A 72,089-nucleotide genomic window follows, 5' to 3' on the forward strand; every position below is an offset into this window, starting at 1 on the left:
CATGCCCCTCGGCAGGCATCCAACCAGGTGCCTCAGAGGGGGCGTGTTCAGCAGCCTTTTGCTGCGGCGCCAGCCTCTCCCCGGCCTCATTATAGCCAAGGAAGTGAGCGCAGACAGGGTAGCAGGCCCGTTTGACAGACCCCCCATCCCAAACTTACACGTATCACCATTAGGCATCATCCCCAAGAAGACCCCTGGGGAATTTAGGCTCATTCACAATCTTTCTTATCCGAAAGGCGGCTCGGTTAACGACGCCATCCCGCAAGAGTTATGCACGGTAAAATACGCCTCCTTTGACCGTGCAGTTAAATTAATCCGGAGTTTTGGGCAGATGAAGATGATTGACTGCATGGGATTGGCAGAAATGACTGGCAGAATCCGTGACCAGGGAGAAGAGTCGGCGGAAGAAGATTGAAAGAAATTCAAGGACTATTTACAGAAATATTGTAAAATTAATGAATGTTGAATTATGTCGGATAGAAATTAAGGGGTTTTTTAGCTGTAATGCTTTGAGATAAGGATTTGCTGAATAAATAATTTGAATTGGACTACAAGAAGGGGAGGTATGAGGAGGTCAGGGAAATATGTCATTGAAAACTAAGTATTGTGAACTATATGTGTTTTTAAACTTTTTTGCTTTTTGTTTGTATAAAAATTGGAAATTTTAATAAATATCTTTAAAAAAAAAATTAATCCGGAGTTTTGGTCGTGGGGCACTTTTAGCAAAGTGCGATATTGAATCGGCCTTCCGCCATTTGCCAGTGCACCCTAGTGATTTTTGATTGCTGGGCTTCAAATTTCAAAGAAAATACTACGTTGACAGGGCGATGCCAATGGGATGCGCAGTAGCCTGTTCGGCATTCGAAACTTTCACCACATTCTTGGACTGGGCCTTGCATTTTAGGACCAATTCCACTGGGGTCACACACTATCTGGATGATTTTCTTTTCGTGGGAAAGTCCAACACGGGGGAATGCGCCTCCTTGCTTGGGGCTTTCTCAGCTCTGGCCCAGGACCTGGGTGTTCCCCTTGCAGCTGAAAAAACCGAGGGACCGGCCACGCGCCTCACGTACCTGGGCATCGAGTTGGATACAATCATCCTGCCTACCTGAGGAAAAAATTGACGCCCTTAAGGAAATAATCCGAGACACCCTTACGCTAAGGAAGATCACCCTTAGACAAATTCAATCCCTATTAGGTCATTTTAACTTTGCTTGCAGGGTAGTTTCCCCTGGACGCCCCTTCTGTGCCTGCTTAGCCAGGCTGTCAGTTGGTCTCAGACACCCACACCACAGGGTCTGCCTTTCCAAGTCAGTTAAGGCCGACCTGGAGGTGTGGACGGCATTTTTGGAAAACTACAATGGGGTATCTCTATGGCAGGATGTTTTAAATTTGTCATCAGACTTCTAGGTCCAATCAGACGCGGCTGGGTCTCTAGACTTTGGCTTGTACTTCAGGGGACATTGGTGCGTGCAACGATGGCCAACGGCATGGCAGGTCAGGCCATCACGCGGGATCTCACCTTTCTTGAATTTTTTCCAATAGTGGTGGCCGTTCACATCTGGACGGAGGATTTTCGAAATCGCCACGTATGCTTCAGGACCGACAACCTGGCAGTGGTGAACATACTAGCCAGGCAGTCATCTCGGTCTGAGAGGGTCTCCTCCCTTCTGCGGGCGTTCGTTCTTCGGTGCCTTGAGTACAACATAATTTTTTCAGCCAAATTCATACCAGGGACCATATAGCAGATGCCTTGTCTCGCTTTCAGATATCTCGCTTCTGGTCGCTAGCACCTGGAGCACAACTGTTGCCCGAACCCTTTCCGGAGCACCTGTGGAATGTTGGAGACGCAAAGTGATACAGGGAGTATTAGCGTCCGTCGCACCCTCCACTCTCAGGTCCTACAAGAAGGCCTGGTGCGATTTCCTGGGTTTCAGGTCTGGGTTATCTGGGCTGTCGCATAACGTTCCACCCACCACTGACGATGTCCTGCAGTACCTTTCCCATCTTGACGATTTGGGACGTGCTCCCAAAACATTAAAGATACATGTAGCTGCCATCAGCTTCTTTTCAAAAGCCACATTTTCCTATGACCCGTGTAGCGACTTCCTGATCCGTAGAGCTATTGAGGGTTGGGGCAGGTTACAACCTCCCAGGGCCGAGGGCCGTAAGCCAATTTCTTATGGGTTGCTATCTCAGATACGCATAAAACTCAGGTCAATTTGCTGGACCAAGTTTGAGGCCCGTCTCTTTTCCGCAGCGTACGCTATCACCTTTTTTGGTGCGCTGAGAGTTGGCGAAGTGGTGGTTGACGTTAGCGCACGATGTTCAACACGCGGCCTCCTTAGGGAGGACGTGCAGTTGTCCGAAACTACTTTGACGGTGCAGATACGTCAGTCCAAAACTGATCAGGCTGGTAGGGGTGTCCTAGTTAAGCTTACAGCGTCGGCGCAGCAGGGCCCATGCCCGGTAAAGGACACTAGGCGGTACCTCTACCTCAGACCACCCGGCCCGGGTCCGCTTCTGGTTCACGAAGCTGGGTCACCCTTATTGAGACACCAATTCACCAGGGTACTCCGCAAGGCTATCGAGGCTTGTGGTTTATCCTCCCAGGAGTATGCTGCGCACTCATTTAGGATTGGCGCCGCAACAACAGCCGCCCACTTGGGGCTGCCTGTGGATAAGATTAAAGAAATGGGCCAGTGGAAATCCAATGCTTATAAGAGTTATATTCGCTAGAACGCGCTCTGCTACATTACCCTACTTACCTGCTTTTTCTGTCCTTTTATCCTCAGCTGTGCTCAGAAGTGTGTGGATTTGCAGCCACAGTATAGTCCATTGGGCTCACGTATGGGCGGTCAGCTGCGGCCTCGCTCCTAATCTTTCCTGGTTTTCGAGAAGAGGCATGCGTTGGGAAGAGCTTATGCCATTGCTGTGGGGGAAAGTAGCCACGTTCGGCCCTCCCGACATCCTTGTCATTCAATTGGGGGAGAATGACCTTGCTAACAGAAAGAGTGTGGACTTGTTGTCGAACATAAAAAGAGACTTGAATGCGTTTGCAGCCTTATGTCCCAGAACGACGGTGTTCTGGTCCTCCTTCCTGAAGAGAACTTTTTGGCGTGGTGCGCAGAGCTGTATGGCCATTGAAAAAACCAGGAAACTCGTAAATCGGGCAGTGGCCCGTTGGGTGTGCTTCATGAATGGCCGAGTCATTTATCATGACCATATCCGGATCAGCGACCAAGCCTTATACCGGAATGACGGGGTGCATCTATCAGACCTGGGGAACGACATTTGGTTAGATAGCGTCATCAATAGCATCTGGGATTGGTTACAGCCATGAGGGTATTGGTGGCGAGCCTTTCGGCTCGGGTGGCGGTTAGGCATTGGAATAATGTGTTGTGGTGTCGAAGGGCTAGGTGTGGCCATCGCCTATGCCTTCAATTTTTGGGTATTCCATTAAAGGAATCTGGCGGTCGTGTATTCTGTCCGATGCCTGTTTGGCGGGAGGCCATGGCACGACCCTCGGTGACATCAGGGGAGAGACATCAGTTGGATTAGCATCAACAGGCTCCACCTACTGGTGAATAAACCCACTTGTTTTAGAGATCCAATGCCTAAGCCAATACCTTTTCACTGCTGTAATCAATAAAGTTGTGGCCTTTCCTTGCCCATTAACCTTATATCACGTGTCCTTGTGTATTCATTTCACATTGCGGGGGTCGGGTCCTCGAACCACAACCTTTTGCCTCCATCCCTTCTTGGAAAAGTGTCATGTTGAAGAGCCTTGTGCCAGCATTATAGACCGTACCCGATTATCCACATTTCAGATCTATAGCATATGGTAGAACAGAACTTACAGCTTCAAAATGTCCACAGATATAAATAAGCAAGTCCTCTATCTATCAAAGCCACTCATCACAATCCACAGGTATTTTCTGCTTTGGATTTCAACCTACTCTCTGTGAATGTAAAATCACATTTACTTGACAGCCAAAAGAAATGCTTTCCGACAGCAGGCCGCTGGGTTGAAATGAGTGCCTGAGAAACGTTGTCACCCAAGGAAATCTTGCAGAGAAGTGAAAGGATGAAAATAGCACAAGGAAATAAATTGTAAGACAACAGCAAGGAAGAGCCAGTGATTAGATATGATGTAAGGTTTGGTCTGGAGGGAGTCCCATCTGGTAAAGGTACAGGTTTCATTTGACTTCTGAACTCCTGAAGGCGAAATGGTAGAACTTCCAGTGACAGGATGTTGTCTTTGAGATCTCTAGACAAGGATTATAATATTCCAGGGCCACAGAAGTCATTAATCCCTTTACATAGGATAGTGTGATAGGAATGCACTGGGAATTCAAAAGAAAAAGAATTAAAACCCCTGCTTTTGAAATCTTGTGTATGTTTCGCCATTGGAGAGACTGGACCACTTGGGGGAATTGCTATTCACTCATATCCAAAATATTTATAATATATGAATTATCTGTGTGGTTGCAAGCCAATGAATTCTTACCTAGGTGTAATGCCCATTGAATACAGTGGGGATTACTTCTGATGAAGCACATTGAAGGCTGCACTGCATGTGTTGTGATGAGCGATGGGGTGTTTATTGTGGAGACTGGCGTCACCTCCACATTTAAAGCATAGGCTTCTTCCAAATAAACCTGGGGACTGTCGTTTGCTAAGGATGCTGGGAATTGCAGCTCCATGAGGGGTAAACTACTATTCCCAAGATTCATTGGGGGAAGCTATGTGCTTTAAATGTCAGGTGTGGATTGGACCTGAGAATTGGGAAAGGGGCGGGGAATGAGAATCAGTGGTACAGTTAGGCAGTTTTATACTTTGGATTTAATGGATTTATAAGAGGCTCTATTTGATGGTAACATGTCTTACTTCACGTACTGAAGCCTTGTTTGTTTGTAAAGACTTTCCCTGTAGGGTGACCAAGTCATTTGTAGAATAGGAATAGCACATCAGCAGAAATGATTTTATTGCTTTCTAGAATTTGTACAGCTGCTTTTATGTTTTTTGTTGAAATGGACTGCGCACACACCATGCATTTAAAGGGCAGCCTCCCTCCAAAGGAATACTGGGGGCTGTGATTTACCCCTCACAGAGCAACAGTTCACTGCACCCTAAAAAAATTCCCATCAGGATGAAAATGTGCTTTGAATATAGAATGTGTATGAAGCCATGGTTGTTGTTATTATTTTTTAGAACTTGTTTTTGTATCTTATTCTATTTTTATCTTGTCTACTGTTTTGATGGCTTCATGCTATGAAGCAGTTTATAAATTGGTTAAATAAATCAGATATAAATACTTTAAAATGTTGCACAAGAACCCTGCTGAGTTTTTGGACCCTCCTGTTCATTCTGCTGAGCAGGGAGCCCAGCCTGCTGCCTCAACATCCTGCCTTGCAAGCTCCACTGCAGACACACACAAAAAACTGGCCAGGAAGCCAGGAGAGACTGGCAGTTGCAATTGAAACTGTTCATAACTAGAGATAACAGTGCTCTGGGTTGTACCTGTGAACAACTGTGCAAATCCAAATTAAAAATGTGTCCCCCTTACCGGGTAAGTTTGGCAGAGGATTACCCAGTGCATACTCCACAGTCTTCCCTATTCCAGTCCAATAAAAAACTAAGTAGGCACTGCTGGGAGTATGGATGCAAATATGCATTTGAACCCAGGTGCCGGATTGAATCAGGCTAACTGCAGGCGTCTGGTCCAGATAATCAAAGATAACCTATCAAGCTGCCTTAAAGCTGGCAGACTGTGACAGAAATAGCAATACAAAAAGGCAGTTGACTGCGAAGAAATTTCTTCAGCAGTGGCCTGGCCAGTCAAACGAAGGAAAAAAAGGTTGCTAGGGTCTGACAAGACCGAGAAACTGTCTTGAGCAGTCATCGTGAGCTGCAACTGAGCTGATGGAAATGGGGAAACTGTTTTCCACCTGGCTAAATGTAAATGGGTTTGGACAGGATTTTCAGACACCTGATTTCATCACTACTACAGAGCAAAAGGTAGCTTTTTTTAATTGAATGTGGATTTAAATCAACTGGCATATTAAATCTTAAACTACTGGGACTCAATCCATGCAGTCAGGTCAGGTTTTCTCTTCAAACCCAGTTTAGGAAAGGATTTTCTTCTCATCCTTTGACATGGCTACCTGAAATCTAGCAGAACATTCAATAAATAGGTTTCAACAACAACAACAAAAGGTTGAATGTCTGTTCCAAATGTAACAGAGAGGATCTGTAAACAACGGGTCTCACAAAATGATTGTATTGCAAACCATCAAGTTATACATATGCCTACTCAAACATAAATTCAGCAATTCCCAAAAAGTATGTGTCAAATTGCAGCATAAACTTAAACTTAAACTAAAACAAATTGAACCTTGCTTTTTGTTATTGTTTTCAATTATTTCTAGGCTGCTGTTCTTTTAGGTAAAGGTAAAGGGACCTCTGACCATTAGGTCCAGTCGTGACCGACTCTGGGGTTGTGGCGCTCATCTCGCTTTATTGGCCGAGGGAGCCAGCGTACAGCTTCCGGGTCATGTGGCCAGCATGACTAAGCCACTTCTGGTGAACCAGAGCAGCGCACGGAAACACCGTTTACCTTCCCGCCGGAGCGGAACCTATTTATCTACTTCCACTTTGACGTGCTTTCGAACTGCTAGGTTGGCAGGAGCAGGGACCCAGCAACGGGAGCTCACCCCGTCACGGGGATTTGAACTGCCGACCTTCTGATTGGCAAGTCCTAGGCCTTGTGGTTTAACTCACAGCGCCACCCACATGCTGTTCTTTTAGTGGTCTACAAATGCAACAACAAAATCCAAACAAACAGGCAATGCATAATTCTATAAAATAATTGAAAACAAGAATACAAACTGTCAGACACTAAAACACAAACACCAGCAGTACTTAGCACATAAGTTATCAAGTTTCTGAATGTTTTCTGAAAAGGGAAGTTTTTATTAACCTCCAGAGAGGAGTTAAACAGTCTACCTCAGAAGGAAGCTCCAGAGCACTGGGGCTGCTCCAGAGAAGACTCTGCTCCTATTGGGACTAACCTGTCCTTTTAGCCAACACCTAGTATCTATATCATGAGATGCTGGAGAATATTAATCAGGGCAATTGCAGCCTCAGAGCCTCAAAGCTCCACTCGTGGCAGGATATGACATTTGTGCTGAGATTTTTGTTGCTATTGCTGTTGTATTGCATTTATGGGGTATTGTTTTTGTTAGGTTACTTTTGTAAATCACCACTTGAGCGATGGGACTTTTCCCTTTCTCCTGCTCTTACACTCCCTGCATCTTCCCCAAATGCGTTCCTGAGGGCTGGGGTAAGCCCTAAAACTGAACCAGGGAACACATGGGGGGGAGGAGAACATTCAATTGTGCAAGGGGAAATCCTTCTGTTCGTGGCTCATTTGCCTTTGCTCACCACCACAGGATTATTATCCAGGAGAAAAAAAGACATCAGGTAGCTCATTTATGATAAACAGCATATTTATTCATTATTCATACATACATGTATATTTTTATTTATATGCCTCCTTTTCATAGTAAAAACCATGCTCGAGGCAGCTTGCAACATGAAAAGAATTACAGACTCACAAATGTAACAACTGTAGTTGTGAACAACAAACAAAACATCAAAAAGTATATAGCCAAATTAAACTATTTCTAGGTTTCAAATAAATACACAAAATATTGATGTCAAAAATTATTAATATCAAAATATTAATATCAAGAATACCAACAACCCCTAGCAAAATAAATATGCAAAATATTAATAGCAAAAATGCCAACAACCCCTAGCAAAAAAACCTAAGCAATACCCCCACCCAAGAGTTTGTTCAGTAGCTTCAGCTTTTGTAGCTGGAGTCAGTCAGGGCCCTGCCCTCCCAGGCCAGGTGGAAAAGGCAGCAAGGCAGGAAGCAGGTCTTCCAGGACTCACAGATCTTACATGACATATGAATATACAGTGAGTACAATGATAATATGAAGATATTGCTATCTCCATTGTGTCTTTTAATTATTGTGGCTGTAATTATTACTGATACTTCGTATCAAATCAGTAGATTAGTTATACCAATAAAAGAAAAACATGATTTGGTCCTTTCTGCAAAAGCTTAGCTACTCGTAAAATACCAAGTGTTGTGGAGAAAATGAGTAACTTTTTTGTGAAGTGCTCAAAGTTGCTCATTATTCACTGGCAATAAAAAAATAAAATCATTGAATTCTCAAGGTTTTTGCACCTCTTACTATCTTGGCTTCAAATGAGGGGAGAACTTCCAAGTCTGTATTTCACAGGAGCACTGGAATTTAAAATAAGTTTTCCCCTAGGTACTAGAAGAGGCACTCTTACAGATACAGATTTATTTCCACCTAATAAAGTTTTAATTAGCACTTACATTTTTTGCATTCCTGCAGGTTGTAACAGACATAAAATTATAATATTGAGGCCTGGACTACTGCTGAGTCATTAAATATTCCTCAGTACTTTTTCTGCTTATCAGGAAAATATTCCTAGTATACTTTTCTATATCTGGTCATCTGTTCGTACTTTCAATGCTTTTAAAATAGCCTGTACCAAAGTAGGCCACTGGTCCACCTCACTCAATATTGGCCACACTGATTGGCAGCAGGAGTCCAGTCCAGTATTTCAGATAGTAGTGCTTCCTAGCCTTACCTGGAAAAGAACCCGGGACTTTTCACCTGTAGAGCATGTGCTCTACCACTGAGCAGTGCTGAGATCTCACTATGAAAGGCTGAACATTTGTATCAGCAAAAATAATGTGATGATTTGGTGGCAACGAAAAGTTTGTTCATCACTAAGATAAGTCTTAATAAAGCTGTTGGAAATAAAGAGGTAGTTTTTTATTTACTACGCCTTCCCAAGTACAGTGGTACCTTGTTTGTCAAACTTAATTAATTCCAGGAGTCCATTTGACTCCTGAAACCGTTCAAAAACCAAAGCGTGGCTTCCGATTGGCTGCAGGAGCTTCCTGCAGTCAAGTGGAAGCCGCGTTGGGCGTTCGGCTTCTGAAAAACGTTCGCAAACTGGAACACTTACTTCCAGGTTTGCAGTGTTTGGGAGCCAATTTGTTCGGGAGCCAACCCATTAGAGTACCAAGGTATTGGTCCAAATCAGATCCCAATCGAAGAACGTAACAACCTTGAATGAATCAGACCACAGACCTGTCCAGTCAATATCCTGTCACCCACAATAGCCAGTTAGATACTTGAGAGAAGCCATTAAACAAGACCTGTGTAAAACAGCCCTATCTTGCCATTCCCCAGTGACTACCTCTGATCAAGTGGTCCAGGGGTCTCTCTCATTTTATCTCAATGCTTCTCATGCCCCTTGCTCAAAACAGAACCAAATCACACACAGTCTTGGGCCACATGCAGAGTGCTGGTTGAACCAAGCTTTGTTTCCCAGCCAACTCACTTACAGCTATTCCTTACTAGAGGAAAGCAATTATCTGGAAACACTTTCTGGGGGAGGAGAAATGTAGTAAATTATAAGTGCTATTCCGGAAAGAACTAATCAATATACATAGTTCTTCTTGATGTTTAGCTGCAATACACACTTGCACATGAACTTTATTAGGCCTTGGCAACTTGCAATTAGTTGTGAGCATTCTGAATTGTACCGGCACTGATACTTGACTCAGTCTCACAATTAAAAATGATTTGAACAACAAGGGTTGAGAGGCATTTAATCATTTCAATGCCCAATTAATGTGTGATTAAGTTTGAGCGCAACTGGGCAGGCTGGGTATTTTGGAGCCAAACTTCCAGCATACAAGTACAGTAACTGCAATCAACTTAGTCCACTTTGAGACAGTCAAGAACTTTTAAATTGTATGAGTGACTTTTTATCTACATGCGCACAGCTTTGAGTCCTGATTTTATAATGCATGGCACACCTGTCCAGCTCTTCCATGCAAGAATAGTTCCTTCTTAATTTGCCCTTCTGCCTACTATGGATACTGTTGATTGTAGATTCACATTATTTCTAGAATAACCATCCTTTTCCACTAGCAGTTCTTCTCCTTAAGCATCTAACTTTAAATCATCTAAGTACTGTAATACAAAATTTCCAGGCTCAATGCACACACATGCACACGCACACACATTATTGGAGAAGCATGAATCTTAATGATGGACACATTACATCTTCCCAGGTGTTGCCATGGAAGCAGCAATATGGGCACTACTGCAAAAGCAACAGTTTTTGATACAGTGGACCCAGAGTATATCAGTGTGTGACACTGGCACCATATTAAATTTAACTAGCACACACCTGAAGCAGGTTTAATGAGATAACAATGGAAGAACATCAGTCGTTAAAGCTGCACTTTTGAGTGTCTGGACAGTTATCCACTTCTACAGAGACCATTCAGATAATGATTCCTGGAACTCTATATTTATTCATCCTACTCAGGCAGCAGAAGAAAGAAAGAAAGAAAGAAAGAAAGAAAGAAAGAAAGAAAGAAAGAAAGCCATGGATGCATTGAACAATCAATACAAAGAGTTAATAGCCAAGGTCCAAAGAAATTATGAGAGAGAGAGAGAGAGAGAGAGAGAGAGAGAGAGAGAGAGGAGTGTCCAATCTAAACATTCTGTTATTTTCACAAAATCCAACTGAAGCAGCTGGAAGTTCCACAAGTATTGAAACAACAACAACTCCTTAGCCATTTCTTCTCCCAAAGATATCCCATAAGGCAGTGGAGGCTTAGGATCAGAGTTTTCCTTCTCCTAGATGGACTACCTTCCCAGGATGACAAGCCCCACCAGCCCTGCACTTCCCTCTACAGTACATGCAGAACCCACCTTCTTGACCATTGGACCCACTCTTGGTCTCATCTGCTTAATCCACCAAAGCCTGTCTTTGCATGCAGGGGAGGTCCCTAATGCACTGAGGATTTGAGATCCTTTGGCTACCTTCACCTGATTTAGCCAGCCAGTCAGGTGTCGTCACTGTCACAGAGGTGAGAGCTGAGTGCAGAGTGGGGACCACCAAAGGTGGTCAAACGACCCGAGAAGGAGCCCAGCATGTCCCCCACCAGAGGTACTGGCCCTCCTCTAGCACCTCATACACCACTCCCAAAACAGCGGATTGGTAGCATCATGAATGGACAGCAAAATACTAGTTATTAAATTTATTGTTAGTATTTGATTGATCCCTCAACTGATTGAAGGATATATTTCTGCTACAAGAGAATATAGGGCTTCTCATCCCCAGGTGCCAAATAACTTGACCAATTCAAGGTCTTTTGCATCAAATTGAATGGGGATAGAGGCATGTTTAATTGCTTTTCCTCAGATAGCAAAGTATATTGGGCCAGCTGTAGCTGTGTACACATTATATATTTAAAGCAATTTAAAGCACGCACACACAGAGAGAGAGAATGAATGAATCCTGAAAACTGTCATTTGCTGCTCACAGAGCTACACTTCCCAGCACCCTTACAAAACTACATTTCCCATGATTCTGGGCTACGTGGGGTAGAATGTGCTTTAAATGTTCCTTGAGTGTATTGTGTATATGCAGTCTGAGCTCATAAGTCCTCCCAACTCATTGTTGGAGTTTGTTTCCATCCTAAGATTTTCCATGGTGTAGGAGAGTGGCATGAAGGGTTTCTAGGACCTTGCTGCTAAATCTTCATAGCGGTCTCTGAAGCACCCATTTTCCTTCCCTCAAATTAATATTTTTAAGCGGTGTGAATTTCATGGAGAATTTGTCCAAAAGGTTCTGCACAGGGAGCCAAAGCCCTTCATTTCCTGTGGCCGCGTGGAAAATTGTCGCTTAAAAAAGATAATCTACGCCATTATGAAAATCCTCTATTTGCATAAAATTAACTGCCCAAAGAGACTACCATAGCAGTTCATGAATATTTCATAATTAACTGTTTCAAACCTGAAAGGAAATGATCACAAGGCAGAGGTGTGCTAGCATTGCTGAAGAAATGTGTTAATTAGATGTTAATTAACCAATACCAGGATGTTTGGGTTACCACCATCTCTGCCTTCTTAATTGGTTACTGTAACTATTTTGCTGTCAGGTAGTCTTCACCATCTGTTCTTTTTTGCATTGCATTTCTTGTTGAACTCACTCCTCTATATTTCCCACCCACATGTACATGCACATCCCATGTATATATGTGCTTGCCAAGTCAACACTGCACTTCATGCATTTGATGCAGCAGATTGCAGTCCATTATTAGGCCACCATACAGTGGTTAGTCTTTAAAGGTGCCACAAGACTCTCGGTTCTTTTTGCTGCAACAAACTAACCTGGTGATCCTTCTGGAAATCATTTTCCTTCTTTGCTTCCTCCCCATGAGCTCACTTTCATGTTTAATAGGGGAACGATTTGTGTCACTATATTCCCAGTGCAGAAATGATGTTTCCACAGCTAGCTAAGTGAGCCTGGTAAGTTGGCTGCCTGGTGAACCTGTTTAGAAATAAAAGATTCATGTTACCTTCATATGCTTGAATAGCTACAGGTCAGCTACATGTGCCCATATAAGCAGTCAATTAAGAAAAAGAGTTGGGCGGGGAAGAGATTACTGTATTTTTTGCACCATAACACTCACTTTTTTCCTTCTAGAAAGTAAGGGGAAAGGTCTGTGCGTGTTATGGAGGCAATGGCTATGGGTGGCATGCCTACTGATTTTCCTCCTCTAAAAACTATGTGCGTGTTATGGTCGGGTGCGTGTTATAGAGTGAAAAATACGGTAATTTCGTTCTCTGTCTGCATTAATACAAAGAGTGGAGGAAAGACATTACGTAGTTCAGTAGATTTTAGCAACTGCCTAACCTCTGTACCATTTTCTTTTTATAGACAAGAGTAGATTTTCTAATTGTCCCCTCTCCAGCAACAACACACAGGAGTATTCCAGTTGTCAGTCATCACATATACCCTAAAAACAATGATTAAAATAGCTTTTTAACATTGGGGGAAAGCCAGCTCTGATAACATTCCTATGAGATTATGCATTCCTAATCTGTAAAAGCTGCTCTTCATTTTCAAAGCGCTTTCTGGATTTTGTACCAGGAGCTTTGAAGTCTATGATGAGTACCTAGCTAGGTGAGCTACCATATACAATCAGATGCAAAAGCAAATGGAATAACACCACATCAGCATCAGTAACCTGTGTGATAGGGAGATAGGATGGTGTCTCTGGAGTCATGTCTGACCTTCTGAAAGAATGGCTCAGTCAGCAGAGCATGAGACTCTTAATCTCAGGGTTGTGGGTTCAAGCCCCACGTTGGGAAAGATTCTGCAAACTCTACAATTCTGTGATTTTGCTTGGTCAGCAGAAAAGCACCATCTGTTTGGCGTGCATTCACTTTGACTTTAGGCCACTGACCTTAGGAATCCAGAAGCTAGATATCAGTTCTTGATTCATGTGTGGCTCACCCATGGCCCTGCCCTGGCCTTGATTGGCATTTCTCTGGACAGTGCCTAACAATGTTCCATTCCAAATAACTTTGAGTAGGTTTCAGGGAGGTTGGAGTTTTATAGAGAATTCTGCATATCTCTAGACAGTCAGTTACTGGATTCCATCTACAGGAAAGCGGATTTGAAGATTCTTTTTTAACCAATACATCTCAAGAACTTCAGTGAAAGCCAGACTTTGAAAAGACTAATGAAATGTTCAGCTGTAAAACTGAGATCCTTTCCACCATTGCTACTTATGTGGTAATATAAGGTTTTTAAAAAGGTTAAAAGGTAAAGGACTCCTAGACGGTTAAGTCCAGTCAAAGGTGACTCTGGGGTTGTGGCACTCATCTTGCTTTCAGGCTGAGGAAGCTGGTGTTTGTCCACTGGCAGCTTTCCGGGTCATGTGGCCAGCATGAACTAAACCGCTTCTGGCGCAACAGAACACCGTGATGGAAACCAGAGCTCACAGAAATGCTGTTTACCTTCCCGCCACAGCAGTACCTATTTATCTACTTGCACTAATGTGCTTTTGAACTGCTGGGACAGAGCAACAGGAGCTCACCCCGTCGCGTGGATTCGAACCGCTGACCTTCCGATCAGGAAGCCCAGGAAGATCAGTGGTTTAGATCACAACGCCACCCACTCCTCCCATATAAAAAGCCCCACAGCTGAACACAGTTGGGATCTGGTGTACTTTACACGAGCTTAACTTAGGGCATTAAGGCTTATGCTGGCTTTTCATACTTGGGATTGCTTCCTTAGTTCCTACTAATTTCAACAAGTGTGAAATCATTTTACATTTTATAGAATTTTTTTTTGGTTGTAGTTATTTTGTTAAATTATGGAAGTGAGAGCTGGACCATAAAGAAGGCTGATCGCCGAAGAATTGATGCTTTTGAATTATGGTGCTGGAGGAGACTCTTGAGAGTCCCCATGGACTGCAAGAAGATCAAACGCATCCATTCTTAAGGAAATTAGCCCTGGGTGCTCACTGGAAGGACAGGTCATGAAGCTGAGGCTCCAATACTTTGGCCACCTCATGAGAAGAGAAGACTCCCTGGAAAAGACCCTGATGTTGGGAAAGATGGAGGGCACAAGGAGAAGGGGACGACAGAGGACGAGATGGTTGGACAGTGTTCTTGAAGCGACAAACATGAGTCTGAGCAAACTGCGGGAGGCAGTGCAAGACAGGGGTGCCTGGCGTGCTCTGGTCCATGGGGTCACGAAGAGTCGGACACGACTAAACGACTAAACAACAACAACATTTTGTTAAATTGTTGTTGCCCACAACGGAAAGAGTCAAGACAGAAAATGAACAACATGAAAAATGTACATGAGGAACCATATATATATATTAATATCTCTTTTTGTTACAACTGACAAAGAAAAGCAGAACCAGAATGCTTACTTACCCTCGAGAACATGGCAAATGAGACAGGCGCTGGAATCAGAATCAATAAGATAGGACATGCCTGCAAAACATGATTGATTCACACCAATCAATAGGTGAAAAGGAAACAGCTCAGAACATATGCTATGAATAATGCAGGGGGATGGTAGTTGCTCTGCTGAAGAGGACATTTTGTCCAATGCAAAGATCTCTGTTTTGAAGCAATAACATTCTTAGATTTGGTCATAGAAGCCAAGATTAGAATTAAAAATGATTATTTCAATTGGAAGGTGGACTTAAAACCAAAGAAAACAATGTTCAAAGGAAAGGTATAAAATAATACAGATCTAAGACAGGTGTAGCCAATATAGTGCCCTCCAGCTAATGTTGTTTCACAGCTCCTATCCTCTACGACCATTGCCTTGTTGGCTGAGGCTAACACGATTTATAATCCAGTAACATCTGCAGTGCAACCTGTTGGCTAACCCTAGTCCAATATGGTGAAAAAATGCAGAGATGCAAAATATATGGGACTTTCAATAAGAAACTAATGTGGTGGATGTAATATAATGAGCATGACTCAGTGTTCTAAGGTTATTTATTTAAAATACCATTTTAGTTGCACTGGTAGCACAGTATCCAAGATTATAACATGACAATTTTTGTGTGTTCATGGAAGCTAAGGCCCTGTTCACACATACCTCTAGCAGTATGGGAGCCACCATACTGTACCACAATTCCACATCAGCTCCACCCAAGCAATGGGTGGGAATGATGTTCCTGCTCTCCACGGAGGTGAATTTGCCAGTCTTGCTTTGACTTGAAAGAGAATCAAGTTGGTTTGCCCCACAAGGAGAATTGTCACATGGGCAGGATTACCCAGGGGGGGAGGAGAGGTCCAGCTCAGTATTTAGGGTCGTGTGACCCTCTCTTTTCTCCTTTTTTTGTCTTGCAGCACCCTCCCTCCATCCCTCTATTGTGGGATTGACTACCTGCCTTTTCTGGAAATGAGTAGGAATTGGGGGAAAGCCCCTGATCAGCACTTAGAACTCCTTGTTTTCGCCTATCTCACACCCTAGGGTATCTTGTATCGATTTGGTTAATTTGGCTGTTTGGAATTCAGTGTGGACAGGTAAGAAAAGGCAAGACCTTCTACCACTGCCACCCGGAAGCATTATGGGTGTAAGGGGCACCCTGAAGTCATAGCCTGGGGGTTGAGGGTGCCGTTAGGGCCTAGATAGCTGAATGCTGGTCAGTGGGGCCCAAGAGTGCAGGCTGGGCTTCACTTACACAAGGCTCACTTCGCAAAGAGGGAGAATCTTCTCCCAGTCCTTGGCTGGGGAGCTAACAGTGCAGTGGTTTTCATGCCCAGGGACTGGGGGAAGGCTTTCCTCCTACACCTTCATTGATTTCATCTGCCCGCACTTAGTTATTTGATTAGTTGGCAGGTTGTATTTTAATAAAGATAACCTTCATACCATCTAATAAGTTGACCTGAGTGTCATTTCAGATTGAGGGGGCAATTATTGCAGTGGAATGAAATCATACCACTCAAGTTGTGCATGAATCCAGGACAGTAGACATGGCTAATAATTCCTTATTTTTTGCAAAACAATTATTCATACTTACAGTGACTCCAGTTGCCATTTTGGGATGCTTCTTAAAGTACTTTCTGCCCAAATAGCATCCTTGGGGAGTCATCTTACAAAGAACATAGAACAGGGAGCATCTGAAGCATGGTAGGTGGCCTTTTCAGTGGTGGCTCCTTTCTTCTGGAATCCACTCTTCAGGGAGATCTGCCTAGAGACCCCCTCAATATCATTTAGGTGCTAGACAAAAAGGCCATTTCCCCGGCTTTTAAGAATATTAGCAGCTTTTAATTAGAACAATTCTGATTTTGCCATCTTGGATTTACTGCTGAGCAAACTATGTCTACTCTGTATATTTTATCTTATTATTTTCAGAGTGGTTATTTTTTTAATGTACCGTTGTTATTTCTTACTACTTTTCAGGCCACTCTGGAAATATATCTTGAAGGCATGGAAGATATCTTAAGTAAATAAATAAATAAAAGTACCTTTTCATCTTTTCAGTGCAGTCATCTTTTAGTTTAGTGAAACAAGCTGCTGTCAGATTTCCCAAATAATATTATGTTTTCCTTGGCTTGAAATATGTGAACTATTTGGAATCGCTGCAGGTCTGTTGTTATTTACTACTAAATTCATTGTCAGTCCCATTGCCAAGAAGTTAAGCAGTGAATGTTATAGTGCACATCTAACTGAATAGAACTTTTTCTAGTGTGCCATTTATGTTCTGAGTATCAAATGTAATGTGTGTAAGTATGAATCATAGACAAATACTATGAAGGGCAAATGAGAATACAGTGGTACCTTGGGTTAAGTACTTAATTCGTTCCGGAGGTCCATACTTAACCTGAAACTGTTCTTAACCTGAAGCACCACTTTAGCTAATGGGGCCTCCTGCTGCCGCCGCGCCACCGGAACACAATTTCTGTTCTCATCCTGAAGCAAAGTTCTTAACCTGAAACACTATTTCTGGGTTAGAGGAGTCTGTAACCTGAAGCATGTGTAACCTGAAGAGTATGTAACCCGAGGTACCACTGTATATATACCACCAGCATATCTGACATTGACAAGAGTCTTATCAGACTCATAAGTGTTAATGTGTAATAGTAATGACTAATTGTGATGGATTGCAGTTCCCAACACCCATTACAATTAGTCATAGGTGATGAAGATGCTGTGCAATGAAACTGGAAAAAATGTATGAGTTGCCTAATCATCTGAACCCAAATACAATACATTAATGTAAAAGGAACATCATAATCACATGATGCTTTTCCTGCACAAGTTATGCATTGATGTAGGGAGAAACATGTATAGAGGCATTATCAATATCCCATTCTGATGGTGTATTGATTGATTGATTGATTGATTGATTGCATTTATATCCTGCCCTTTCTCCCTTATGTCTCCAATGGAAGTTGCTGCTTTGCATGTTCCTAATTTGAGCATTCCGAGTTCCTGTAGAGTCCTGCTGGCTCAGTCAAGAACATGGTAATTAAGCTTGCTGAGGTCCATGCTCAAGTCAGTCCTCTACTGGAATTAACAGGTCTGCAGCATTCCTGCACTCCCCAAATTGGAGATGGGAAGCAGGATCCAAACCAGGTCTAATGTTAAGGCTTAAAGCAGCTGAGAATAAGAACGGCAGCCACTTGCTATTGATACAGGCAGGTGATGCTTAGAAAGCAGGGACCTTTTTTGTGATAGCATCCAAATTATGGAATTATCATCCTTGACATATTCACTGGCACCATCTCTGTTAGCTTCCAGCCAGCAAGCAACATCCATCCTGATCTGCCATGCCTAGTTAAGTTATGGAGCATTACATAAATTCATGAAGGATAAGCTTATCAGTGGCTTCCAACAGTAGTGAACTTTGGACTTTAAAATTTCAGCAGCGCCCTGTGTGAAGCCAAAATTCAGCACCCACACATTCTGTTCTGCTCAATTCACTATATTATCATTACAGAACCCTCTGGTGCTGGTACCCAGTGCAGCAGAACTGGTCACATTGCCCCAAATCCACCTCTGCTTCCAATTGTGGTGGCTGTGCACTTACTACCTCTCATATCTGAGGTGCTATACCTCTGAGTGCCAGTTGTTGGGGATCACAAGCAGGTGAGGGCTATTTTGATGATTTCCTGCTTGTGGGCTTCCCAGATGCATCTGATTGGTCACTGAACTAGGTGGTTCTTTGGTGTAATTGGCATGTCTCTTCTTATTCCTCTAAAGACTATTTGAAGCATTTCCATGGTTTTAGCTGCTGTTTTTACTTACTGGACTGATGTTCTTAACTCTCCGTATTTGACACCATAATGTATTATTACTTTTGAAAAGGCCCCCTTGTTTGCAAGGAAAGGTGAGGTATTAATGCCATTAATTAATCACTCAAAGGGGGGGGAGTGAGTGGGTTAAAGTTGCCCATCAAAAGTTGCCAATTTCCTGAACATGTCACCTGAGCACTATCAGTTTAAATTAGATGTCTTCTAAAAGTCAGATACAGTGGTACCTCAGGTTACAAACGCTTCGGGTTACAAACACTTCAGGTTACAAACTCCACTAACCCAGAAGTAGTACCTCGGGTTGAGAACTTGTGTGCCAGTGGCGTGGCAGCAGCAGGAGGCCCTATTAGCAAAAGCGTGCCTCAGGTTAAGAACGGTTTCAGATTAAGATCAGACCTCCGGAATGAATTAAGTGCATCACCCGAGGTACCACTGTAGTTGTTTATTTCATTGACATCTGCCAGGAGGGAGTTCCACAGGGTGGGTATGACTACCAAGAAGGCCCTCTGCCTGCTTCTCAGTAACTTCACTTCTTGCAATGAGGGAACTGCCAAAATGCCCTCAGAGTTGGATGGTGAAGATGCTCCTTCAGGTATACAGGGCTGAAGCCTAATAAAGTGTCCTAATGTGACCTGAACTCATTTCCCTCTTTAGTGATGAAACTCACCTTAGGCTAGTTGACAGTCTGAACCTAACCTACCTCAGAAGATTGTTGAGAGGAAAAAATGGGAGGTGGGAATCACCTTGAGCTCTGTGGAGAAAGAGTGGGGTACAACTGCCATAAATAAATGCCCAAGAAGCATATGTTCAAAGGGCTCCTAATCATTTCCAAATACCCCGATAATCCTAGGTGTGAGAAGTGCAAATTTGAATTTGAAAAACACCATGCAAATTGCCAAATATTTTCATTTGTGCAAGACTAGGCTGTGATAGGGAAAGTATTGTGCCTGACTTTTACCATATGTGGGGGGATGCTATCCAAGCTGGTCTTCCTACATTCTTGGATAGCTTAGTCAGGGGCCATTATTCTATCCTGATATGCATGCTGACACTTTGGCATCCTATTCTTCATGCTCATCTGTCTGGGCAGCAAAACGGCAGCTCTCAGCTCATGTCAATTTCAGATGCTCAGTAAAATCAAAACAGATAACAGACCACATACCACTGTGCCACCCCCACCCCCATATGTTCCATCTTTGAGTTGGCTTTCTCTTCATTAGAGAAGAGTTGAACTGCAAAGGTATTATGAGCCTTCTGCAAGGAACGTTTGTGTGTGTTGCCATTTTTAAAATATCGCTTCTTCTGTGTGCCCGCTGACTCCACCTTTACATTCATAATCTGCATATGTAAGGTGTATTTTCCCATTATTTCCTCATGTCTATTGGCCTTAATGAGTTTTGTAGTCAATCATAATATCATGAATTCAATAGTGGCCAATGTGGTGGGGCAGAATAGTGAAGCTACCAAGCTGACACCAGTGGAGCCATTCTGGCGTCTCCACTGATACATCCAATCTTGCTGTCAGCCTGCTCCACCTCAGCACCATCTAGGTCAGCTGCAGCAACAGCAGTGTGGAAAGTGTGGCTCTGCCCAGCCACATTGACTACTATTGCACCAATCCTAAAAACAAACGTGCAAAAGAAGGATATTCTCTGCAGAAAAGAGCTCAAGCCTCCAAAATTGAAATGTTAAGGTCTAGCTGAAGATTAGAATACATAAGAAAATACAGTGCTACCTTGGTTTAAGAACAGTTTAGTTTATGAACCACTTGGATTAAGATCATTGCAAACCCGGAAGTAGGTGTTTTGATTTGTGAACTTTGCCTTGGAAACAGAGCATGTTTCACTTCCTGTTGAGTGTGTTCCATTTGTAAATTGAGTCCCCCACTGCTATGGGAAAGCACACCTTGGTTTAAGAACACTTTGGTTTAAGAATGGACTTCCAGAATGACCGCTCCCTGCTTAAAACGGGGGGCGCCCTTTGCGTGGACGCGCGCAGCCTCTGGATCTGGAGCGGCTCCATCAGCATAGGCTTGGCTTTGCCTTCCCTCAGGTGGGATACCTGGAGGTCTCCGCCTACCTCAGTCAGTTGTCCAATCCCACCTGGGGGAAGCGTTGCCAAGGAGACCAGGCCAGGTAGGGGAGGGATTACCTGCCCACACAATAGAGGGAGGATCTTACCTGGGAATCCTCACTTGGGACTCCGCCTGTCCATGCAATGAATTAAGTTCATAAATCAAGGTACCACTGTAATGAGGTTGAGTGAGTTCCATTAGTCACAGCTAGCAAATACCCATGAGCAAACTCCCCAAATGTGCATTATCAAAGCCTTTAAGAGGTCCCTCCAAGCCCCCACACAACATTTTCAACTTTGGTTTCATACTTACCCTGTGCCTTTTGTCAAGTTCAATAAGTAATCTTATAACTAATTGCTGGTTTTCCACAAGCATCAGGTTGGCCGCTGTGAGAACAGGAAGCTGGACTAGATGGGCAATTGGCCTGACCCAGCAGGCTTATATTCATATGTTCTTATGTTTTGTTCCTCCCAAACAATATCACCAAATACAGTTCCAAATACAGTACTGGTTCCTGAAACTATTCTGCCACTACAGACAGCCTGAGGCTTTGAAAAGCTCTGCCAACCTTATGGCTAGACTCAAGTACAGGAGGACCTTTTCATGATGGACCGTTTCTTGGTCAACTTCCATGATAACATAAGGACCATCAGCAACATCTACAAAGAGACTCTTAGCCATGAAAACAAGATTGTGAGGACAGGACAGATGCATTCCAGCACCTGGCTGCAGGTCAGCAGTAAAAGAGAGGAACAAGACTGTCTCCTCCATCTCCCATGCAGGGGAGCAAACTTGGGCCCAGATTATGGGTGCCAAGTGTGCGTGACATCATGACATCATGTTGCGACGTGATGTCATGACATGACACACGTACCCCTACCTTCCGGTAGCACTAGAAGTCAATTTCCAAGACATCATCAGCATCTCTGAGGTCTCGCAATGCCCTGGAAGTCAGGTTCCGAGGTCTTGCAAGGCCTAGGACAGCATCTCTGAGGTCTACCGAGGCCTCAAACGTGACTTCCGGTGCTCTGTGAGGCACTAGGAATTGCACCAGGGGCCATGTGGTGTGGGTGCTGAGCACCCACAACAGAATTTTTGTGGGTGCTTGGGCACCCAGAGCCCCCTATAGTTGGTGCCCCTGCTCCCATGTGAGCTGGATAGACACAGCTCCAACCACACAGAAGTTATAGTTGTACAATCTATCCACTTCAGAGAGGGGATAAGGAGAGACACAAAGCATGGCCTTTCAAGTGGAGGCCTTGTTCACGTGCAGAACTTGGGTCACATGGGATGCTATGAGTGAAGTGGAGGAAAGGAGCTCTGTGAACTGGATCTGTCCCTCTGCAATCTGACACATTAGTCAGAGAGCATCTCAACTATGCCTGCAATTACTGGCAATACCTTGAAAAACCAACAGAAAACTGAAAATCCAACCTGGCAGCCGACTTTGGGCCCTGATAACTAATATTCAGAAGGGAGGCATTATTGTAGTTTTTGCCATTCACTTTTAATTTTCTGCCTTCTTTTCAGCTCCAGCATTTACTCATTGGCCCACAATTCTTGCCCCAGATTTAGATGTCTAATTGACAATCTACAGAGTGCACAGAATTAATCTGGGATGAAGATTTAATATCAGCTCAGCCTGATCCCAGATGATATTAATCACTAATTAATACTTCTTTGTTTTTCACTCATGCAAAAAGAATCGATACTCTAATTACAAGCTGTTTAATAATGTGCCTTTATCTTTTCTTTCATGGGACTGCCAGTTTATTTAGATGCAAACATCTAAAGATTTTTTTTGAAAAAAATATCCCCCTGGGACTGTTTCTCTTTTAAATACTTTCATTGACACTGTTGCCTTAAAGCAATAAGAACTACAAGCAGAGCAAGCATGAAATTACATTTTATCTCTAGAGCTTTGCAGTTAAATAAGAACTCTTTAGCCCTCTTAGTTAATTAAGAGGACACTTTTACTGTGCATTTCTGAAGATGAAATGAATAATGATGAACACGACATGACAATGGTGACAATGATGACAATGATGATGGCAATAACTGAGTCTCAGAAACCTGAGGCAATAGGTTTGTGGTACAATACTGATTTCAGCTCAGATGGATGAATTTTGCTTCTGTACTGCAAAGTTTTGGAGGGGACTTCTGAAGTGCTGGTTTGGAGCCTGACAGGACTTTTCCTGAGCTTAACCTCAGAGAGGGAGAATAACTAAGTGGAAGAGCATATCTTTTGCATGCAGAAGGTCCTCAACTTCAATCTCATCACTGCTACACTTGAACTTAGCCAAAAGGGGCAAGCAAGTAACTACCATCATTGCCTATGCTCAGTCCTCAATTGCAGTCATTAACCAACATGCCCTCACCTATTCAGAATGAACAAATGAGGCTTATACTGAACCAGAACGCTGGTCCCTCCAGCTCACCAGAATTGTCTTATCTTGCTGGCAGCAGTATCAAACAGATGTCTTTCCACACTTGGGGTCACGCTAACCAGTTTTACTTATAAAATATTTTTAAAAACACATTCACATTGCAATCTTAGTTTTGTAAAGGACTATAATGTTAAAGTGTTTCCAAACTTTACATTCTAGAGAAACAAACAAAAAGTGAAATACATTTTAAGGGTTTTTCTCCCCTGTATTTCTGATTTTCCCTTAGTATTGCATGCCAGTTCATAAGTTTTGCTTCATGGTCTTGAATGCCAAGTAATAGGAGAAAACCAGATAATTGTCTTCAAAGGTGCTTATGACTGATGGGTAATTAAATGGCAATTTCACATGGAAGGGGGGGCAGAAAATAAACCAATCTACTCCCATTCCACATCAGTTTCAACTGTATTTAGTCTGAATTGCTTTAAGTGCCTGAGAGGGAATCATATTTAAACTGCATGTCCTTTTGTCTAAAATATACATTCTGTATGCATTTCCTTCTAAACTATAAATATTGTGTGCTTTTCCATGAATCCTACCTTTTAAAAAAGCAAGTTCATTTGCATATTATCTATAAAATATATGCATCATTTTAACAGAAACTACATCACAAAATCCCAATTGATTGCTGCATTCTTATCCACGTACAAGTATGGGACAAGCAAATTAGGTCAGTTCATTTTAAAATGTGGGCTGAGCAAATATCACCTCTGCAGCTAGGTTTAGTTCCAGAAGAGGTACTTCTCCCAATAAGTGAGCCATTTGTCCAAAGCAATTATTTGCAGCTCATGACAGGTAAGTTAAACTACACATTACACATAACCTGGGGACATAATGGAATATCCCGCTCAAGCTGTCCCTACCTCCTCCAAAATGTTGAGCTTTACTACCATGTCCTGATACCATTATCATATCTCCTTCACCATCCATCAATGGCTGTTGCAATTAGGATGTGGAAAACATACATCATACTGGCATCAAGATTTGGGGAATACTATTCGTTACAGGTTTGACCAAACTGCGGGAGGCAGTGGAAGACAGAAGAGCCTGTCGTGCTCTGGTCCATGGGGTCACGAAGAGTCGGACACGACTATACGACTCAACAACAACATTCATTACAGAGGGAGAGGAATTAAACTCACTCTGAAAGCCAATTGTTGAGCTAATCAAGCAGAGTAGAAGTACTATAATAGATAAATATAAATGCAATTTAGTTATTCAAAGTCTTTTGGCAGCTGGTACAAGAATGGTGAGAATAGCAATTGACTTTCCCCATATAAAACATAGAAGATTGATTGATTAATTAATGCTTGGGATGCTCTCTTTGATGAAGTGATAATGAGGTGTAAACATTTCACATTTCATTATAGGCTTTCTCGTTAACAGCTTTCTAAAGCAAAAACCTATGTATGCCCCAAAATAACAAAATATATGGCTTAGTGTGAAAAGCATCTTTTGACATTAGCAGAATATATCCGTGCCAAAATGAAGCACTCTATTTCCCTCTGATTTAAGGACTGGCACCTGCCTCTATCATTTCATTACCCTACAAACCCATATAATGTTTTAAGGGCACAATTTGGATCAGGGCTAAGAATAACACCCGTCCCCAGAATGCCACCTCCTTGAATTTCAGAGCCATCACCTGGGACTGCTAATTAGTAAAAAATGAAAAGGCAAGAGATTCTATTGTGTGAGTGTCTGGAGGCGGTTGGAGGATGGATGGTGGCTAACAGATTGAGGTTGAATCCTGACAAGACAGAAGTACTGTTTTTGGGGGACAGGAGGCGGGCAGGTATGGAGGATTCCCTGGTCCTGAATGGGGTAACTGTGCCCCTGAAGGACCAGGTGCGCAGCCTGGGAGTCATTTTGGACTCACAGCTGTCCATGGAGGCACAGGTCAAATCTGTGTCCAGGGCAGCTGTTTACCAGCTCCATCTGGTACGTAGGCTGAGACCCTATCTGCCTGCGGACTGTCTCGCCAGAGTGGTGCATGCTCTGGTTATCTCCCGCTTGGACTACTGCAATGCGCTCTACGTGGGGCTACCTTTGAAGGTGACTCGGAAACTACAACTAATCCAGAATGCAGCAGCTAGACTGGTGACTGGGGGCGGCCGCCGAGACCATATAACACCGGTCTTGAAAGACCTACATTGGCTCCCAGTATGTTTCCGAGCACAATTCAAAGTGTTGGTGCTGACCTTTAAAGCCCTAAACGGCCTCGGTCCAGTATACCTGAAGGAGCGTCTCCACCCCCATCATTCTGCCCGGACACTGAGGTCCAGTGCCGAGGGCCTTCTGGCGGTTCCCTCATTGCGAGAAGCAAAGCTACAGGGAACCAGGCAGAGGGCCTTCTCGGTAGTGGCGCCCGCCCTGTGGAACGCCCTTCCAGCAGATGTCAAAGAGATAAACAACTACCTGACATTCAGAAGACATCTTAAGGCAGCCCTGTTCAGGGAAGTTTTTAACGTGTGACATTTTACTGTATTTTTGGTTTTTATGGAAGCCGCCCAGAGTGGCTGGGGAGGCCCAGCCAGATGGGCGGGGTATAAATAATAAATTATTATTATTATTATTATTATTATTATTATTATTGATGGGTTTCTCATGTCATATCTACTAGTTGGGTCTTTGGGGAAACAGGACTGGATGATAAATTCTAATAGCCATTCATCAGAAGCTATTGCTTAGGTCTAGATAGTCTCCCATTGCATAGAGTTGAAGGTGCTACACCATTCCTCTTCAGCTGCCAGGAAAGTTGCATGAAAAATCCAAAGTGAGTGGCAGTGGAGGAGAAAGGACATATGAAGTAAAAATAAAATAAAAGTGAGTCCCAGGTCTGAAGAGGCTAAAGAATACTAGGATAGATGATCCTCAACAACTTTTTAATTTTTTTGTGATATATTTTTTGGGGTGGGGTATTTATTATAGAATATTCCAGAACATTATATTTCAGAATATATTTGCTTTAGTGAAAAGTTTCATAATACAAAATTCTATAAAACAATAACACTCTTTTTGTGAAACGGAAGAATCTGGTGTTATTAACCAATCTTGAATTCAATAGATCTCAGTTCCCCATGAACCACGTATTCATTTCAGACCTGTATCACTTTCATGTGCTGCCTAAAAGGGTGTTATTTTAAACACCTTTCCACTAATTATTCTAATAGGCACATATTTTTGACATTCATCCCACTGGCTCAGTTTCCTCCCAACATATTCAGTGTGACCTGTGCACTCTGGAAATTACAAGATTAGAAGTCTATGTCATTGTAAGATTTCCCCCCATGCGACAGGCATTGCATCCTATTAAAGAAACAAAGAGCATGCATTCTTTTATCTGTGTTATGAAACTGAAATACAGAAACATGGGGTGATCCATGCACTGAAAACAGCAGTCTCCTGCCAATTCCACTTCTATTGAATCACATCCATTTTCTTATGTCTAATTAGAGACCTGGAGCTCAATGCAGCTTAGGGCAGCTGTTTTCCTTACATGCTTCTCTGTCTGCGATTGATAGGGCATCTTTTGTGTGTGCCATCTCTGGATGAGTGGTTTTCAAAGCAACTTCCAGGGGCAGGTTGCTCTATGCTGGCTGGCTACTGTCCATCTTACGCCTGTGGAAAATTAGGGTGCCTTCTCGCACAAAGGATGCTACAAGGTTGTTTCAAAGTTGCTAAAATAAATCATGTGCACAAAACTTAAATGCTGGTGGAAGGAAAGAATATGGGCAGGAGCTGTACTTGTCTTCCATCAAATGTACGTAGAGTAGGTTACTGTAAAACTAAGACCTGATATGGTGTAGTGCCGGGATTTATTACATATTATTTTACCCTTCATCCTCATGGGGAACCCAGTGTAACTTGTGGACATCTAGATGTTGCTGGACTCCAACTCCTCTATTGGCCAATAGTGGGGGGGGTGAGAACTGTAGTTGAACAGAATCTGGAAAGGCCACGAGGTTCCCCATCTCTGGTGTGGATAGAAAATGGGCTGTAGATCAGAAGGACCCAGATCATTCCTGAGCCATGAAGATCACGGGTGTTCTTGGCCTATATTATTGTCTCTCACCCTAACCTAGCTCACAGCATTGTTGAAATAAGATGCGGACTGTCCTAAACTATTAAAACTAGCAAAATGCAAGGGTGGAGCTTAAGTAGAGTTTTCAGCATTGTTAGCTGAGCTTCAGAATGGAACTGGTTTTCAGAGCCAGGGTTCAATTTAGTTATATAAATTAAAAGACCCTTTAAGCACGTGCACAGTGTTTTTCCTTCGTAGTGTACTAAAAAGAGGTCATCTTCACAAACTGGAATTTACAGTACAGTATTCTTGAGACAAGAAATCACCCCAGATGGCAACATTTCAGCACATCTAAGAACATTCAGTACAGTACATTTCACTTTTCTCAAAATGGTTCCATATCATTACACAGAGAGTCATGGTGGTGTTATGAAACAAATGCTGGACTATGCTCCACTCATCTATAAACTAGACTAATCATCTCCTCTCTGCCTAACAAACTTCTGAAGAGTTGTGACTACTGTACGCATGTGTACATGCCTGGGTGCTTAATGAGCATAACAACCAACTATTCACCAGGCTTCCTGTACAATGTGCACACAATCCATCCATGAAGAGGGAATTGTACACATATCCCAATCATTATACTTAATCTGCAACAGGTCTTCAGAAATACACACATTTCAACTGCATTTTGTACATTCTCTGGCCGTTAGGCATAAACTCCAACAGGCCTTGGAGAATATGGATATCTCAACTGAATGTTGTATATCCTCCATTCATTATGTACAGTCTTCAACAGCCCTTACAGAAATGAGCATATATCAACTGCATTTCGCACATTCTATGAGCAATATGCACATTCTCTGGTCAGTATAATAATCTCCAAGAAACATGCCCTTTTTTCCTATCTCTAGTTCAGAAATGTCCATTGTCGGAAATGTCAGAAATGCACACACAACATGCAGACACAGGCACACACAGGCACAGAAAAACACACACAGACTGCTTCTGACTTACAGCCTAATCTTATGTGGCCCACAACATATCATCCTACTGACCAAGCAAGTAGTGAGAAGAAGATGTGGAGCTACTGATAAAGATTAACTTTCTTTTCTTTTCTCTCTGCTCTCAGCTGTTCTTCAGTCAGCTAAACAGCACAGGGTGGGGGGGGTAGAAAAAGAAAACAAGGACATGTTTCTTGGAGCTCATTAGAGTAAGTGGTGGAGTGGCAAATACAAATGTGATAAAACAGAATAAGGTCAAGGCTATGGCTATGTGTTGTATGGAACCAGGACAAAATCCTGTTCAGCCAGTTTAGAATACTGGCAATAAGTGCTACAGTTGATACAACCCCTCAGGTCCTTCGCTCCATCTGCAGCAGGTCAGCCGTCTCCAAAAGCAAAATTGTGCCTTTAGTGCCCTTAAAACACACACACAACAGTTGCTATTTGTTCTGTGCATCTGTTTTTAAACTTGGCTGACAGCTTTGCACATTTCACCAAGCTGAACCGCTCTACATATTAGGACGAACCCGCCCTCTCTAGCGTTTGTTCTGGTTCAGTGTTTGTGTCTTGTAACATTTTGTTACTATTTTATTTAACCCTGGGGATCATTTTAAGGGGCCTCTTCTCACCACTGGGCCTTCTGAGACCATCATTATCTAGCAATTAACTTTTGTTGTTAAGTGTTAAATGCACAGTTGACTTTAAAAGCAAGATGCTTGAACAGGCGGTATCATTCCTAGCGTCAGCTCTGGCGTTAAAGCAAAGGATGCTCATGAAATAGAAGTCCCTTTCTTTAGAAGAATCTCTCTATTTTGCTACAATCCTGAATTAAAGGAATATGACAGTCATAACTTGTTACCTGTTTGGGGCAATGGAAATAGTTTGTGCATAATCACGGGAAAACAAAAGGTTGCTAGCTTTTGCTTGGTCCTCTAAAACTCTCTTCACCCTTGTCCTTGCAGGCAGTCACATCATCACATGTATTTTTATAACCCTGGTTCTAAATAGCCCCCTTGCTTGAAGGAAACTACAAATACCAGCACTTCCTCCTGGATCCATGGTACAACCTTCTCCACCCTGATATCTCCATATGATGCTAACTACAACTCTAATCTTCCTGGACTGTTGACCATGCTGGTTGGGGTTGATGAGAGTTGTGGTCCAAAATATCTGGAAGGCACCAGTTTGGAGGAGGCTGCCATAACAGAAGGATTCCCAGTAAATATAGGCTCCTTTGATCAGTTTTGATGTCTTTGATAACTGGAAACCTGGAGAAAACAGGCAGGAGGCCATGAAGTGTAGTGGAGGTTCTATAGGGCTGGCCCTTTAAGAGACTCTAGTTCTCAAAAGGCAGGGCAGGGGCTAGCAGAGTTTCAAAGTACCTCCCTTTTGATCCTTGTCAAAGCAAATTGTCCACTGGGAGCTGTCCATGGTGCTGCAACAGTCAATTTGCCTTGCTGCCTTGCTGCACAGGCTCCTCCACAGGATAAAGGAGGTCTGAGAGTATCCTAAACAGGATGCTCTGTCATTTGAATCTCGAAATGAAGAGTAATGATTGTTCTGTAAACCCTGCTTCTTACATTCATCATGGAATGCATACATTTCCTGCTAAGAAGAGGACCAAGCCTACCAAATTTATGCAATGTGAGGTTTAATAAATACAGTGGTTTGAAAGAACCTGGATAGCAAAACCTAATTAATATCTGTTATGCTTCACAGCCAATACAATTCTTTATATTCCCATTGCAGTGAAAAGATAAGGTTCTTTTACCATAACTTTCCCCCTGGTTCCCATATATCAGTATGGAGCAGGAAAGAAATGTATCCACTGGCAGAAAGCTCTGTCCTATGGAAAGGGTGATAAACCTCTCAGAAGGTGTTTACAAATGCAGGCAGCAGAACAGAATTTTAATGAATTGTGACTCATAATCTCACAATTAATGAGCTGTAAAACGTGTTTTCAATTGCAGTGGCTGGGAACTAACTCTTTTTGGTTTCTTGAGTAATAATGGTACTCTTGTTTGAACCGAAGTTTTGTTTTGTTTTTTATGCCAGGAATCAGGTGGGAAGAAAGATGAAAATGTATCATTCTAAAAAGTTAACTCAGAATTGCAGGAGAACCATCACTCTGTTCTTAATGTCCAACTCGGATGTTTCTTTGACAAAGGAGTAAAACAAAAACAATAACACACACTGCAACAACTGTTTTAAATAAATCAACAAGAGATGGGATCTAATCCTTTGGTCCTCTTCAGTAAAAGGGGGGGGCACACAGCTGGTTTTTTCCCCTTTATGGCATAGACTATTTTTCTCTTTCTCTTTGCGCCTGCCTTGCCTTCACCATCACTTCTTTGAACATCCAATAGACAAGGTACCACATAAAAAGCAATTTCAGCAGGACAAAAAACAAACAAAAAAACCCCACTTATAAAATGTGGAAAAATTAAAGGAGCATTCAGATCTCCATTAAGAAAAGAAATTGCCTACAGGCATCCACTAAATATGCAACATCCATTTCTGCTGCAACACTCGAGAGTTTATTCCTCAGTCACAAATGCAATTTCACAGCAGAAGTGGAAAGCTTAAACAAAGTGGGGGAAACTTCCTCCCTTATGAGAGCTGCATGAGTCTGCTTGTTTTCTGTGTACAAATTTGCAAGTGAACCATGTGATAGATCAAGATGATTTGTAGATCTGTTCCGCAGCTAGGAGCTTTTGTAAAAAAAAATCCTGTTTGTGCTTGCAAATATTGTATGCTATGAAATCTGGCTCCCTGTGAATTGGCTGTGCTTGTTTTAAGGAATGCCACTAGATGCTAAAACAGAAGGCTGCTGTTTCAGGTCCTGCTCATCAGCTTTTCCTACTTGCTACTGTGTAAAATAGGTATTTACGGTCCACTAAGTTAGATGGATTTATAGCTGGTTGACTGATTGAACCTAAAGAGCGTTCACTAACAGTTCCTCGTCTTCTTGGAAAAATGTGACAAGCAGGGTTCTGTCCTGGGCCTGTTGTTGTTCAACATCTTTATAAAACAACCTGGATGAAGGTATTGAGGGGAGGCTCATCAAATTTGTAGATGACCTCAAACTGGGAGAGGTAGCCAGTGTCAATGAAATACAAAATGACCTTAACAGATTGGAGAATTGGGCCAAGGCTAACAAAATGAATTTCAAAAGAAACAAATGTAAGGTTCTACCCTTAGGTAGAAAGAGCCAGCTTCCCAAATATGAAATGGGGGCAGTGCCAGATTTATGTATAGGCTAAGTAGGCTGGAGAATAGGGCCTCTAAAGCTAGGGGGCCTTGCCAGCCTGCCATCTCCCCAGTGCCGCAGTTTCCCCTCTCCCAAAATTGCAAACCCAAGAATTCATGCAAGGGCAGGGCAACTCAGACCCAGCAACTATGAGACTCAGGGCTAGCCAGTGGGGCCCAATTTGAAGACGTGGGGCCCAACTTTAGGGGGTTTTTTTGTAGGGCCCCAGTTCACAGCCAAAGTCTGCAAAATCTTACAGGGCCCCCCCTTAGGAGCGGCCACGGGGCCCAAATTGGCCAAATTTCTCCAATTGCTTTGAGGTCAACCCTGATGAGACTGTGCGGGGGTTGGACTGACAAGCCCTGCACCTTCTAGGTCCCTGGTGTCACTATTCAGAGTACAGACTCAAGGACTTGTTATGGAAATAAAGGGGGGCACTTATTGGAAATCAGTTTTGTCACCTCTCCCCCCACAAACCCCAGGGTGGTGAGCACAGCCACCTTTTATTCACAGTTGCATAAGCACTACACTACAGCATGGCCATAAACCTGTACGTTCAACCACTGAAATACACACCCAATATGTAGCAATGGAGATTTATGTTACTGCTTTATGAATGAACACTGTGTTTTATTAATGGACTCTGTATTTTTGGAATTACCTAAGAGCCACCAATAGGGAGCTCTAGAATCTGACAGCTAACCAATTGGGTACTACCAAACAACCCCTATTGCTGAAAGCAGGTAACCAGCAGGGAACGCTTCAGCTCAGCCTTTGCTGAATACTTTGTTGACAGAATACCCCCTGCTGTGTAGATAATAGAGAAAGCTCATAAATTGTATCCCTTCTGGTGTCCTGGCCAACTCTATTACTCTGGTGTAAGTCCTGGTACACCAGGAGCCCAGAATAGCAGCAAATAAAATCTGCTCATACGTCAGTGACTGATAAGACTTGTCAACCAGTTCTTCCAAAGTCTTCCTAAATTATAAAGCTCCAAAATACAGGCCAAAAGAGAGCAGGCCTGGGAAGAGCGAGCCATACAATGGGCACCACCAGTGAAAAGGCCCTGCTCCGTATAGCTCCTGCCCTGTCATTTGATAGGGTGCCCACTTGCCCTCCTTCTTGACATGGAATGCTCTCTATTGGAGTCTCCAGGTCCAATATAAAGTCCATAAGAAGGGAGAGCAGGGACCTTGAAGTTCCCAACAGCTGTTAAGCAAGCAAGCAAGCAAGCACAAAGGTCACCTTTGCCACAGGATGCCTATGTCCTGGCCAGGCCTGCGCCCAATCTTGTTTTTGTACAATCTTGTTTGTTCTCAGTAACCAAAATTATATTATCAACATATACAAGCAGAAAAGTTGTTTTCCTTCATTTGCAAGGAATCGTACAAAACAAAGTGGCACTAATAAAGAAAAGTTCCAGGGTGGCAACAGAAAGCAAACTAAAAATGCTTTTGCAGTTCATCAGAACTATCCAGCAATATAAAGTTATAGGAAAACTGGTGCTATTAACAGTAACCCTTCTAGTTGGTTAATTGATTTGGCAACTTCCATGCACATGACATCTGATGCTAATTCCCTTACAAAAAGTTAAATGATAACTCATCAGGGGCAGCTACAGTTGCAAATGGAAACAAAATATCTGTGAAAGGAAGATGAGCAGGTTTGCTCAAGTGTGTTGCAGGTAGAAATACTGTTTGTAATGAGGTGAGAGCAGTAGTTGCTCGAATTAACAAATAAGAAAGTTTGGAGAATTTACATGCTAGATTAAAATTGATTAATTCATTGAGAAGGGGATTGTAAGAAAAACACTGGAGCCTAATTTGAATGGTAGAGTGCCTGGTATCTGGTGGATAATCTCATCCTTTATTTCCACACTGTGGCTACACACCAAATCACCTCTCAGGAGATGTATGAGATTCAGGTGAAGGTCATATGCCTTGCCAACCCCAGCAGGCCTGCCCACCCTTCTGAGAAAAACCCACCCCACCCTCCCTCTCTATATAAGGGTCTGGTAACTTCTGTTTCAGTGTTTCTGAAGAAGTGTGCATGCACATGAAAGCTTATACCGAGAACAAACTTAGTTGGTCTCTAAGGTGCTACTGGACAATTTTCTTATTTTTTTGACTGTGTCAGACCAACACTGCTACCTACCTGAATCTAAAACCAATCTAGAACCATTAGTGTTGTTCCACCCAGTGTGCAACGTGCAAGCCATGGGTAAGGATCATTGCTTCAAGTCTCCATGAAGCCCTTTCCAGAAAGCAGGAAACTAGCGTCTTTGTTGATTAATTGTTGGAAACATGCTTTAATTGACAATAGCTAATTTCAGCTGGAGAAGCTGTGAGTTAAAGGCATATGGGTTAAAAATAAAATGAAATGTGCCTATCTGTGTCCTGTTTCTGTATTCAGAATCTGGGGATAATCAACACATAGAGCAGATTGCAGCAGCTGTCCTTCCCTTCAATCTCCACACATTCATCTGAATCTCACTGCAAGAGCTGTAGGCGTGTAAATCCATTTTATTCTTATCTAAAACATATAGTTGAGACACAGTACACCAGCCTGATGAACAGCCAAAGCACACCAAAGTTTACTGATTTATTCTGCATTCTGTTACAAAGCCCACTAAGTATCATGAGAAATATCACCTTGGTTACAAAGCACCGCTTTTTAAACAAAGCATTGCAAGACTTTTCTCCACTAGGAGGGGAGTGCACACATATCTAGATGGTGCAAAGTACCCTTTTAATTGTGCATGTAACTTTTTTTTGTAACATGAAGACAGCTAATGTCCAAACATCTTTTATTTTAGTCTTAACTAGTATTCAGCTTTATACTAAGTCAGACCCTTGCTTCACTTAGCTCCACATTGTCTGCATGAACCAGCAGCAGCTCTCACTGCCAACGTTTTGTTGCACCATAGCTCTTTCCATATTTCTTCACATGCTTCCACATGGCATTGTTATCATTCCACCACTATTCCAAAATATTGTAGTCACCACACCTCTTATTCCTCTGTTGTAATCATTCTGACAATTGGGGGAGTCCCACAATATTTTAAATGTGCAGAAAGTGTTTTGCACAGTTTCCTGATTTTAGGTGTGGTGGGGTTAGTTTGAGCAACTTCTGGTTTGTTCTTTTTTACCATTTTTGTTTTGTTTTATTGGAGGCCTGTCACAGCAGCCTCTGAAATAGTGTGAATGGCTCAGTCTGACACAGTGAACTGAAGTAGCTCCTGCCATCTATTTTCCTAATCTCCTACAGGGTCAGAATTTCATAATTCCAGAACACCAGGTTTTATATCCACCCCCTCCCCAAAGAAACCTGCAAAAGGGTTGTCAGTATCCTGCATCCATGCTCATAACTCTAAAATATTTCAAAACAAGGGAACGTGTGAGACTACTGCTACAGGACATTTCTCTCTCTTTTTAAAAAAATATTTTTTATTAAGTTTTACAATTTTATATACCTCACGATAACATTATTTCAAAAAACAAAACAAAAAATACAATTCCCACACACACACATACCCCACATGACTTCCCTCAACTTCCTTCTCTAGTTCTTTACACGTTAACTTCTCCTGCTTGTTTCGTTATACCTTAATATTGCAATCTTTAAATTAAATATTGTTATATTCTCATCCTTTTTTATACCATAATTGTTTTCAAATCACATCTTACATTTTATTGTTTCCCTATTATTACATCATAATCTCTCTGTTCATTTTGTTGGTTGTAAGTGTTCACTCAAACCCTGCTAGTGAGTCCACATCTTTGCAATGTTTCTGTAAATACAACATAAATGGTTCCCAATCTTTTTTAAAGTCTCTATTGTCCTTATCAGGATGCGGGTGGCGCTGTGGTCTAAACCACCGAGCCTAGGGCTTGCTGACTGGATGGTCGGTGGTTTGAATCCCCGCGATGGGGTGAGCTCCCATTGTTCGGTCCCTGCTCCTGCCAACCTAGCAGTTTGAAAGCACATCAAGTGCAAGTAGATAAATAGGTACTGCTCCGGTGGGAAGGTAAATGGCGTTTCCGTGTGCTGCTCTGGTTTCACAAAAAGTGGCTTATTCATGCTGGCCACATGACCCAGAAAAACTGTCTGTGGACAACATCAGCTCCCTCGGCCAGTAAAGCGAGATGAGCGCCACAACCCCATAGTCGTTCGCAACTGGACTTAACTGTCAGGGGTCCTTTACCTTTTTTATTGTCCTTATCTCTTAGTTTTCCAGTTAACTTCGCCATTTCAGCATACTGCATCACTTTTTCTTGCCATTCTTCTTTAGTTGGTATCTTGTCATCCTTCCATTTTTGGGCTAGTAATATCCTAGCCACTGTTGTAGCATACATGAATAGTTTTCTATGCTTTTTTTGGCAAGTTTTGACCTGTAATTCCTAAGAAGAAGTCTTCTGGTCTTTTCACAAAGGTTATCTTAAACATTCTTTTCATTATCATTTCATTATAAATCATTTACCAATGTTCTATACATTTTTGCCATTGTTACAGGCATAATATACCATCGGTACATCACTTTCATATAGTTCTCTTTCAATATTATACAGTCGGTAAATTTTAAATTCACTTTCCATAGTTTTTCCCAGTCTTCCATTTGTATGTTATGTCCTAAATCTTGTGCCCACTTAATCACTGCACACTTAACCTCTTCTTCTTTGGTTTCCCACTCTAACAGCAAGTTATAAATCTTCTTCAGCAATTTGGTATCATCGTCTATAATTTCTTTTTGGAATCTGGATATAGTATAACTAAATCCTTTCTTTTTATCTTCTTTAAATACCTCATTTAACTGATGATATTGCAACCAGTCATATACATATTCTCTAATCTCTTCAAGTTCCTTAAGTTTTAATTTTCCTTCTGTTTCTATTAATAAATCTCTATATGTAGGCCATTTTTCTTCCCTATTTAATTTTTTAATTGAAATTACTTCTGTTGGAGACAACCACCATGGAGACTTTTGTTCTAATAAATCTTTATGTTTTTCCCATGCTTTTAAAAGTGATCTCCTAATTATATGATTATGGAATCCTTTATGTAATTTCCCTTTATTATACCACAGATATGCATGCCATCCAAATTTCTTACCGTGTCCTTCCAGATCTAACAAATACAGAACATTTCTCACTTTGAACACACCCCATCTCTGGTGTGGATGGACAACAGTACAATAACCTACCAAAATACTGGTGCCATGGACAGTCTACTGCAATGTCACTCCCAAAAACATTGGAACAAACGGTAGCTATAGTGTTAGAAACATTACACTTGGAAGGGCCGATAGGAGAGTTCTCCCCAGTTGTATCTATCTATGGAAGCAAGGAATTGAACCCAGTACCTTTTATCTGCACTGAACTATCTCCTTTTCTGTAAACCTCTTGCTTCAGCGGTGAAGTTTTTCCTATTTAAATTAGCATGTTTGAGTTAATGGCTGACAGCAGGGATGCCGAACATCAGATAAATGGATCCAGGATCCTTGTCTTTTAATGCCTCACTTGCTATTTAATTTGTGGCCTGCTAGGGAGCATATTGCTTCATGGGAAGCTATATGAAGGTTTGACTAGAGCCTATATGTGCAGATGTTGTGTGCTATAGGCTTTCTATGGATGCTCAGGACACCTGCTAAAGGAAAGGCCCCAATCATGAATCATAAAATAAATCTATTTTTTTATTTTTTTAAAACAGAGTTGGATATGTTTCAAGCTGAGCTCCTCCTCAGGGACACTCTTGAAGAACCAACTTCAGCCCCAGCATCTTTAGACCACCAACCCTTTCTTTCTGGCAGAAAGAGGAAGGTTTCATTTATTAAATAAATAAGGAGTAGCCAACTGGAAGTAGGGCCCTCCAGTGTTGTGGATTCCAGCTCCTATCAACCCCAGTCATAGCGAATGGACAAAGATATGGGAGTTGGAATCCACAATACCTGGAGAACACTCTGCTGGCTACCCTTGAAATAGTGAGTGAGTTATCTTACAATGACTTCGGTATTATTATTATTTTTAAAAAAGGCTCTTACCTGTATGTCTGGCAGAATGCAAATTTATTTCATTTAGATCAGTTGATTAAAAAGAAGAAGAAGAAGAATTAGACCAGTGGTTCCAGTATATTAATGAGAGCAGCCCTGCTTATTTGCAATAATTCAGCACTGGAGCAGGACTGCACTGGAGCAAGAAGTTATTTGGTATATAGGGCAGTTCTGCATCCACAAAAGAAAAAGAAAACCACACCAGCCTCTTCCTTAACTAGAAGATCACAGCCATTTCATCTTGCTAGGTAGATATTTATTTCTTGTTTGCTGTGCTCTTTCGGTGGATATCTAACAAAATGATGTGTCCGCTGTCAGTATGAGCAATAACATTCCCACATTACTGAAAGCAATATATCAGTTGTCTGGAAGTCAGTCCCAGAAGCAAAACGTAGCAGGGAGGGATGTAAGTGACACAGCAGCTTGTAACAGGTGGCGGGGGTGGACGGCCCCAGAAAGCCTAGTAGGAAGACTTGATTGATGGGTAAATATCAAATACTGGTTTATGGAGAAAGCTGTATAATGGACCTGTTGGATCTTGAAGGAAGGGCCTAGAGGCCATTTAGTCCACTGCTCTGCCGTAGGATAGAACTGTTGGAGGTGACTGTAAATCACTTTGTGCCATAGCCAGGCAGTAGGTGAGCCACAAAGTTTCTATCAGCAGTGCAAAGAGTTCCAGATTTCTTGGAGGAGAAAGCTATCATTGGCTTCTAGCCAATATGGCTATGCTCTATCACAGTCAGTAATGCTTCATAATACTAGTTGCTGGAAACCACAGGAGGAGATAGTGGCATTAACATTTTCTGTAAAGCAGTTCAGCCCATGTCAAACATGTTGATGCTGTTGCCTGCCACAAAAGGTTTGCATTTGAATGCAGAGTGTACCATACATGAATATTGCATTGGATCCAAAGGGCATGCAAGTGTTTCCACAAGTTCTTTTCTTCTTCAAGATACTCATTTTCAGAGGCCTTCTCCATTCAAAACTGCTGATTGTGAGGATTTTGGCAGGAAAAGCCATGTTGGAAGCATAATGAAACCGTCTCTTCACTGCACACATTTAATATGGGGGCTATTGGTTCTTACCAGGGGTAGCCTGTCCTGTTTCACCACCTGAGCCAAAACAGGAAGGCGCCTCTACCTCACTCTACCACCCAAGTCTCACTTATGGGGTTGCATGATGGCGGCAGCTTCTGGTGAGATCTTGAGAGGTCTGGCTGGAAACTGCTGCTTCTTCTCACTTCTCGTGTGGGGGTGATGACCCATGGGACTCCACCACCTGAGGTGGCTGCCTCAGCCTGCCTCATGGGCAGGCTGGCCTTGGCTCTTACTAAAGGGTTAGTGGAGACAGCATGTTTCAGCCCATGGAGATTCTGTGTCAGTCCAATGTATCCACAGTCTGATCAGCCCAGCAGAATCAATTCAGCACACCCAGAAGGATGAACATGATGGGAGAAGGAACTTGCAATGGGTTCAGTGTGTTCATGTTATTTACCAGTTCCTTGTGTATGAAATAGTGCAGTGCTGAAACCTGCCATCCATTTTTTCAATATATATATAACAATATAGAACTTCTATATGACTGAAATACCATCTCCTTCCCTACAGACCCCTGAGATGGGCAGAGGGGGCCTTTTAGTAGTGTATCCACCCTCAAAGGCTTGGGACAGGGCATTCTCGGTGGTAGCCCTCCAAGCTGTGGAACTTCAGTCCTCTGGTACCTACATTGTACAGCTTCAGGCAAATGCTGAAGGCACACCCTTTTACCCTGGTTTTTGACACTTGAGGTGCATGTTTTTAGGACCCACTTTATTCTTGTGATTGCATGTTGTTTGAAGCTGTTTTTAATGTCGTGTTTTAAGCTGTCCTGAGAGTTTAGGCTGAAGGGTGGGTAACTACTACAACTACTACTGAGCAGTGTTTATGTTCCCACCTGTACACACACACACACACACACACACACACACACACACACACTTGCTGGGAAGTCTGAAGAGGCAGAAATGACATATCTTTAGACCTAACACAGAAAATAAGATGATATGCCTGGTTATGATTTATAGGCACCTAGCAATGCTCTCTATTGCGTTAGAATATGCCTATAACAAATAACCTTGGGGATTGATTAAAGCTCCCCACTCCAGATTTTAGTCAATTTCAGCAACTCTCTTCTTTTTTTTATGAACAGGAAAGTTAATATAGGCTGTTCATTAAGGAATAGCCATACTACGTATCCATCTCTAGCAGCAGAAATGGCACTTGGTGCTACACACTTGCCTGTGGTCTCTAATACTATACATTTATTATAGAGGTTATCCACAATCAATAAAAGGCCGAAGTCAGATACAGATACACCCTCCTGCTTCCCTATTGCATGGCAGTTTCAGAAGAAACATTGCTAGCCTTTAAAGCATAATCAATTTAAAATGCATGAATTTTTTTTAAATCCCACAGTGAAGTCCCTCTCCTATACATTCCTTTATTTTTATAGATGAGACTCAATAATATATTGAATCTCCCAAACATGAGGTTTTTCAAGATTATGTTAAGGAGACTTCCACTCTTTCCCCAGTTTTCAGACAGAATCTTCCCCGATTCTCCACCTCAACATACCCTAATTGTGATGGCCTGGGAATCTGATTCAGAGGCTGAACTGGAGGAATCCCAGCCTGCACAGGAGTCCCCGCCTCCAAGGCCGGCTGAGCTGGGACAGGGCCTTGAATCTGTCTGGACTAGATATAAAGATTTGTTGGAAAACAAAACCCCAAGGTGGTTGTCGCCAATGGAAGCTAAGGCAGTTAAAAAGTTAAATATGGAGTCTAAATGGCCAAGATATTGGGAAATTCTGGAAAAGGAAGGGGACAGACTGAGATTGCAGAGTTTTGAGAAACTAAAAGGGAAAGTGAGAGATTGGTTGCACTATCATCAAATAAATGAAGTGTTTAAAATGGACAGTAAAATTGGCTTCCAGGTGGAAAAATCAAAATTGGAGACTGAATTGTTAGAATCCAGCACTAGAAACCTGTCAAAAATGTATAATTTGCTGCTGAAATGGAATACACAAGATGAAACGGTTAAATCAAGTATGATTAAATGGGCTCAGGACATTGGTCATAACATTTTGTTTGCTGACTGGGAGAAGTTGTGGACCACCGGGATGAAATTTACGGCATGTAATGCCTTAAGAGAAAATATTATGAAAATGATCTATAGGTGGTACATAACCCCAGTCAAGCTGGCAAAGATTTACCATTTGCCTGACAATAAATGTTGGAAATGTAAGGAAAAGGAAGGCACATTTTTTCACCTCTGGTGGACGTGCCCGAAGATTAAGGCATTCTGGGAAATGATTTATAATGAACTGAAAAAGGTATTTAAATATACCTTCCCTAAGAAACCAGAGGCCTTTCTCTTGGGCATTGTCGGCCAAGGGGTGTTAAAGACGGATATAACTTTTTTTATGTATGCTACAACAGCAGCAAGAATACTCATTGCGAAGTACTGGAAGACACAAGAGCTACCCACTCTGGAAGAATGGCAGATGAAGGTGATTGACTATATGGGCCTGGCAGAAATGACGAGCAGAATCCGAAACCAGGGAAGAGAAGCAGCGGAAGAAGAATGGAAAAAATTTAAGGACTATTTAAAGAAATATTACAAAATTAATGAAAGTTAGAATGATGTTGGACTAGAAAGTAAATGGTTACTATTAGTAACGGTTAAGACAAGGAGAATAAGGAAGATAAAATTAAATTAAAATAAGGGAAGATTTGTTGAATAATTGATTAGAAATTGGAATACAGAAAAGGGAGGCATGAGGAAGTCGGAGAAGAAAGGTATAAGAAATTAAGATCTGAAATTGTACTTGTTTTTGTTTTTGTTTTTGTTTGTTTGTGTATTTGTTGTGTTTATTGTATTGTAATGTTATGTTTTTGTGGTTATAAAAAATTCTTTAATAAAAATATTATTAAAAAAAAAAAGAAAAAAGAAAAAAAATGAATCTGAAGCGCCTGCACCTGTGCCGGATCCTCAGGAGCAGACACCAGATGAATCCACTCTGGCTCCGGAGGTGATTGAGGACCCATTGCCTACAGGTGCACCTCTCCCAGCCCTGTCAGGGGAAGGTGAGCCTCCCCCTGGGTCCAGTAGCCCTCCAGCCTCTCCTGAGCTGCAGAGGCTCAGGGCAGAGAGGCGGAGGGAACTGGGTTCTCTCAGGAGGAGTGCTCGCCTTAAGGCCAGGAGAGGCAGGTCACCTGTGGGCCGGGACTGCCCCTGGCCTCAGAGAAGATAAAGGCCAGTCAGCCCGGTCCCAGGTTGTGGGAGCAACGTCGTTGGAAACCTGTTTCTGCCAGCACCCAGACCTGTTCTTCCAGAGTTCCTGACCTTGCCCGGCTCCTCGCTTTGGACCCCGCTTCGCCCTTGGTGGACAGTCTCCAGACCCTTGACCCAGGACCGGACTCTGACCACGCCTCACGGTAACACCCCCCCCCCCCGGGACCAGCACACTAATGTTGGATAAACAAGTGCAAAAGACTGGAAATTGCTGCTTTCTGACTTGGTGTTAATGCCACATATTGCCTCATGTTTCCACCAATATTAGCACTATGTGTTTGTTTGTTTGTTTGTTTGTTTGTTTGTTTGTTTGCTTGCTTGTTTGCTTGTTTGCTTGTTTGCTTGTTTGCAGGACTTTTGCACTTTCTTTCTTTGGTAGAGCAATTGCATGCAGAAGGTCCCAGGTTCAGTCCCTGACATCTCCACAAGGAGCTGCAAGAGAACCCTGCCTGAACTAATAAAGAGTTACTGACAGTCAGTGTAGATGGTGCTGAGCTAGATGGAACAATGGTCCGACTCAGTGTGAGGCAGTTTCCTATTGTCCTAAGCCTAGCATAATCTAAGAGCTGTGCAGACTGATGCCCATTATACATTCAGGTGAAAAAGGAAGAGCCTTCTAGGAGAGCAACCACGTGGCTGCCTGCTGTAAGTGCTCACTCTGGCAGGAAATGCACAAAGGGCTGGATGCCAAATATGGGGTTCAAAACTGATGCTGTCTGTCTTTGTGAATCAGTGTGTGCGGGGAAGGTATTTATATGAGAAAATGGTTACATTTCTAAGCACATGGGATGGCAAAAATATACGGCTATGTCCACAGAAAATGGAAGTTGTCTGCTAGCATCAGCGTAGCTGAAAATCAGCTATAAAATAATTCCTCTCTAGTACCCTACTCCATGGAAAATTGAAGCTGATGTTTACAAGGGTAAACAGGAAGTGCTGGAGTTATGGCCACTTAAAAACAAGCAGGTGTATTTTTTTATGCCATTTACCCAAGATCCATAAAGCTTGGAGTAAAGTGATGAAACTTCATTAACAGAGTAATGTATTATTCTATATCTCTATAGTTATTGGGACTATTTTGATTGGTTATTGGAAAGAGCCAAGAAGCAGGGCTCAGATTATGGTTCTGGTTCTAGAATTAGTGTTCAAATTCAGAAAATTATTGATAGCCAATGAATTGGTTGCACTGAGATATGCCTTGCTTATGGGTGAAAAGATCACTCACTCACTCTCTCTCTCCCACATGGGTTGTTATCATTATTAGGTGGCATTTTCATTTTCTTTCTGTTCATGTTTCTTTTTCATTATTTCATTATGAAATGAATTATGTTTTGAATTATGTTAGAAAAGAGATGGGGTGTGTCAGGGACTGGCAGGACACTGACAAGTGTGCACCAGGGGAAGAAGGGCTGCAGTCTGACTCGGGAGATGGGAGCAGTGATCTATGTGAACCTGTAGCAACTAGGAGGCAATAATCGAGGCAGGGGAAGCTTCAGAGCTGAAGAGGCAGGCCAGGCAATGAAGGGCTGGGTGCTTTCCAACCCTTCCCTGCACCACCCTCAGTGTTTCCCAGAACCAGGAGAAAGTTGAAGTGGGAAGAGCAGAAGCAGCTTCTATGCAGGCTTAGTATCTGGCTACACAGGCACAACCCATCAGGGGAAGGTGCATAAACTGGAGAAGGGGGAGTACTGCAACTGCTCCATAAACTGCTGACCTGGGAATAGCTGCCTAGGTGCTAGAGTGACGTGTGCAGGCCTCCAGAGCTGTAGAAGGGACTGTACATGTTATCTTTGACAATAAAGAATTAACTCTTTGCTGTGTGCATCCCTTCTGGGGAAGTGCCCTTGTCAGGATAGTAGAGAAGAGGAGGCTTACAAATGACATGTGCCACACACACAAAAATTCAGAAGTTAGCTCTAAATATTGAATCTTAGCTTTATAAATATAGATATAAATACCCAGGAGGTACTTCTGGGTTCTGAGGAGACAATGAAGCTGCACTCTGGGCCAGACAAAGAGGGTTAAGAGTGTATCCACAGCAATACTATTCCTGACTACTTAATAGATGACTTCCAGACAAGAAGCAGCCTAGACAACTAAACCAGCCTATGTTGCTAGAACATTGAAGTGGCATGAAATAGTCTGGGTGTCCTGGACAAATTGGGACTAAATCACTGAACCAAATAATCCAAAAGGCTCCTTCCATTGAGCCTGTATAGCCCCCGCCCTTGCACTCCCCTGCTCTGCCTCCCTGGCTTGTCCTATCCTGGTAAGTGGCAGCAATGCCGTGTGAGGGCAGCTCCGCCACAGAGCTCCCCTTGCCAGACCAGCCGCTCCTGGACTACTGCAAAGTGGAACAGATTGTGTGGGTGAGAGAGGAAAATCCATATGATGCCGCATGTCCCTGTACAGGAAAATTAAAGCACAGCACACCATCCTCTCTATTTATTTGTATTTCTTAACCAGCATTCATCAAAATATTCAAGGCCACCTGTTGTACAAAAAGTGTGAATAAAAATGAATGCAAGAAATATGCTAGAGAAGGGTGTGGTCGCTTCTTCAGCAGTTGCATGTTTCCTAGCAAATATGTAATCATGAAAAATCAGAAGAGTTGATAAAATTTGGTGCAGCAAGGAATATCTGCTTGCATATCTGTGTCCAATATTATCTAATTATGACAAGCTGGAAACCCTCCTTTCCATTACTGTGAAGAAACCTGCGACTGCATTGCCTATGATGTTGGAGCCTTCTCTGCCATTGGCATCTTTGCCTGACTGAAATTGGCCTGTCACCTTGCAGACAGGCAGCATGCCACATGAACAGATGGACCAGAGTTAGAAAACATGCATGCCGACAGCCCTTTTCTCTCCACCGCAATATGGTTTCTGCAGAGCTCTGTCCTCTACAATGTGAATGATGATGGTTAAAGATGCTTTTCATTCATAAGTTCAGATTTCAAAGTTTTTTGCTTTCCTAAACAACCCCCCCACCACCACACAATGGATCATTATGGACCACCTTTAAAACAAGGCTTCACCGCATGCTTGTAGAGGGCATTGCTGAAAGCCAGTGTGGTTTCATGTGCATTTCAATTAACATTTCAAACAGATTCTCTTGGCATCTTGCTTGTTTGCTTAAATTCCCATGTGAAGGAGTCCTGCCGGATTCTGAAACTTGAGGGGCTGGCATGTGATTGAATACAAGCTTCACAATAGCTCGAAGCTTGTTCTTGTGAACTGTTGTTTCTAACATTATAAAAGTGTGTGAGAGAGAGATAAAGAGAGAGAGGGAGGGAGGGAGGGAGGGAGAGTGACTCCCAAGTAAAGGCACAATCTAGCTGAAGTTGAACATTTCAGTGTTTCACTAATCACAGTGTGATTTTTTTAAAAGACCTAATGAAAATTCATCAGCATTTTAGTGCGATTCTCTCCTAATATGTGGGTTTGCATGCATTTTTGTCCACTATGCAAATTTTTGCAAGCCAATTTCTCCCAATGTATGTTTTCTAACACATGTATGTTTATGCACACCTTGCCCCAGTATATGCATTTTGTACTCATTCATTGGCTGGAGAGCTGCATTGCAAAATTCGGAGAAGTGTAACTGGCTGATTTCAATTGGCTGGAGAGCTGCATTGCAAAATTCGGAGAAGTGTAGATTTGGAGGAGTGGCTGTGTTCTGGTTTGTGAATTGTTTTGGAACGTGTTAATTAGGTGGGGTTGCAAACTGACTCAAGATTTCCCTCCATAACTACTTAACACAAACCAGGAATTGTGCTGTTCAAGCCCCACTGATTTCAACTTCAACAAGTGATATAGCATGATGGTTGTCTAATAGTTAAATAACCATTATCATTATAAAGTACTGATACTGCTAGCCCTGGGTCTGTGGTTAAAACAATTCCACTCTGACTATCATTGGTCAGTGACATTCTTTTTCTGCCTTGGTGACTTGCTTTGCTTCAATTGTCTTCCTTCATCCTATGAGGAATGTTTCAGAGTACTGATTCTTGTGTGTTTCCTGTCCATGCTGGTGACAATATCTATGGATACCATGAAGCATAGGAACTGCCATCCATATCCAGACACTGAGGGCCTGTACAGTTGTTGTCAAGCCCTACCATCACTCCCCCTTGCCTTTTACATTTAGGAATTGAGATGGTGAAAATTGGGGAGACTTGAGATGGACGCTCACCCCAAACAGCCTCATTCTGTAAGATCTGGAATGGTTTTAGGGGGAGCGATCTGAAAAACCCAGTGCCTAAACTCTTCCTCTCACCTGAGCTTCGGTGGACTGGTGGACTTGCTTCAGTCAAGGCCAGACTGTGGTGATTGTGTAACATTCACTTAAGCTTGCATTAGCCTGGTCTCAGCCAACGCTTACATGTTTCGCCAGAGGCTGCTTGAGCTCTGCAATCAAGAAGACACAGCAGGCAAGGGACATGGAATGTGGCACCTTCCACTGGTATCATGTGTGCTGTTGTGATTGGTGCTCCTAAGCTTCCGTGCTGAAGCTTTTACTGCAAGCTGAAAAGTGCTCTAGCCATCTGTCTCACTTTCACCTTATCAATAAGAGAGCCCTGTTGGAAACACATATGTTTCTTTGTGCTCCCCTAGTGGGAGTGTGATTTATATAATAATTGCACTTGTCAGCAGCCGGTGGATTTATTTCAGCAGTTGGAGCTCTGCTTGCGAGCTTCCACAGCCATTGTCTGGGCTCTGCTGGGCTGGGGGATTGCCACAACAGGAATGCCTTTCTCCAGAGCTCACATTTCCTTACCCTTTCTAACTCACCAGTGTGTATATGTTTAAACCTGTCGCTTTTTTTTCCTATCTAGGGACCTCAAAGTGATTGGCAAGCAAAGCCAGATCAGGGGGGGGGTGAGGGGGGAACCCTCACAAGATAACAAAATGAGCACAGTAGGCAGCTGGAAAACCCAGATTTGCAAGATGCAAAATGAGGAATCTTTGCTTAGGTGTGCTTAATTATGTGCACATTTATTTTGATCTGGAGCAAAGTGCTTTGGAACGTTTTTAAATTATGCTTTTGGAGCTGCCCTTGACAGAAAGGACACCAACTGGGGAGGTAAGTTCAGTCCATCATTCCTCCATGCTAAAATAGTAATTGAAGGATGGGGTTGGAAGTGGAATTTAGGAAGCAACCATATAGCGATATGGACCATTGGTTCATTTAGCTCAGTATTGCCTACACTGACTTAGCTCCAGCTTCCCAAGATTTCAGGAAGGGAGTGTCTCCCAGTCCTATGTAGAGATGTTAGGAATGGAATCTGGGACCTTCTGCATTCAAGGCAGAGGCTCTACCACTGAGCTAGAACACTTCAGCTCGTACTTAGGCAAACAGTTCTTGCTAACCATAGAATGGGCTTTAGGCTTCAATCCTAAACACACTTTATAAATTTTATTTTATTACTTTTATTAAAACACTAATATCCCAGCCTTTTAGTGTAAAAATGCCTCACAGGGCAGGCTACCACAGGAAGCATATATAGCACTGCAATTTCACAAAACAATATAAAAGGGGCAGCAGTTGAAAGAAAATATAAAATATCATTAAAATGCTGCCAGTCTTCAGTAATAGGTTTAAAAAAGTCTTACTTATATACCACTTTTAGTTAAAAGTAATACTTAGGTGGTTAGGTCCTAGCTCTTTAGGCTTAATTGTATACAAGATTAGGCATATTCTACTTTAGTAATTTTAACAAGGCTCATGGAAGGAAAGCCCTGTCTTATCCCTTGAATTCTTAAATGTCTGAAATAAGGATTTATTGTTTAAATCATCCTGCCAGGAGGCTTGCCATTCCATAGAAAGCCATTGTTTCACCCACAGATGCGCTTCATCCAGATTCAGTTATGGAGCAACAAGCCTGTCATTTTCCATAAATTTTTCATTGCATGCTTAGGAGCATGCAAATGAGCATGCTGTAACTTAATGCCATGTGTCATGAAATGAACTGGTATAATATGGATGGGTGAGAATGCCACCTTTGCACATCTCAACTGAGATAATTCCAATTATCGTTGAAGACCTGTGGCTGTTGTCTCGCATCCCTACCTCCCCACCATCCTCTCCTCTGTGCATGGATGAACGAAACTGCTGGTTAAAGTCTAAGTTAAATGCTACACTGAGCATTTCTCAGTCCTAAAAATACCCTCCTAATGCAAGTCAGGAGATAAATATGAGGATTGGAGTCAGCAGAGAATTGGAGCCAAGGGAAGTAATCTGCCAATCATGTAAACCAGCTTACACATAATTAGCTGTCGTGTACATAGAGCCCTTCATAGAGTGCAAAGTGCTTTGCCAACCTTACGTCATTCACCCAGCAGCTACTGAGCTAGTAGCTGTTGAGTTAAGGAGATTATAAATTCCTGAAATGGTTTCTTTTGGGTATTTCTTCTGAAAATTTCATTCTGAGAAACAGGCTCCAAAAGCACCCTACCAAAAAAAGTTTAAACACAACTGAAGCTCATGTAGGGCCAAAACAGTGAGCTAGAGCATGGTGCTCAAAACACCAAGGTTGCAAGCTCGGACCCCATAAGGGGCAACTACATATTCCTGCACTGCAGAGGATCGGGCTGGCCGATCCTTAGGGTCCCTTCCAACTCTATGAGTCTATAATTCTATGAAATCCGAAAACTCCTAGTTCAAATCTCTCCTTAGCTGTGAACTCACTAGGGAAGCCCTTCTCTCTCAGCCTCACTCTCCATATCTGAAACATGAGGGACTATATGGACCTATAGTCATTAGATAATGCACATGAAGTGTTCTGGATGCTGGAAAGCACTACACAAAGATTAGTATCGTTAGCTAGTTAGCCCCTCTCTACCAACACTGGTTGGTGTAGCGGTCGCAACAATATTCAGAGGTAAAGCTTGTGTTTGTTGTTTGCTGTCTGTTCTTGGCTTTGCGCCCTCCCTCCCTTTACTTTGGCCCCACCTATACTTTGGCTTTCATAGAATTATAGAATCATAGAAATGTGGGGTTGGAAGGGACCCCGAGGGTCATCTAGTTGAACCCCCTGCAATGCAAGAATCTCAACTAAAGCATCCATTGGGCCCTCATAAAACATCCTGCCAACCTAGCAGTTCAAAAGCACATCAGTGCAAGTAGATAAATAGGTACCGCTGCAGCAGGAAGGTAAACGGTGTTTCTATGCACTCTGATTTCTTTCATGGTTTTTCCATTGCGGCAGAGGCAGTTTAGTCATGCTGGCCACATGACCCAGAAAGCTGTCTGTGGACCAATGCCAGCTCCCTCAGCCTGAAAGCAAGATGAGTGTCGCAACCCCATAGTCACCTTTGACTGGACTTAACTGTCCAGGGGTCCTTTACCTTTACCTTTTAACATCTAACATGGTCCTAGAAGACTGGCAATGAGTGAATGTGGCTCTCAGGCTCCAAAAGATTATTTTCCCCATGCCAGCAGATTTCCAGGGTCTCAAGAAGAGGTTGTCTTATGAGCTAATGATGTGCAGCAAAAACAGGCCAGAAGCTTCTCTGGCAAGCTGCCACAATGGAACAGAAGGCCAGGTGTATCTGCCAGGTTCCTTGGTTCAGGATGCAGTGCATTACAACCACATATATTTCTAAGATTTCTGATAAGAGGAGGGCGGTGCATTGCAAATGCACCAGTGAGGCCAGTTCAGTGCACCTACTGGTGTGCTTCCACCAGACTGATCTCCCTGCCACCTAATCCCCACCCCCAGTAATCAGCAGCAACTGATCTGCCAGGAGTGCTTCCCCTGCACTATGTTTTCCACTGCTGCTCATAAATTTGTATGGTTAAAATACATTGATAATAGAAGGAAGACGCCATGTTGTTTCTTCCTGCTTCTTTTGCCTTTTTGGAAGACTGTGCAGAAAACCCAATGAGAGGCTCTGTGAAGGCCTGTGGCATGCAGAAGTCATTAAAGGAAATGAGATAGGAATATCACTGCAGCGTAGTTTGCAGAGTGCTTCAGTGACGTCTCTGCGCAAATTGGCAAAAAGTTCTTGTAAATGCAAGAAGTTCCTTCCAGATTCTTTCCCAATTAAGACTAAGTTAACTCTAATAGGTCCCAGTGGGTAAATTCGTTGCCATATGACTAGGAAGCTGTGTTGTTTTTGAAGCTTGATGGTCTGCAAGATTTGTGGCGGGCTGATTGCACTGTGCTTTCTTTAAATAGGCTTTATGCACCTCAACTTGGACCTTCATATAACATGGCTGATCTATTGCTAACATTTTGAGTTTTTATGTCAATGAGAATGATTTCTAAAGTAGCAGATGTCTACTCTGTTTGAAATACAGTGCCCAATAAGGACCACTCATTTTGACTCTGAATATCAAACCGCTCAGTAGATGATGGTGTTGCTGGGAAAGGGGGTGCCCTTTCAGATTTTTCTAACTATGCCAATTTTGCCATCAGCAATAACAATTGCTGCTCTGTTGGATGTGATCTGGATGTCCCCAAAGCGGTGTATGACATACAGGCATAAGGCAACCATAATGCTTTTGTGATGGAAATTCATTAAGCTTTCTGTAACACTGTTATGTCTGGCAGTTGATATTTGCTGCACCAAACTGGCATGTGGACCTTGGAAGGCCAGCCAAACAATACATCCATTTGACAAACTCCAACTGCAGTCTTCCTTCCTTCCTTCCTTCCTTCCTCAAACTCTCCAGTGTGAAGGCAGTATTTCCAATGAAACAAAGATTATCACCGAACATAGCCACATCACTTGCCATAATAGATTCCAGTTGAGACTGTCATGCTTGCTTGCTGCTAATGACTGCTCTGAAGGGCCATGAGGATGATTAAATTGTGTTCCTCTCTTACTTTGGGAAGCAAGGCTGATAATGGCTCCTCTAGCTTATCTCTTTATTCAGCGTCCATCCTGATTTGCTTTCACAAAGCTTATGTGGAAGTTAGACTATGTATGCCTGGTCTTTATTTAGGGCTTCCATATTTCAAAAAAAGCTATTTTTAATGAAATTCATGAAGATCTACACTCCTGCCATAGGCTGCCATAGGCTGCAGGACATTTCAGTGATTTTTGCCTGGATGCAGAATACCGACTATGTCTGGGAAATTCTGAACGTATGGCAACCCTAACCGTTTTGAGCATTTGTTCTGATACATTTATGGGGCAGTTTATATGACAGTGAACATTTATCCTGATTTTCTTTCCATTAATCATTGTCCATCCCACAGTTCTCAGTGCATTTTCCTGTCACTTTCCAAACAGTAAAGATGGGTGGATGTGTTGTGCTAGGGTGGCAGAGACCTTTAATCCATTTTAATTGCACAAAACTAAAGTTCTGGCATGCACTTGAATTCTTCCCATGAAATACTGGAGATACCTATAAACAATTGATCCTATTGCAACGTGTGTGTGTGTGTGTGTGTGTGTGTGTGACAGAGAGAGAGAGATGGATTGAACTGTCACCAGGGAAGGATTGAGATGTGGAATTGACACAAAAAAGGCAAATGAGAGAGTTTGTTGGAGAGTTTGCTAGGCCCTGAAAACTTTCTACAAACCTCAGTATTATGGTTCAAATTCTCAATAAAATTTAATGGAAATTCTCAACAAACAAACAAACAAAAACAAACAAACAAAAAATACTTGCAGGCCATAGTGTATGAAATTCTGCTTAGATTTGAAACCGAACTTTTTTCTTTCTTTTTTTGAAACTTTGAAAGGTTAACTTTCCAGATTTCATTTTAAGCTAATGGACAGATAGAAGAAACAAATGAAACCTAAACTTAAAGTGTTTCTGGAACGTTTTAGGTAAACATTATTAAATATTAACCTGCCAAATTCAACCTCACTTAAAACCGCTTAAAACATTCCTTTGCATCCTGTATCTGCACGAAACCACAGCACTAAAAATAGTGGACTGGGAAGTGACAGCTGCACAAGGACTCTTGTCATGATGTTTAAACATGTTTTGAACATGGTTGGTTACAGTGCTTTTTCCCTAGAAAAATAGGTACACACCATGAAGTAAGTGCCACACTTTTAAACAAGAACAAAAAGAGGTGCTGGTACTGAATACCCTTGAGTACCCCCTGGGGGAAAAATCACTGGTTGGTTAACATATTCCCACTAACAGGGGTTACTCTTTCTCCCTTCAGTTAGCCATAAACAAGTTCAGCAACAATGAATGCCTCCAGTTCACTTCATCCATGAAAGCCTCATGCATTGCATTCAGTTTTGTAGAGCTTCGCTAAAGCATCTGTCTTAGGTCAAAATATGACAGAGGCAAAATGAAATGCCAGACAAAAGCAAACACTGCCCTCCCAGCCAAAAGCCAGTTTGGCAGGTTGGTGTTGGTTTAGATGGGGTAGGGTAGGTGGGGGGAGACTGAGGAGCAAGATGAAGAAGGCCCATTGTCATGAAACATGGCAACAGAATCTGCTAAGGCTAACAGTTGAAACTGGAAGGCTATGTCACTATGATGTTGATTCTCATGCTCCAAGAAATAAAAAGAATAGTTTGATTTAAAATTTGGAGAACAGATAGACTTTGACAAGAGCAAATGGGTCGACACCAACTCTGTCTGCAGGCTCATTGAAACCTTGCCACAGTCCAGGGCTGGGATGTACTTGAGTGAGCTGAGCATGACAGTTGTGAGGGAGCGAAATAGATCTTAATGGAAATGATTGTACTTTGTGTCCAAAATAACCATCCTTGCAGGGGTTGGCATGATAAGAGGGTATAGAATCCACGGATTTCTGTGCTAAAACCTGTCTTCTAGTTTCTTGAAAGTTTTCTTTCCCCATGAAAGAGGCTTTTGTTTGTTTGTTTGTTGCCACAGTTTCGGTGCACTTTAGAATTTTTTTAATATAAGTAGTGCAGGATTGAGCTTCCCTTATTGTTGTGGGGTAGCCAACAGTGGGATGTGTGTTTTCCACCCAGAGCTCTGCAGCCTCCCTAGCTGCCCAGGTTTCCTGATTTAGAAAAGTCCCCAAATAGGACCCACATCTCTGGGTTTGTTGCACAAGTTTGTTGTAACTTGTTCTACACCACTTTTATATTTATATGAGGGGGCATCCTGGAAACATTGTTATAAATAAAGAATCATAGTTCATGTCCTCAGAGAGAGATTTTTTTTTTTTAGTTTTATAATATTACTGTATTTTTTAAATGATTTATTCCATTCCCAAGGCTACACTGGGACTTATTCCCATATAAGTGAGTACAGTGGTACCTCGGGTTACATATGCTTCAGGTTACATACCCTTCAGGTTACACACTCCGCTAACCCAGAAAGATTACCTTGGGTTAAGAACTTTGCTTCAGGATGAGAACAGAAATCGTGCTCCGGCAGTGCGGCAGCAGCGGGAGGCCCCATTAGCTAAAGTGGTGCTTCAGGTTAAGAACAGTTTCAGGTTCAGAACTGTTATGTACTGAGTTGAATAGGATCCAAACTGCAGCAGTCTGATTGGTCCTAGAACAATAGGATCCAAAAGGCAGCAGTCTGATTGGTCCTAGAACAATAGGATTCAGAATGCAGCAGTCTGATTGGTCCTAGAACAATAGGATTCAGAATGCAGCAGTCTGATTGGTCCTAGAACAATGCAGCAGTATGATTGGTTGGCAGGAACCACCCAATCATGCTCCAGATAGAAGTGAATCCACAACCTGATTGGCTTACAGTAGAATTCCGGAATTAGCCAATCATGTGCAGCCCATTGTGTAAATAATGTATATAAAGCAGATACTTTGAGGGGACTTTTCATTCATTCCTCCTCACCACTATGAGCTGAATAAAGAGCATGAAATCACTTTGCGACTCTGAGTATATTTCAGAACGGACCTCCGGAACGAATTAAGTACTTAACCTGAGGTACCACTATATCAGATTACAGCCAGAGCTCCTTAATGGGAGAAAAACAAAAACAAAACCCTGATTCTGAAAAGTTCTTAAAACATCCAAGGCCACCTCTGCATTCAGAGCTACAAAGCAGAGTCGGGAAACCTATCACCCTGAGCATGTTATTCCATGTGCTTCCATTAGCACAGATGACCTGGTGGGCTTTGCTGTTGGTGGAGAATTGAAAGTTGCTTGTTGAAGAAAATTAGTTCCTTCCCCTGACCTTAGCATTGGTCACTCTCCCCCTCCTTGCGATTCTGAGCACAGTGATGTAATCATGAACACACACATTGAAACAGACAAAAAGGCGTCTAGAAGTTGCTCTGCTGATATACTCCTTTACCCCAAATTGGTGACATTAAAGCCATGCTTGGAAACTTGTTTCCACTTTCCCCATGCGGACTGGAGAAACAAGAAGCAGCACAAGAAAAGAAAAGGGTGTTCAGTCAACAGCGCAAAGGCTGAGGTGAAATGTTCCCTGCTGGTTACCTGCTTTCAGCAATAGGGGTCGCTGTTTGGTAGTACCCGATTGGTTAGCTGTCAGATTCTAGAGCTCCCTATTGGTGGCTCTTAGGTAATTCCAAAAATACAGAGTCCATTCATGAAACACAGTGTTCATTCATAAAGCAGTAACATAAATCTCCATTGCTACATATCGGGTGTGTTTCAGCAGTTGAATGTACAGGTTTATGGCCATGCTGTAGTGTAGTGCTTATGCAACTGTGAATAAAAGGGGCTGGGCTCATTGTCCTGGAGTTGGGGGGGGGAGGTGACAAAACTAATTTCCAATAAGTGCCCCCCCCCTTTATTTCCATAACAAGTCCTTGAGTCTGTACTCTGGAATAGTGACACCAGGGACCTAGAAGGTGCAGGGCTTGTCAGTCCAACCCCTGCACAGTCTCATCAGGGCTGACCTCAAAGCAATTGGAGCAATTTGGCCAATTTGGGCCCCGTGGCCGCTCCTATGGGGGCCCCCACACCAGGGCAATCTAGATGGATTTCCTTTATATCAATAAGATTCTGCAGACTTTGCCTGTGAACTGGGGCCCTACAGAAAAACTAAAGTTGGGCCCCACTTCTTCAAATTGGGCCCCACTGGCTAGCCCTGAGTCTCATAGTTGCTGGGTCTGAGTTGCCCTGCCCTTGCATGAAGTCTTGGGTTTGCAATTTTGGGAGCGGGGAGGCTGCCTGCTGGGGAGCGGGTAGGCTGGAGTTATGGGAAGATGGCAGGCTGGTGAAGCCCCGTTGATTTAGAGGCCCTAGGCTTCAGCCTACTTAGCCTATACATAAATCCGGCACAGGACATTGTGCTATCCCATTTGGCTCTTTGTACTTGCTGTGTGAATAGTGAATATCATACATGCAACTCTGACATGATATATAAAGATACAGATATATAGAGATGGATCGACATAGTCTTGGGTATTTTTGGAGTCTGCTTGGATGTGTGCCTATGGAGGCTATGAGCTATCTTATACCTCTTAGCTGGAACTTACTTCTAGGTAGACATACACTTGCTTGCACTGTAAGTGTAATTAAAAGCAGTTTTTGAAATGGTGGAAATATTTCAAACTATCTCAGTTAAGTTATTTGCTTCTAATGGAAAGATCAACTTTAAAATTAGCAGAATTAAATTGCTAGTTGTTAATTTGCTAAATTTGCTTAACAATGTGAATATCTGACTTCCATTAATGCAATTAGAAGTGATCTTATTGAGCTAACCAAAGCTAAATTCAAGCTAACCTTTACAATTAAAGCGAACTTTGAGTAATTTAAGGTAAAATTGCATTATTTCTGCACACGTGGGAAGAATTTAAATACTCACAAAAATGATCCACAAAGCATGAAGTTCTAGTCAAATTTATAGTATTCAAAAGAAAGCAATGCATCATATAAGAACATATTCATGATATCTAGCCACTTACAACAAACTGAATGATTTAAAAACAAAGAAAACTGTGTGATCAACAGCAGAGGTAACCACTGCCCAGTTCAAGGGCTGATTATCCACCAATCATCAGTCTCACAAATGTGGTATAGTTAAGAGATGCGGACTCAAAATTGTTATTTCTCTTGGAAATGTATAGACTGCATTTGAAACAAAGGGTGTTTTCAACTAAATAATGGCACTAGCACAGGGATTATCAGCAGTGAAGATAGTCTGGCAAGACTGCTGGTTGAAAGAATACAAAAGAAATAAGGTTTATTAATCCTGGCAAACAATGGCATTCAATTTCTGAGTACCAGCGTACATGTGGCCATCAAGGCGCAACACTAACACATACAAAGAATATCTGACTTGAAAAGAAGGAAGGAAGGCAAGCCTGAAAATGCAATCTACATGACAACAAGTAGTTATTCAAGATGGAATCTGCAAGGGGATAATAGGTTGCCTATCACCACCTCAATTCAAGTAACTTGTTACAGACATTGTCTCTTTACTCCCGACAATTTAACATCAAATGTTCCAACAGCAGGACTGCTATGAATTTGCCATTTTCCTCCAGTTTCAAAATGATGGCCCTGATAAAGAGGAAAAGAGGAAAAGCCTTCCTTCTCCCCTACTCCCACCCAACCTCAACCTCAGCCTTAGATAAAATGTCACATAAAATACAGGCACTGGGAAAGAGGCAAGGAGGAGGTCCCCTCTGAATATGTAAGCAATCACTGAGTAGAAATGTATTATTCAGCCCATGCCTGAAAGTTTTCACTCTCTGCTTCTTGCCTAATGCTTTCAGGGAAAGGATATGTTTTCATTCCAAAATCATTTCATAACTGCTAAGTCATTGGATCCATTTTAGTTAATTAAACTTAAGGAACATGGAAGTGGATAAAAGTTCATTAAACAGGTACCGGCTGACAGCGAGTCAGAATGCTAATTGAGCTTTTATGTGCAACAAAAGAGGTACAAATGGAAATTCAGTTGTTATTCTAGCAAGAGCTGCACATAAAAGGCCCCAGTGGAGCGGAGGATGCGGAGAGAAAATCGGATTGTAAAAATCTCAGAGATAAAAATCACCTCTATCAAACTTGAAGCATCATTGCTTTCTGTTCTATTTTGAGAGGTTCCATTTAAAAATGCCAACCAGTGATGCAAGGATTGCTGAAGACACATCTGAAGGTATCCTGACTTCGATTCCTGGCCAACAGAAGGCACTTTTGTACTGGCTTTGTAGAGCAAGCAATGGATTTTTTAGTACCTTGGAGCTTTCACACACACACACACACACACACACACACAATTCCTTCACCCAGCTAGTGGAAACCAAGCTGCCTCCATGCTAACACCACCACAAACAACTCCACACTTTTGCTTGACCCCTACTTTGATTGTAATGTGTACTGATTAATTTTCCCCAGGTCTGAGAGCTTTTCTTGCTGTTCTGTGGCTGTGCCTTGCAAAAATCCAATCTTACACACTGAATCAGATCTTAGCAATGCATAGAAAATACAAAGAGAGATTTTGCTTAGCCAAGCTTCAATTCAGCAGGCATTATATGTATTGTATTGTGTTGTGTTGCGTTGCATTGCATTGCGTTGCGTTGCGTTGCGTTGCGTTGCATTACATTACATTACATTACATTACATTACATTACATTAAGGTAAAGGGACCCTTGACCATTAGGTCCAGTCGTGACTGACTCTGGGGTTGCAGTGCTCATCTCGCTTTATTGGCCGAGTGAGCCGGTGTACAGCTTCTGGGTCATGTGGCCAGCATGACTAAGCCGCTTCTGGCGAACCAGAGCAGCGCACGGAAACACCGTTTACCTTCCCGCCAGAGCAGTGCCTATTTATCTACTTGCACTTTGACCTGCTTTCGAACTACTAGGTTGGCAGGAGCAGGGACCGAACAACAGGAGCTCACCTCATCGCGGGGATTCGAACCACCGACTTCTGATCGGCAAGTCCTAGGCTCTGTGGTTTAACCCACAGCGCCGCCCGTGTCATTACATTACATTACATTACATTATTAATTATAATTTTTAATTTATTATGTATATTTCATCTTTTGCCCTCAAGGCAAGGGACTCAAGGCAGCTTGCAGTTAAAGTAAGGACAGCTAGAAATGTAGGAAGAAACAAAAAACATTTTAGGAAGAAACAAAACATAATTTAACATTAACAAAATTTCCCTGCAAATAAATCAGCTCAATAAACGGCTCGTCTAGAAGTGCCCTCTCTCTCAAGCACTCTTTTTCTGGAAAAGAAATATTGCTTTCATTTGAACTTTATTTATGCTCAGTATAGTAACTATCCATGTTTTCCTCCCATTTTTGAACCTTCCCTACTTTGGAGTGCTCCAGTATCACTTAACGTGGGTGTCCTTGGAACTTCCACAAGCTCATTTAAATAACATCAACCCGCTTGTTTTAGTTGTCATCTCTCTCCATCCAACTATAAAGTAGCAGATGGTGAGGTGGGTTGGGGCAGTGGTACTCTAGTTGCCCACATCACTGCTGAATACCAGAATGGAAAGGGCGAGGTGGTTTAAGTAAAGATTCAAAAATTTTGTCTAAAATGTATAAATTGCTGCTTGAATGGCATTTGAAGGACGAGGAGGTTAAGTCGGTTATGATTCACTGGGCCAAAGATTTTGGGTATAATATACAGCTGAGCGATTGGGTAAAATTATGGTTTAAAATTTACTGCATGCAATGCCCTAAAAGAAAATGTGATGAAAATGAGGTATAGATGGTATATTACACCTGTTAAGTTAGCGAAAATGTATAAAGTCAGCAATAAATGTTGGAAATGTAAAGAAAAAGAGGGAACATTTTATCACATGTGGTGGGAATGTAAAAAAGGTGAAATGCTTCTGGGAGCTAATATATAATGAGATTTTAAAAATGTTGAAATATACATTTATAAAGAAACCAGAAGCATTCTTATTGGGCATTGTTGGGAGTGATATAAATAGAAAGGAATATAAGCTCTTTTTATATGCAATAACAGCAGCAAGAATATTATTGGCCCAAAAATGGAAGCAAGAAGAATTACCGATGATTGAAGAATGGAGGATGAAGTTAATAGACTATGCAGAACTAGATAAACTAACAGGAAGGATTCGAAACCGGCGGGACCAGAAATTCACGGAAGACTGGAGTAAATTTATGGACTATTTGAAAAGTATTTGTGAAGATCAGATGACGTTTGTAGGTTTGCAAGAAGTTTTGTGAGGCGTATTATTGGAAGTATTGCAAAAATGGAGAAGGGGAAGGATGATTTGCTAAGAGATGTAAAGGCAATATAAAGTTAAGAAATGCGTAAGAAGTGGTTAAAACGATGGATCATCAGAGGTGCTGATGAAAGTCTAAAAAGATTGTATAAGTGATAAGTTTTGTGGTACATTTTATAATTTATATGTTAAAATCAATAAAAAATATTTTTTTTAAAAAAGGAAAGGGTGAGGTGGTTGTGAGGTCATTGTGGTACAAACACACTAGCAGAGCCCACCTAGTGTCCCTGTTGGTTCATTTGCACCACACCATCCTCACCATTGCTTCAGCCCTCTCCATTCTGATATGGAGCAGCAACGCAGGAGGTCTGAGTTCAAGAGAGCACCACCACTGCACCTCACCATCCTCTGCTCATGATGCCATTAACTTGATGATCAACTCATAATTCATTTTCTCTTGATTCTCACCTCACTGTATTTTAATCATATTTAACAGGATCAACTCACTTCGTTCTACCCTCTGAAACTTTTCCCTCAAAAAGAAAAATCCATTTAAAACCTGAGCAAAGACTTCCCTTCTAAATTGTTTTATATGCAGGTCATGATGTATTTATTTATTTTCACCAGGGTGGCTGTTTTGTTTTTTGGTGGCGAAACAGTTCTATGCTGTGACATGCCACAGACACATGAAGGGATTGCAGTTGCTTACCCCTCACTTCAATCAAAATTTTATATGTTTTCCAGGAGAGCATAAGCTGAATTGTGCCACCTGTTTTGATCTATTAGAACATTCAAATGATTGATCACCACATAGTAAATCACCCCGAAAGGTGGCTTCACAACTTCACACACTACCTCTTCTTTCTTCTTGACTCCATGGAATAATCTTCATCAAGAATTGACCAAAATGGGGCCTTTCAGACTCAAGCAACAGTTTCAGTTTGATGATTATTCCATTTGTTGTCAATCCCTTTGAAAACTCCAACTCCGCTTAATTTGTTTTGGAATTGTCAACTTTGAAACTTCTGCCTTGCAGTCATTGCGAGCTTTTTAATTAATTATGACAACCTCAGCCTTGTTTATTTTATGCTAAGCTCTTTAAACCAATTTAATTTGCTTTGATGTCCATTAGTTGGTGTGATTTGTCTTGTGACTAATCTGTAACCTAATATCAAACAGAAGTGACAGCTCCAGAACTGCAGTACACATGATACCCTACACCACCATGTTACATCACTCCATGTCTACAATAACCAAAGTGTAACATGTAGACTTCCAAAGCACAGTTGACAGTTTTCAATTACTACGTAACCAGCAAATAAACCACCAGTGAATGCCTGATAATGATAATAAAAACTTAGAGTGGAATAGAACATTGTGCTCTTCCAATCGTTCGGTCTACACAAGCACCCCAGCTTGCCAGACTGAACGATCCCGCCTCTCATCCCTCTGCACAATGTTCTGGGAGTTTTCCCACCTACCCAAGCCAAGCCAAGGGGGTTGTGGGGCATGCAGGGGCTGGAGAGTGGGGAACCTCACTGAGCAACTGGAAGTCATGGTGCAGGACTTCTCTTGACAGGGCTACTTAGGTGAATTCTGCCCTTAGCTAAGTAGTTTAGACAAATTCAAGAGGATAAGGCTATTGGTGATTATTGGTCATGATGGCTATATACTAGCCCCAGTGCTTCTGAAAATCATAAACTGGGGGACAACAGGGAGCTATTGCCTGCATTTCTTGCTCATGGGCTTCCTAAGAGCCTCTAGTCACTGGAAGCGAGGATGCTGGACTAGAAATGTCTTTGGTCTGCTCCAACAAGTCTCTTCTGATGTTCTTAAACCTTGACTTTTATCGTGGTCTGTACCCCCAGCTAAACAACAGTAGGGGGGGAAATATTTAGGGTATTATTCAAATACATTTTACTCAGAGTAGACTGAAATGAATGAACATGACTGAGTTAGGTCCATCAAGTATACTGGGTCCATTCTAAAACTTAGTTGAATGCCACCCTTTGTCTTCCATTTCTAACATCTGCACTACATTTCCATTTCATCTCATCATTTAATTCCTGGAGCCACTTAATTACAGCAGCATAGAAGGTAAAGAGAGTGAGGGGGTTATCTAAGTGCCCTTTGCCCTGTCTCTTCCACCCACTTCAAATTGCTACGATTCTCCACTTGCTGTTGCTGTTATTGTATGTAAGTACATTTTACAAAGTAGCAATACCCAAGAAACTGTTTCTGCCTCACTGTGCAATTAGAGGTGGATTCAGAAATTTTGGTGCTGGTGCCACAGAATGGCAAGTAATTATCACTGTGTATTGTTAGGGAAGGAATCAGATTGTACCTTAAATGAAAGCAATAAATCATTTGGTTTTGACTTGCATTCAGGACCTGAAGATTACATTTCATATTGAAGGGAAAGAAAATATAGTCATTAATACTGTGTTTGACTGCAACACATGCAGATGGGGAACAGCAAACACGGCCTCCAGACACAATATGTTAATGTTGTCCATTCATACTGCACAAGAGCAAGGCACATAGAGAGGCAGCATGTGCTAGCTGATGATACCGTGCATACACATTTGTCTCAAATGTGCACAGTGGTATTCAGCACCAACCAAAACATGTGGCATATGGCTCTCTTGGTAGGTAAAGGTAAAGGCAAAGGTGAAGGACCCCTGGATGGTTAAGTCCAGTCAAAGGCGACTATGGAGTTGCGGAATTCATCTCGCTTTCAGAGTTTGTCCACAGACAGCTTTCCGGGTCATGTGGCTAGCATGACTAAATCCCTTCTGGTGCAATGGAACACTGTGATGGAAGCCAGAGCACATGGAAACACCGTTTACCTTCCCAGTGCAGCAGTACCTATTGATCTACTTGCACTGGTGTGTTTCAAACTGCTAGGTTGGCAGGAGCTGGGACAGAGCAACGGGAGCTCACCCCATTGCAAGGATTCAAACCACCAACCTTCCGATGGGCAAGTTCAAGAGGTTTGGTGGTTTAGACCACAACGCCACCCATGTCCCATGAAACAATAGTGGAATCCTAGGTGTGTTATGTCTGCATGCCCTGAGCAGCTGTTCCACCTGGACAAGATCTCTGGTATGCACATAGAATGATCTCTGTGTGGCAACAACTTTTTCAGATCTATGCTTTTCCTCAAATGATCCTGGACTTAAGCATCTACATATATGAAGTGGCCCTCATGCCATTTATTCAGGAATAGACCCTGCTCCAGAGTGGCACATTTGCATGAAATTTAAGTATACCTAGACTTCTCCACATTTCAGCTCTCCTCACAATCAAGAATACCACATGCACTCTAACATTCTGCCTGAACTTTGTTGAGAGAGAGAAATCTCCATGACAGCAAAGGGAAGCATTCTGTCTTCTAATCAATAAAGTGAATTAATTGGATATGTGGTGGATATGCACCCAACAGCTACCTTCAGCTTGCAAGGTTTCATGTGAAATCCTTGCCTTGACCCACAACATCAAATACAATTTCATGCCCTGCTGCTATTTCCTTCTAAATTCCTATTGGTAATAAATGATTCCAAAGCTGGGCCTACACAAATAAAATGCATCCATCTGTACAACTCATCCTGTGATTTACAGCATTTGTTTTTCCCCTCTTCTTTGTCTACAATGGATATGTCCATTCCTTGGATGGGTAGCGCCAGTAATTCAAATATATTTTAGTACTGCTGTTCTCTGCATCTCTCATAATGGCATACACTTAACGAGAATTAATCTACCTGTAATAACAGTTTACACAGGCATGCAGTGAAGGGAAAGAAAGAATATATATCAATACAACATGGCATTGCTAATGTCTGCCAGTCAGTTAAAAAAAAAGAAGCTTCTAAAAGCAGAGTGTGAAGCAACTCAGGATATTATTTTATTTGCTCTTACTTTGTCGCTATTGTACCATCTGTTGCCCTGATAAGAATATTAAAGGAAACCTTAACCCTTACTGAATTGTCCCCTGGTATCCTAGCATTCCCATTATGTATCCCTTAAATAAGATTCTTATTTCTTATTATTGAACCTGCACCTCTTCTTCTTATTATGATGACTTTGTTAATTTACTGAAGTAATATTTAATTTTATCAGACAAGATAACTACAATTTAAATTAAGAAGGCTACCCTACCAACTTATTATGGCATCGGTTGCACAGGAAACAGGGTACAAGTTGAAAAGGACTGCTGGTATAGTCACACAGGGAACCTCTCTCACACTGAAAAATAGTGGTTGAATGATTATGATAATTACCCGACCAAATTTTCTAAAATTCAGTGCTGCATTTTTAGTGTGGATTTCTCCAGCCATAAATCCAATGTTGCTGTGATTTTGGGTTGTTTCTGGCCATAGAAATAACCCACCTCCAATATATTTTAGGAAGGGCTAATCCAAAATTATGTTCAAGATCTTTGGGGTTTTTTTTCTGGAAAAGATCATACACCTCTGTAGAGGCTACAGCTAAGGAAATATAGAATTGTTTTGTTTTGATTTTTGGCAACAGAATGGAGTTCCTCAACCACTGCCCCCTTGTAGGCTAGAAAATCGTCACTGGATTTTACAGGCAAGGTCAGAGATATGCTTAATTCTGCCTGCCTCACGCAGGTGCCATGATCAGTGTTGCAATTTGCAAGACAACTTTCAGTTTGTATTTCAAATGCAACAGGAGAGAACCTTTCCATCATAGTCTAATTTCTCAAAATATACTTTAGATGTGAAGCTGGACACCATCTTCCTCATTATGCTGAGGTCAAGCCAGGGTTGCAAATTGTTAAGCCATAAACTCAACACCTCCAAAGCTGCAGAAAAATCACGAGCGACTAGCTCATTAGACATTAAAATGGATTATCTCAAGTGACAGGGGAACCTTGCAGTGAATTGCACTCATCTGCCACCTGACCTCCTGACCCTGCTTTGGTTCTGCAAGGATGCCACCTCTCCTTTTGCCGCTCCTATCTCAAGTACAAATCAGATGGCTAAGCAAGCATCTCACAGTATTACTTCAGGTCTGTGCATTTCAGCTACATTTCTTCTCTCCCTCTTACAGCCTATCACTTGCTTTGCCTGCCACTGACCCCTCTTTGGCAACTGGGGAGCAGATCACAGTGGTATTAGCAAATGTAATCACTTTGCCTCTGGGTGTTAGATCCCATTAAGGAGCTTAGGAATAGCTGGCGTGGACATATTAATGATTAGAGCTTATCAGTACCAAAGCTTATTAATGTCTCATAGAAGCTATTCAAGAAAGGGGGTGGCCAGGGAGCCGTTTAATCTTCATTTTTCCTTGTAGCACGACTGTCGCAGCTTCTTAAACAACACATTGACCCTCTGGGCATGAAGACATCACTTGGTTCCACCACACCACCCTAAATATGTGGGATATGGTTCTTTGCAGGTGAAATATGTGAAAGCCAGAAGATTCATTGTAGTCTTGGTCAAGTTCTCAAAAGGGAAAAGTTCATTTGCTTCTGAAGTCAATTTCGTTCTGAAGAAAGGTGGTAGAATAGATGGGTATCCTAAGAAACATCAAACTTTTCCAGAACATACATTTTGACCCACAACCCAATAAGGCCAAAGTTCATTAGGGAACTATCAAGCTCTGTTCCTGTCCCACTTCCAGGGAGACACATGGAAGGAGGTTTGCACCAAGTAGGAACTAGGAGGTCACTTCCTTTGTCCCACTGAAGTCGGCAAGGGAATAAATTTAAATGATTTAAGTGGACTGTAAAAATGGGCTGTCCATTATATTGTGTCAGTATTAGATATAGGAAATGAATTTGTTTGGTCAGCTTTTTGCAGCACACTTAGCTGGTCCACCCATAGCTGTCAAGTATCCCTTATTTGAAGGGACAATCCCTTATTCCAGCGCCATGTCCCGCTGCTGTCCCTTATTGATGGATGTCCCTTAAATGATGTCCCTTAAATTTCAAAGGAAGCAGCTCCTCTCCCTCCCTCCCTGCCGGCCAGGGAGGAGGGAAGCTCCAACTGTGTTGCTTGGGTGTGTTGCTCACCCAATAAGAAGTCTAAGAACGACTGGGGGGTGGAGCTTGCATGCCTTGTGTGTGGCTAGTTAATGCAAGCTGAGGGGGTTTTTGAATGCTGGACGCTATTTTGTTACACGTGCTGCTGCAAACTTTGCAGTGCAAAGCCAGGCCGGGGAGCCATCTTAAGTTGAGGCTGCATAGGCCTTGTGGTGCCTATGATTCAGATTCTATTCAGTTGAACCTCTGGTTACAAAGTTGGTTGGACAGTGTTCTCGAAGCTACCAGCATGAGTTTGACCAGACTGCAGGAGGACAGGAAGACTGGAGTGCCTGGAACAGGTGAGGCTGCAGGTCCCTTATTTTGGCTGCTGGTCCCTTATTTTCAAGGCTGCTGGTCCCTTATTTTCAAATCTGTAAGTTGACAGCTAGGGTCCACCACACCTGAATTTGCTTATGGGTCAGAATGCAACCCCCTTTCAGATTACACATTTTTGGTGCATGAAAAGTGTGCAAAGGACTTTGACTGCAGCTCTTGACCACAGACTAATGAAGTGCAAACATTTCAGTCAGTTTTGATTAGTGCTGAGGTGAACAGTTATGGGTTTTGACTTTTGTGTGACAGTGGCGATGGATTTAGATGGTTGTCAAACAAGCACGCAAATTATACAAAAATGAAAACTGTAATTGTAACACTATTTCCGCTCACATACAAAATGCAGTTGTCAAAAGAAGCTGTGCAGGACCCTCCTGTGTGGTGTGTGGCTTGTTACTGCTTTTTTGCAAGACTCTGGGGAACTATGAACTCTCTGAACACAGCGGTCCAGTGCTTGGGGTTAGGCCCAATATGCATGTGTGATTCTTTACTGTCGTTATCTGTCTGAACCTGTTCTTTAAACTTTCCAATACGAGTAACAGGAAACAAGAGCCAGCCTGACTCACCACACATTAACTGTCACTGTCATGTGACTGCTGTGGCTATGACAAATAGCTCCTTTCGTTATCTCACTATCACTCCCAATTAAGCTCGCTATCATGGAATTGATCTTCCAGCTGAAAACCGCAAGTGGGAAACAAGAAATCATCAAGATGACAAAAGATGTAAGTCTGAAAAATATATCTCAAGCTCCCGGTTGCTTTGGGAGCCTTCGCCCATGGAGGCTGTGAGTAGCTTAACAAAACAGGATGGATCAAGGCTGCCGGCTTGGATGCTCATCATCTTTCGCAGCAGGCAAAAATATAGCAGCTCTTTCCTAAAATCCAGACACAAGCACATTAACCCTGAAAATTAAGATTTAACTTATTTCTCCCACTATGCTATATATGTGCAATAGCTCGTAGCTGGCTGCACTAAAAGGCCATCTATCACTAATGTGAGATGAAGGGCCCAAAGTGCCTTGTATGAATCTTCTTTGCTCATTTATATATCCTTAAGTTATTATTATTCTTTTAACCAACCCTATCCCAAGGATTCAGGGCTGATAGCAAAGCTCACCACCTTCTGTTTGCTAAAATGCAAACCATGATACTAAAATCCATCACTCATCCTCTTGCAGGAGCTCCAGTGCTCTGCCTGGTAAAGACTCTCTTGCAGACAGGTCAAGGAAGCATCTTCACCCCACCCCACCATCTGCTACTGCTCCATCTTCACTCGCTGCAATCTAGCAAACTCGCAGTAGTACACTGTGGCCTTCCAGGTGGTCTTAGACTCCAGATCCCATTAGCCCCAGCCAACATAGCTAATTTCCTTCCTGTTACTCTGAAATGAAGAAGAAGAAGAAGTAGTTACTTATACCCCACCCATCTGGCTGGGCCTCCCCAGCCGCTCTGGGTGGCTTCCAACAGATTATTAAAAACACAATAAAACATCAAACATTAAAAACTTCCCTAAACAAGGCTGCCTTCAGATGTCTTCTAAAAGTTAGATAGTGACGGAGTCCAGCCGTCATTAAATGGCGCACAGCATAGAAAAATGACACAGGGAGCCAGCTATATTTTCATGATGGTAAGAGCAGCTCCTTTCTCTGCCCTCCTCCAATTTATTCTCCTTTGTTCTCTCTAGCCGCATGGCCGTTTGCCAATGTCTCCCGTTACCTCATCCGGCCAAAGCTTTTATTACACACATCACCATATAGAGTCATCACTGCCCAGAGGAAACACAACTCCATTTAAGGTCAATACATTCCAATACATTGTAAAGCTTGGAGTGCTGGTCAGCCGAGGTCAGGGGGCACCCTGCAGTATTTACAAGCCTCTGCCATGGCTTTATGACTCCCACATTATCTCCTGTTCCTCTTGGACCAGCAAAAATGAGAGTGTGAAGGAGCCTTCCTGGTCTGTCATGGAGGCTTCAGCTAAGATTCTGCCTTGCAGGGGGTTGGACTGGATGACCCTCAGGGTCCCTTCCAACGCTACCGCCCTATGATTGGGGGTGTTGGTGTGCGAGGGGGGGAGCCACTGCCTTAAGCCAAACGGCTCCTGCAGCCCCTTAGAAGCTGGGGGGACTGTGGCCCCAATCAACGGGCCCGAGAGACCCACAGCTCGCTTGGCGAAGGCGCCTCGCCGCCTGCTTCGGTTGCGTTGCCCTTGGGGCCTCTCGCGGATCTGACGCGTGTCTCCGCGTTCCCACGCCCCTCGACCCGCTGCGGGAGGAACAAAGAAGAATAAATCGGAGGAGGGCAGAGAAAGGAGCTGCTCTTACCATCATGAAAATATAGCTGGCTCCCTGTGTCATTTTTCTATGCTGTGCGCCATTTAATGACGGCTGGACTCCGTCAAGTGGTGCCCTCTCTGAGGAAAACTAAAAGAAAACAGTCTGAGGCAGACTAAGAGGATTTTAAAAGAAAACCGTGTGAGGTTCTTCAATTCACTCAACGGCTTCATCGACTCACCACGCCCAGCAAGGGTTTCAAGCGCTTCACATCTTCGGATCCCCGGTGAGTCGATCCCTTTTATATTGATTTTAGAAAAATGGGCAGCTCTCTGTCTATTCCCCAACAGAATTTTTTTAAAGACTTAAAATTTCTCCTCTCCTCCAACAAATTGGAAGTTCCTGAGGGTGATTTGATACAGCTCATTCTGGCCATCGATGAGCATTGCCCCTGGTTTCCTGCAGATGGAACTTGGGAATTAAAACATTGGGATAAGATTGGAACACATTTTCATGGACACCCCAGCATTGGTGTTTGGATTCTAAATGCATGGTGCAAGGTTCGTTACACCATGGGTTCTTTAACTCCAAAAAATATCTCCATGGCTGTATTGCCAACATCATCCCTGGCTTCTTTAGTCCAGCCTGCTGTGATGCCGCCTGTTCCAGCACTCGCCTTGCCAGCCCCCCCCCAGACCCCAAGCCTCCAGACTACACTTCCTCACCAGAGGACCCAATCCTGCAAAAATACCGTGGTCTGGCTGGAAATGATCCTACTCTCTCATCGACAGAACCAGCCACCCCTTTTCAACGTGCAGTACTTGCCTGTTCCTTAATTCAGGATACTGTGGCATTTCCCGTTATTGTGCCCCCTGCTGGTGCTCCAGCAGGAACTCAAGCCCAGCACCAACCTTTTGACTTTAAAATCTTGAAAGAGCTGCAATTGTCAGTAAGGACAAGTGGACTTCAAGCCCCATTTACACAGGCTCGTTTGGAAGCCACATTAGCCCAGCTTTTGGTTCCAGATGACATCAAGCTTTTGGCACATACAGTGTTACCCCCATCAGCAGGTGTATTGTTTGCCCATGAATGGGAAACTGCCTGCCGTGTTTATGCCCCGGCCTTGTTGCAACAAATCAGAGGGAATAATCCAAATATTACCCTCGCAGACGTCCTAGACGCCATGATGGGGCGTGGTCCCTTCGCTCAGGCTTCAGTACAAGCCACACTGCTGCAAATCTTATTGAGGGACACTGCTCTTGCTGCTAAACAAGCAATGAGAAAAATCCCAGAGCCCACCCATGTTCAGTCTAGATGGGGGTCGATCAGGCAAGAGGCAAGAGAATCATATTCCTCCGTCATGGACAGGCTGCTTACAGCAGTGAGTCGCCAAATTGAAAATCCTGAAGCCAAACAAATAATTATCAAACAATTGGCCTTTGAAAATGCCAATGAGGATTGTAAACTTGCATTGCGCCCGATAATACACAATCCTACCACAGACACAGCAGCCATGCTTCACACCTGTCAGTCTGTAGGTACAGCAGCTCTTCTGTTAGCAGCAGCACTAAATAAAAACCAGCCTGTAGCCACCGATAAAACATGTTTCCAGTGTGGCAAACCAGGATCACCGATACCCCAGTGTAGGTAGAACAGCGGCTCTACCAAAAGAAAAATCCACAGCAACGGCACCAACTTGTTTCTGAACAGCTTATTTCTGAACAATTGACTTTCGGCCACATTGAACCGTCTTCATCCCACTGGCCCCAGCAGACAGGAACGGTTTGCTTTTACATTGCCAGTATATAACAATTCGCAGCCCACCCAGCGATATCAGTGGGTTGTCCTGCCTCAGAGCATGCGGAACTCCCCTACACTTTGTCAACATTTTGTGGATGAAGCATTGAAACCTTTCCGCATGCGCCACCTAGAGGTGCTGCACACGAGCTGCATCCGGCAGTGTTTGCCTTCCTCACCATTTGCCTTGCCATCCTTTGCTGCACCGTTATACAAGGAAGAGAAGCAGACGACCCAGTCCAGTTGAAACCACCATATTTCACCTTATCAGCTGGCAAGCCGCTGTCATCAGAATCCTACTCTGGCTGGCAGCATCCACGGCTCAGCCACTCTCGAACTATAAGAACAGCGTTGTTGATTAAGACTTTTAGGGGAGAAAATTATCATAAAATATGGAGGGATAATATTTTTGTACAAGATATGATTATGTTTACCAGTTTATTGCATGCTTCTAAATGTTGGTTGTGTATCCCTGCCCCCATTTTTTTTCAAATTAAAGAGGGGAAAGAATCATGGGGCATATATCCAAACTGTCAATATACATTGAATTTGACTTTTAATAGCTCTTGTTCTCTTACAGGAACATACAGTGACCAATCTCAGTGCTATAGGAGTGGCACCAGTGCATGGCTAATAAACTAGAAAGGAAGCCTACCATGCAGCTTGGAATCAGAATTCTTATTTTCTTGGCTTCCGGATGGAAAGTTGGCTTCGACATTTATTGATTTTAGTGATCCTTATAGTAGTTATTTGCATTATTTTGTGTTGCTGTATACAATGTATTCCTTCTTTAATCTCTGTATGTACTGCATGGTTCTCCAGTCCGCGGCCCGCTTCCAGTCTCACAAGAGTCACTTATCGCACTCGATATAACCGTATTGGTACTGACATTTATGACTCTGATTAATAAAATAAAGAAAGAAGGCATGTGGGAGTCATAAAGCCATAGCAGAGGCTTGTAATATTGCAGGGGCCCCCTGACCTCGTGACCAGCACTCCAAGCTTTACAATGTATTGGAATGTATTGACTTTAAATGGAGTTGTGTTTCCTCTGGGCAGTGATGACCCTATATGGCGATGGGTGGGTAAAAGCCATGACCGGATGTAGGTAACGTGAAACATTGGCAAACGGCCATGCGACAGGAGAGAGGAGAGAACAAAGGATAATAAAAGATACCGGAGAGCAGAGAAGAAGTTCGAATGAGCTGCCCTCCATCCATGAAAATATTGCTGGCTGTCTGTGTCTTTATTTTATGCTAAACAGCGCCATTTGTGACGGCTGGCTCCGACAAGATAGTTGTTTGTTTCCTTGTCTTTCCATGAACTTGACTTCATGAAATTCTGAGGAGGGGATTCATAGATCAGATTCTCAATGGGGTCTATGACAGACACACACACACACACCTCAAAAAGGTTAAGAACAAATCTTTTAAATGCTCTTATGCACTTTTAATGCTTTCAGTGCTACATGCTAGAGAATGCTGATAAATTCTGATACAGAATTCTGAGACAAGAAATGAATAAGCAGCAATCCAGACAACGAGTTCAAGGCCACAGACCTCCCTTTTCCAGCGTGGGCAAGGTTGTCAAAAGGATTTGACCCCCTGTAGGTGATAATGTACTTGTAGTTTAAGAACAGAATATATTCCATGAACTCCTGGGTGGGTATATGTATGGGAGTCATCTCCCCAAATACCCTTTCCCCCCTTCCTTTAATAAGAATATTAACTTGTCTCATGAGACAGTAACAGGTTTTATTCTATCTGGGACAGGAATGAGCGAAATTATGGATTTAATTCAAAACACATCTACATCAAAATAACTGATGATATGCCTTTCTATCCTACATCTATAAAATGCTTGCTAAATGCCAGCTCTGTACATGCAACATTGTCATTTTCCTTTTAGCCTTGCCATGCTGACTTCAAAAAAAGTTCTGTTCCTATGACTGAACTGATCTAAGAAATCTATAGGCCGAGTTGCATTTGCAATCTGTAACATTTTACTTTCCCCCTTCCATATATTAATGTATGGGCCCTGGCCTTCATTCAAAACCATTTTTGTTTCCTCGATTTCAACTTTAGCCCATTTCATTTCACAGTAACATAAAAGGTTCCCCTCCCCTTTCCCATGAGCCGTCAATGAAAAGAAGTCACAGGCTTCACATACTGGACACAAGCTTTACAAACAGATGAGTAAAGAGGGGGGTGATGAGGTGGAAGACTGACTGAAATCCTTTTGTAATATAACGGCTAGGAAAAGTAAGCCTGCAAAAATCAAATGGAACAGAAAGGCTTAAATTGTTTATTTAATCTGCTATGTTCCTCACAACTGTTGATCCTTTGTCCTACTCCTTTGAATTTCCTTTCCATCTTTCTTATTTTGCTTTCGCTTTTTTCTTCTTTTCTTTTTGATGTCGGCAATTCAGATTTGAAAGGACCTTCCAAAAATTGCTCCTGGGAAAAGAGAAACAGAGAATCAATTCTTTCCTCACCCCCCTCTCTCTCATCTTTCCCTCTGCCTCTTATGCACATTCATTAGCAAGCATCATGGCCCAAAATGAGCCAACCTGTATTAACACCTGTGAATTTTTCATTCTGATTAGAAAACAGAAGCTTCTGTGAACATTCACCTTAGCGGTAGGGTAGAAGCCAGTTAAGTGGTATCTAAACTCATAAGAAGAAAAATATGT

The sequence above is a fragment of the Podarcis raffonei genome, chromosome 1 (assembly GCF_027172205.1).
Source record: "Podarcis raffonei isolate rPodRaf1 chromosome 1, rPodRaf1.pri, whole genome shotgun sequence".
Taxonomy (NCBI): Eukaryota; Metazoa; Chordata; class Lepidosauria; order Squamata; family Lacertidae; genus Podarcis; species Podarcis raffonei.